General features: G+C 46.1%; 2 protein-coding genes across 2 annotated transcripts; one reads left to right on the plus strand and one right to left on the minus strand.

Annotated features, from left to right (window-relative positions):
* Positions 1–8,153: 8,153 nt before the first annotated feature.
* TIMM21 (translocase of inner mitochondrial membrane 21) lies at positions 8,154–15,591 on the minus strand. The gene is made up of 6 exons (XM_067698842.1): positions 14,985–15,591; positions 11,464–11,526; positions 11,271–11,368; positions 8,942–9,015; positions 8,750–8,855; positions 8,154–8,654 (listed from the first exon to the last, which is right to left on the minus strand). The coding sequence occupies exons 1-6, from the start codon at positions 15,283–15,285 to the stop codon at positions 8,559–8,561; spliced, it is 738 nt and encodes a 245-aa protein (XP_067554943.1). The 5' UTR covers positions 15,286–15,591; the 3' UTR covers positions 8,154–8,558.
* A 654-nt stretch (positions 15,592–16,245) lies between these two features.
* FBXO15 (F-box protein 15) lies at positions 16,246–56,188 on the plus strand. The gene is made up of 10 exons (XM_067698843.1): positions 16,246–16,373; positions 23,415–23,525; positions 27,577–27,670; positions 31,180–31,422; positions 31,993–32,202; positions 35,372–35,498; positions 36,676–36,758; positions 37,727–37,869; positions 54,224–54,348; positions 55,815–56,188. Exons 2-10 carry the CDS (start codon positions 23,477–23,479, stop codon positions 56,082–56,084), a joined length of 1,344 nt encoding a protein of 447 aa, XP_067554944.1. The 5' UTR covers positions 16,246–16,373; positions 23,415–23,476; the 3' UTR covers positions 56,085–56,188.
* The last annotated feature ends 14,494 nt before the right edge of the window (positions 56,189–70,682 follow it).

The raw sequence follows: 70,682 nt of genomic DNA on the forward strand, positions 1-70,682 counted from the left end.
AGTGTCAGCAGCCCACTTAGAACACATCCTCGGGGCTACAACCACAGGAACCAAATCAAGAATGCTTCAAAGGCCGGAAGCAATCAGGCCACGGGCTGCACTCCTGTCCCCCACTGTTAGAGCGTAAGGCGAGCCCTGCAAGAGTGGTAGCTGCCAGGTGGCATCACTAATGAGAAGCTGGGCACATGCATTGGCATGCCCCGGTTACATAAATTAGAAATAAAATACATCAGTATTAATAATAATACAAACAAATGATGCCGTCATGCTCGATAAAGACAAAAATTAACATTTTTGTAACTCTGACATGAAAAACAATAAGCCTATTACAATCCAATTATTTGAAACTACTTGAAATGACGTATTATTTTTATGTATTATGTCCATTTTGTACAAGTGTAGGTTAAATACAGTTGATACCAATGACTGTGACGCTTAGCTTAATAGGTTTATGGTTTTTATCTGAATCGTTTCTAAACAAAATTGGCAGCATTTACTGGCAGCCCATCACACACAGTGGCTTCTTGGGAAAACATAATAGCTGGTTTTCATCGTCTGTGCCTGTTTGGGTCCTTGTGAAGTCAGTACATGGTCCTTTAGTGTCTCCTCTGTAGGCAGAAAGCCATGTGCCTCGCTCAGCACACATTTGTTTTATACTGTTTACTTCTCTCTGAAACAGTGCTGACAGTTTTGCTTAAATAAATGAACATTCCCATTGCCACGTTCTCATGTGGCAGGAACAGTACGTGAATGTGAACAGTGGGTTCTCATAAACGAGGCTCCCCTGGACTGAAGCATCATTACTGACAAGTCATTTGATTCTTCTCTTCATTGTTGTGCTGCCTCCTTCCTGTAATTCGATGCTACAACACCTATCAAATACAACGTGAGCAATACATGCCCCGATTGATACCGATTGCCTGCAGTAAAGTCAGGATTCTTCAGCTAAGGAATTTGACCTTTTCAACTAACTTTTCGTTTTGGCATGCTTCCTTTTATTATTATTTTTTAAATGGCTCAGATCTTTTTTTTTTAACATCTTTATTGGGGTATAATTGCTTTACAATGGTGTGTTAGTTTCTGCTTTATAACAAAGTGAATCAGTTATACATATACATATGTTCCCATATCTCTTCCCTCTTCCGTCTCCCTCCCTCCCACCCTCCCTATCCCACCCCTCCAGGCTGTCACAAAGCACCGAGTCAATATCCCTGTGCCATGCGGCTGCTTCCCACTAGCTATCTACCTTACTACGTTTGTTAGTGTGTATATGTCCATGACTCTCTCTCGCCCCGTCACAGCTCACCCTTCCCCCTCCCCATAACCTCAAGTCCGTTCTCTAGGAGGTCTGCGTCTTTATTCCTGCCTTACCCCTAGGTTCTTCATGACATTTTTTTTTCCTTAAATTCCATATATATGTGTTAGCATACGGTATTTGTCTTTTTCTTTCTGACTTACTTCACTCTGTATGACAGACTCTAGGTCTATCCACCTCATTACAAATACCTCCATTTCGTTTCTTTTTATGGCTGAGTAATATTCCATTGTATATATGTGCCACATCTTCTTTATCCATTCATCCAATGATGGGCACTTAGGTTGTTTCCATCTCCGGGCTATTGTAAATAGAGCTGCAATGAACATTTTGGTACATGACTCTTTTTGAATTTCGGTTTTCTCAGGGTATATGCCCAGTAGTGGGATTGCTGGGTCATATGGTAGTTCTATTTGTAGTTTTTTAAGGAACCTCCATACTGTTCTCCATAGTGGCTGAACCAATTCACATTCCCACCAGCAGTGCAAGAGGGTTCCCTTTTCTCCACACCCTCTCCAGCATTTATTGTTTCTAGATTTTTTGATGATGGCCATTCTGACTGGTGTGAGATGATATCTCATTGTAGTTTTGATTTGCATTTCTCTAATGATTAATGATGTTGAGCATTCTTTCATGTGTTTGTTGGCAGTCTGTATATCTTCTTTGGAGAAATGTCTATTTAGGTCTTCTGCCCATTTTTGGATTGGGTTGTTTGTTTTTTTGTTATTGAGCTGCATGAGCTGCTTGTAAATTTTGGAGATTAATCCTTTGTCGGTTGCTTCATTTACAAATATTTTCTCCCATTCTGAGGGTTGTCTTTTGGTCTTGTTTGTGGTTTCCTTTGCTGTGCAAAAGCTTTGAAGTTTCATTAGGTCCCATTTGTTTATTTTTGTTTTTATTTCCATTACTCTAGGAGGTGGGTCAGAAAGAATCTTGCTGTGATTTATGTCATAGAGTGTTCTGCCTATGTTTTCCTCTAAGAGTTTGATAGTTTCTGGCCTTATATTTAGGTCTTTAATCCATTTTGAGCTTATTTTTGTGTATGGTGTTAGGTAGTGATCTAATCTCATACTTTTACATGTAGCTGTCCAGTTTTCCCAGCACCACTTATTGAAGAGGCTGTCCTTTCTCCACTGTACATTCCTGCCACCTTTATCAAAGATAAGGTGTCCATATGTGCATGGGTTTATCTCTGGGCTTTCTATCCTGTTCCATTGATCTATCTTTCTGTTTTTGTGCCAGTACCATACCGTCTTGATAACTGTAGCTTTGTAGTATAGTCTGAAGTCAGGGAGCCTGATTCCTCCAGTTCCTTTTTTTGTTCTCAAGATTGCTTTGGCTATTCGGGGTCTTTTGTGTTTCCATACAAATTGCGAAATTTTTTGTTCTAGTTCTGTGAAAAATGCCAGTGGTAGTTTGATAGGGATTGCATTGAATCTATAGATTGCTTTGGGTAGTAGAGTCATTTTCACAATGTTGATTCTTCCAATCCAAGAACATGGTATATGTCTCCATCTATTTGTATCATCTTTAATTTCTTTCATCAGTGTCTTATAATTTTCTGCATACAGGTCTTTTGTCTCCTTAGGTAGGTTTATTCCTAGATATTTTATTCTTTTTGTTGCAATGGTAAATGGGAGTGTTTTCTTGATTTCACTTTCAGATTTTTCATCATTAGTATATAGGAATGCCAGAGATTTCTGTGCATTAATTTTGTATCCTGCCACTTTACCAACTTCATTGATTAGCTCTAGTAGTTTTCTGGTAGCATCTTTAGGATTCTCTATGTATAGGATCATGTCATCTGCAAACAGTGACAGCTTTACTTCTTCTTTTCCGATTTGGATTCCTTTTATTTCCTTCTCTTCTCTGATTGCTGTGGCTAAAACTTCCAAAACTATTTTGAATAAGAGTGGTGAGAGTGGGCACCCTTGTCTTGTTCCTGATCTTAGTGGAAATGCTTTCAGTTTTTCACCATTGAGGATGATGTTTGCTGTGGGCTTGTCATATATGGCCTTTATTATGTTGAGGAAAGTTCCCTCTATGCCTACTTTCTGCAGGGTTTTTATCATAAATGGGTGTTGAATTTTGTCAAAAGCTTTCTCTGCATCTATTGAGATGATCATATGGTTTTTCTCCTTCAATTTGTTAATATGGTTTATCACATTGATAGATTTGCGTATATTGAAGAATCCTTGCATTCCTGGAATAAACCCCACTTGATCATGGTGTATGATCCTTTTAATGTGCTGTTGGATTCTGTTTGCTAGTATTTTGTTGAGGATTTTTGCATCTATGTTCATAATGGCTCAGATCTTAATCAATGGAAATGACACATGTTAAACATCTCATGAGGTCTTTGCATTGCTGTTAACTGTTTTTTAAAAAATAAATTAATTTAATTAATAAATTATTTTAATTATTAACTTAAATTAATTAATTTTAGCTGTGTTGGGTCTTCATCGCCGCGTGCCGGCTTTCTCTAGTTGTGGTGCGCGAGCTTCTCATTGCGGTGGCTTCTCTTGTTGCGGAGCACGGGCTCTAGGTGCACGGGCTTCAGTAGTTGTGGCTCACGGCTTCAGTAGCTGTGACTCGCGGGCTCTAGAGCACAGGCTCAGTAGTTGTGGCGCACGGGCTTAGTTGCTCCGCGGCATGTGGCATGTGGGATCTTCCCGGACCAGGGCTCGAACTCGTGTCCCCTGCATTGGCAGGTGTATTCTTAACCCCTGCGCCACCAGGGAAGTCCCCTGTTAACTGTTTTTAACAAAAGTTTGCCATTAATTCCATGAAGAAGGGGAGAGGACAGAAAGAGAAGGAGAGGCATTTTATAATTTACCAGAGATCTTATTAGTATGATGGTTGTAAACTAGAAGCACTGACTAATTTTTTCTCGGTTGGGTGGGGGATTTGGAGATGGGATGTTGGTGGAAGAGGGACAGAGGACCTCCGCAAGTTGTCTGGGTGTCAGGGGAGATGGGGGGCACCTTCCTTACAAGCTCTGTGTAAATCACTGACTGCTGGCAGCATCACATGCCTTGTGGTAAGAAGAGGGGTGGCCCTGGGATGCCACCTTGCACAGTCCGTGGATAATTGCAGAATATCCAACGAGTCTGGTTAATGCCAATGGTTATTCTGAGCTGCTTATCTTGGAGTTTTTGAGTAAATAGTTACACAATTTTCACTGCAAAGAAATGTTTGATCACAAAAACGTTCTTTTCTAGAAGTGCACAAAACACTTTAGGGTCAAATCAATAGACATGAATCAAAGCATTTACTGTGGCTCTACTAACTATTTGATCAAAATATTACTTTCTTTTCTTTGCATTTTTGTTTTATCATATTATGAAGTAGGTGGTTTTACAAGTTGGTTGTTCCATGAACCATCTTTTGCTGGTGTGTGTGTGTGTGTGTGTTCTGAAGAGGAATGTATGTTTTCCTTTTTCCAACCCTGCTCCTAGAGGAATTTCAATCTTTTAAAGGCATTAGATTTATGTTATTTTGGTTGTTATTTTGTTTTACTGGTGCAGGAATGCTCTGGACTGTGACAAGACTGCAGCCATAATTTTTGCAGTCTTGTTTCTTAGAGCTGGCATACTAGGACTTCAGCAGCTTTTAAAGTCACCCTCTGAGAACTGTGTTGCCTGTTTTAGAGGTATCTATAGATGCTTCTAAGGCTTAGTGTTTTTTTTTTTGTTTGTTTTGTTTTTTTGCAGTACACGGGCCTCTCACTGTGGCCTCTTCTGTTGTGGAGCACAGGCTCCGCGGCCATGGCTCACGGGCCCAGCCGCTCGGCGGCATGTGGGATCTTCCCGGACCAGGGCACGAACCCGCGTCCCCTGCATCGGCAGGCGGACTCTCAACCACTGCGCCACCAGGGAAGCCCTAAGGCTTAGTTTTAATAGAACTTTTGAAAACCTACTATCATCGAAATACTCTAAGAACTGACGGTACAAAAATGAAAATGGTACCTCCTCTGTCTACCATCTAAACCTAAAGGGAAGACGAGATCCTCCAATAGCTGCAGTCTAACCAGCTGCCAACTGCTGAGGAAGTGCCTTCCGCACCAGCACATGGGATCCTTATAAAAACCTTACGAGGTGCTATTACTGTCCTCATTTGAGAGACGAGGAAACTGAATTGCAAAGAGGTAAAGAAATGGGAAAGGCAGCATCGGGTTACGCTTAGGACGTGAGTCAGACCAACCCGTCCGTATCCCAGGCTCCGAGGTCACACAGAGTGGATGAGCTCGAGCCCCTTGCTGCTGTAGCAGATGCTCTTGGCTGCTCCTGAATGCTGGGCCCCGGAAGATAAGTCCACATTGTGAACATTACCCTATAAGGCCCAAGGTGTGAATAAGTTGAGGATCTTGAGGGGGTGAGTTCATCCCGGATTACGCGGTTCAGTGGGTGGAGCGTGATTTGGCCCCAGGCTTCCTGTTCCTGGAGGTCTCGTCCTGACTTTTCTCGTATGATGAGTCCAGTGTTCGCCAGCCCCATGACCTTCGCTTGGACCATTTCCCTAGCCGTGCTCCCTCTACTGTCACTGTCTCCTGCTTTGGTTGGCATATAGTGTATATGTCTTTTCTGAGATACTATGAGGGTCTGGGAGGCGCAAAGGAGGGTGAAACAAAGTGGGAATCAGAAGAGGTTGGTCCCAATCCCCTAGTGGGTAGCGACCCCTCGCTCTTGTTCTGCATCAGGTGGACCCAGCAGGTGTTAAAAGACTCTAAAAGGTTGAATGGATGAGTGAGAAATCCTATTTCTGGTTCCCAACGAATAATAAAGCCCCATGTTCCCCATCAGTAAAACTAGAGCCCCTAGTCAGCCCCCTACACCTGTGAGAACCTAAGGAGAGAATGTGTGGCAAGAGGTGCTTCTGGTGGGCTTCACTGGTGGCGCAGTGGTTGAGAGTCCGCCTGCCGATGCAGGGGACACGGGTTCGTGCCCTGGTCCGGGAGGACCCCACATGCCGCGGAGCGGCTGGGCCCGTGAGCCATGGCCGCTGAGCCTGCACGTCCAGAGCCTGTGCTCCGCAACGGGAGAGGCCACAGCAGTGAGAGGCCTCCGTACCGCAAAAAAAAAGAGGTGTTTCTGGCTTTGCAGACATACGGCCGGGACTGCAGGAGATTTGGCAGTCTACTTCTTTGTGTGCTGTAAATGCACTGTCAATAATTATGGGGCAAAAATAATGCCTTGCGACCCCAAGGAATTTTATGGAATGCTGTAGAAGGCTTTTGAAACTGCCACTGAGGGGAGGAAAAATCCTACTCTGCCAAAAACTGGCCTGATTAAGCATTAAGAAAATTCCAAGTGCCTGAGAGAGAATGTTTAGTAGCAAAACACACATAACCTTCTTAAAACAGCCTACCAGTGAAACTTTGGAACTTAAGGGTCTGAAGGAGTGGCCCCGTAGAGTCTGAGCTGGTCCAGGGTGGCTGGACTAGGCTTGGGGGAGGGGGGATCAGGGGGAAGGGACTGAGGCAGAGTACTGGGACCTGACGGGATTTACCGTTTTCAGGGCATCTGGGAATCACTGAAGGATGTGAGTGGGCACAGGGCGCAATCAGACCAGAGTTTAGAAAGCGGCTCTTGTGCCATGAGGAGGGAGATTAGTTGGGGAGACACAAGGGGCAGAGACTGGTGTGGAAGCCGATTCTAACTTCCTGGCCGAAGGCCTCTGGGAGCACCCAGCACACAGGGGCGGTGGGAACAGGGAGTAGGGGATGGATTAAAACTAATGTATGCAGGAAGGAGAAAAAGGTGTAGCCGAAATGGTAAAATTAGATACAAGTTAGGCTACTGAAAGAACACAATGTTATTATAGTGGAGAAGAGCAGAAAACAGGGTTTTGACCTATCTGTACACTAATGCATAGTCTGGGGAGGCTTGAGGATTTAGGGTAATAAGGTAGATAAACTCTAAGGCTGAGACTAGGCTAAGGACACACTCAGGCCCTCTTCCAGGCTGCAGAAGTCCTACTGTGTCCTCACTTGGGGGAGGGGTGAAGGAGCTCTGTGGGGTCCCTTTTTATTTTTTTGGTCGTAACAAAAAAAGTTTTATTAGAAAATGTGGGGTCCCTTTTATAGGACACCAATTCCATTCACGAGGGCTCCACCCTCATGACCTAATCACCTCCCAAAGCACCCCCCCCCGCCCCCTGGGGCTTAGAATTTCAACATATGAATTTTGCAGGGACACAACCATTAAGACCGTAACTGAGATTGCATACCACAGTATTTTAAAAATCATCCTTCCACCCAAACTTGCCAGGTTTCTGCTCTTACGTATCCTGTACTTGGCTCCGGGTACATGGGACGGAGCGAGGTCTGATAACACTAAGGTACCTGCAGAGGCCCACACACCTGGTGAGAGCCCAGGTCCACCCAACTTTAAAGCGTGCACGTGTCCTACCGTGCACAAGTACCCAACTCACAGAGGGGGAAACATGAGACAAACTAGATTACTAAAAACCATGCAACGTTGGGCTTCCCTGGTGGTGCAGTGGTTGAGAGTCCACCTGCCGATGCAGGGGACGCGGGTTCGTGCCCCGGTCCGGGAAGATCCCACATGCCGCGGAGCGGCTGGGCCCGTGAGCCATGGCCACTGAGCCTGCGCATCCGGAGCCTCTGCCCCACAACGGGAGAGGCCGCAACAGTGAGAGGCCCACGTACCGCAAAAAGAAAAAACAGAAAAACAACAAATAAAAAACATGCAACGCGTACACCTATCTATGATAATTTTGGAGAGTGTATCACTTGGTTCCCTATATTTCTCAAATATTTTCAAGTGTTTCTCAAGTCAGATTCCAAAATATGTGGAAGGAAGCTGCTTCTGACATCTTTCTGTTAGTTTCAATTTTATTTCACAGACTTTTTACAGTTATACAACATGAAAAAGCATTAAATACCTCTATTTTCTTATTTACGTGGTGTAAAATTTTTAATAACAAAAATTTCTTATCATAAAAGATGATGTTAAGTACAGCAGAAACACCGCTCATGATCAGCAATTCAATGATTTAACATAAGGTGTGCTCTATTTCATGATTTTTCACTGTACAAGAAAACCTCTAATTCAGTTTGTCTAAATGCAACAACTACCCAGTTGCCTTCACTTTTATGAGCTACACTCCTTCCTGTTTTATTCGAAATAGACTCTGGAAGAGGGCTGTGAAGATCAGAGCCTTCATGTGCATTTTTCCACATCCGTAAGGAAACACGTGGTTGCTTGTTCTTTTAATTGTCTTAAGATCGATTATCTTCAATGACAATAGTTCTTCTAGAATATGGTTCAAGTTCTACAAATATATATTGAAATTCATATTCGCCGCTTTCTGGGTTCTGGAAAAAAATAATGAGTATCAAGGTGCTGCCCTGCTCTTTGGCACTTTACGTTGAGTCTGCGTTCAAGAAACCCCATCCCCACATGATCTCACCTCTTTCACTTCAAGATGCACAGTTCCTTGCTTCCCGGGCTCGGAGCCCTGGATGTAGAATTTCACACGCATGTGTTTCAGCCCATCTTTTACGTATTCAATAAAACTGTCAAGACAATGAAAACACACAAGCCTGAATTCCTCCCACTTAAACATCACCCCAAGCTCTCAAATCCAAGCCGCCTGCAGTACCTGACGTGCTGCCTTCTGCCACGTCTTGTCATCTCCCCATAGCCTTTAAGGGGCTCGCCGAAGACACTTAGCACCTGCAAAGTAAGGTGACGCTTCCTCAGTCAGGGCTACTTTTTTTAAGCTTCCTAGGGAAATATTTTCTGACAAACTGAGTGGTTTATTTTAGGAAAAAAAAAAAAAGCCTGGAACTCTTTCAAAATGATATCTCCAATGATAAGAAAACTGGGAAAAGAGTTATTATGCAAAAATCATCCCATAATTAACACTCAAACTTTTCATGCACAGAGAATGAAATAGGTAACTTTATGGTGTTACTTGTAGTTTTAGAACAGTTAGGCTGAAGTGGAGCTGTTTCCACTCCCCTTTTACAAAAAGAAACACGATGTAACAAAGTGTTCAAATATTTAAATGTCTGAACATTTTTAGTGAAATTTACCCAATGGGGTCTAATACTAAAAGCTATGAGATCAAAATAATTTTTTAGTTATTAAATACACAAATAAAAACAAGTAATGATTTATTTAAAACAAACCAGATCTAGAGGTAGGAATCCATTATTCCCAATGGGAGAACTCACAATGAAGTGTAAATGTAATTTTTACTGAATTTAAAATGCAAATACTTCGGAACCTTTTCAAAAAAACAGAAATGTGATATCAAACTAAAACAAATATTGCTTCAACTCTGGAAATTTTTCTTATTTGGTCTGTTGGGCATCTTCAGTATCAAAATTTTCAGGCACATATAGAGACTAATATGTAAGATGAGACGTATTTAAGAACTGTGTAGCTGAAACGATTGTTCAAATAATTTAATAGATTAAACATGTCTGTATCAAAACATAAGTATTTTCTATTTCTCAACCAAGCAAAGTGCCTGGCAAACAATAGGCCCCTAATAAATCCTAACAAAATCGAACTGTTGAAGTTTAATTATTCTTCATAGAGCTCTTTTAGGCGGCAAATTAAGTTACGACCTTAATAATACCTCGCTCTCTGTGTTTATTCTGTGAAGTTCTGTTTTGTTCAAAATGCTGAAGATCTATGAAAGACCGAGTTTGTGAATAACACAGCAACTCTTCCTCTCTTCTTAGAGATGCGCCCTGACATGTAATTATGCTACTGCTCGTGTTTATTTCTGGACCCTGTAAAGGGTTTCTTGTCAGGGGTAATTAGGACCCCCAATAACTCTAATGGGAACCTCCTTTACTCCCTGCTGAGTTTCAACTTACTCAGAGGGACACCTCCCCCTCTGCCTTCTCCTCCACAGTTCTCAGACTGCCCTGAGTCCAGGAAAAAGAAAGATGCCAGAGGCCTTAGCTCCTGCCATTTGCACCCTGACAAGATTAGAGACACTCATGGAGCATTTGGAGGTGGTGCCCCAGGGAAACCCAGGGCAGGGCATGGATGCTGAGAGGATCTGCGGGTTCCAAAGCTTCCCCTCCCCAGGGGCCTCACGGCTGTTTCTCTGACATTTACTCCCTGGTCTGTGTGAGAAGCAGCCCTGATATTTATGATGCCACCTGCCACTTTCTTTCAAAGTACAAGAATTAAGATGTCAATGAGTAAGATGTTTCAGTGCCAACGTTTTCCACCCAGGAGTAAAATCTGGCACTGCACGGGCTACATGCACTTTCTCTCTGTGACTGGAAAGCCTTATGAGAAGCTTCCTCTGGACGAGATCCTTAAAAGAATGGAGGCGGCTTTTCCACATCTGCATCCTCCAGGGCGTGGCTCAGGCAGGCTGTGCTTAAGAGCCTAAGTGTGGAATCACCCAAACTGGGATTGAGGTTCTGGCTCTCCCTCTTACCGGTTCAGTCATGTTAGTGTAGTTACTTAATCTCTTTAAATATCAGTTTCCTTCTGCAAACAGGATAATAGTAGCACCCAACACAAGTGGTTCTTGTGAGACTCAATAAAGACGATGTGCTCCAACACTGAGCAGAGTGCTTGGTGCATAATGTGCTCTCAATAAGCATCAACAGTTACTATTATGATCACAAGATCATGAATCAGGGTTTTAAAAAGACTAGTGAGTTTAATACTCTGGTATATTCTAAACATTAATTATTGATGACAACTAGTACAACGACTCTCTTGTACCCTTAGGATGGAAACACCGCCGCATGGACCTTTGGGTGCTACTCGTAATCAAAGCATTTCAAGTACAGAACAAAGAGCTAATAACGTAATCACAATCCAACCACTACGGTTTTATTATTATATAAATCCACTAGTCTCAGAACTAGCACGTGACCTCTGCCTGCCCCTCCCACCACCACATTCCTCTCCCTGATCAGAGTCTGTGTAACGCAATCGTGAGGACTAACCTCGGGATTTAATCTGCATTTTTCTAGGGCTTTCCCATATATCTTATTAGGACTGGATGAAGAAAAGAGTTCTCTGAAGATCGTGTAAAACAAGCCACCTGAAAATCAAAGAAAAAGCTCAAGCAAAGCGAGAGCGAGACAAATGGAAAATGAAAAAGATATTCAGGGGTTTTATACTTGCTGTGTTTTCAACCTGTAATGGTGATTCCAATAAGCACCACTATTAAATAGGTAAAATCTCTTCCAGCTTCTTTCACTGTAAAGAGAAAACACCACTGGTTACATGTGTGCCGGACGTCAGCAGGGATGCTTCTGGCTTCAGGATCTCTAGCAGGTGAGACGTGGGCTCAGGACCTAATGAGGGGGTCGGTACATGTTCTGGAGCAGCTATTGTCAAATCTCTGTGAATCAGGACCACCTGAAGAAACTTTCTGAAAGAACCGCGGCAGGATTCTGGGAGCAGGGCTTAGGAATCGATTCTTTACTTTAGGTAGCGTTATGATTTTAATGCCTCCTTATTGTCTAAGATGAGGAAACCCTTTGAACAAGTGATCCAGTCCCTCTGAGTGGAAACAACAGTCCTTGATTAGGCACCACTGGATACGGTCTGCTGTTCACACAGTAAGAGACCTGTTGGCTTTGTCAGCTGCAGTCAAAATGGGCCTCGACCCTCAACAGTCAGTGACCTTCCCAGCCTGCCACCCTGCTGGCTGTGAAACAACGAAACAGAACTGAATTTAGAACAGGACTTTGCTTGGCCAGGCAGATTTGTGAATCGAACTGCTTTAGAAAATGAAGAACCTGCACAGATACTGCACTTTCTTTTTTTTTTTAAATAACCCATCTCATTCTATTCTCTACCGAGGTCACAAAACACACTTAATGAGCAGTAACTGCCCGCTGTGAGCCCGGCGGCACGCTGAGAACACGGCACCCCGTGCTGGTCAGGAGCCGCGACGTTCCCTGTGACCCAGATCAGGCCTTTGCCCCAACACCTTTGCTCCCGATTCCTGCCCGGCACACTCACTGCTGCTTCGCTTAGGCTCTCGGGAAGGCTCTTCCCCGTTTATTCAACCACAAACATCGACTGTATGTACTACGTGCAAAGCCCGCACCGAGTATCACTCAGCCCACGCGTTCTCGAAGTTTAAGCATCATGTTATTCTTCAGCAGAAGCTGCTCATCGTCTACCTTCCTCTTCTTGACCCTTTCAGACCGTATACTTTCACACAGAACCCCTCCTGCCATCTGTCTCTGCAATGAGGGGTGTTGTGGTGACCACCCACGTGCTTCCCGCAGGACCGAGGCTCCCGTCACCCCCGGTGCGGGGAGCTGACATGGCTTCTGGCTGGCGGAATCCCTGCATCCAAGGCCCTGGCCCTCCCCACACCCAGTGCCTTGGCTGGTGCCCAAGCCCCACACCTTGAGATGAGAGGACTGCAAGGGCCAGCCCAGCCCCCGAGCTCCTGCAGGACCGGCGGAGGCCCTATCGCAAACGCCCCATGCTTCAGCTTCTCCCTCAGCCCAGCCCAGCCTCCCCACGGGAGGCCCCCAAACCTCCTGCCCACAGACCCCACTGAGTCTGCTTCCCTGGAATTCGCCCTATGACGGGACTACAGGAGTGGTCCTAGGAAGCAGCTCCAAACTGGGATTTTGGAGCTGGATCACTGGCCACCGGCTGGCCTCGAGGACTCGTCCCTGGTGGCAGGAGGAGCTGAGGCCCGGCAGGGAGTGGTCGCACAACTGCCGCGGCTCTCACCGCTGGTGGCCTGGAGCACTGGTGGGAGGGAGTGCACTGATGGGTGTTGCGTTTTGGGAGTTTAGGGGGAATAAGCAATTATAAGGACTCGGACTGGATGGCTGTGGTAGCGGGCTGCCAATGCGCTGGAGAAAGGTAGTGAGAGGACGAGGTAACTGATCACCAATGAAGGTCAAGTGTGAAAGTCAGACGCCTCCTCCACAGCAAAACAGGAGACTCCTTTGTTGCACCCAGAGGGCAGAAAAAGCTGAGGACCAGGCCCAGGGCAAAAGAGTAGCAGAGAGGCTGGACTCTCACCCCACCAGGTCTCTTGTGCCTAAGGCCAAGGTCGTGACTTGGGAAGAGAGGGAGCCTGCAGCTTGGCAAGGGGGTATCAAGGCTGACGCACTCCAGAATCTTGAGTCCGCAGGTTCTCCTGAACCCTCTGGCGTGAAGCAGCAGCTCATGCCTCCCAGTTAAAGGCTAGCTCTTCTTCCTCCTGGAAGACCTGGCGGGGGCTTCCATCTAGCGAGACATGTGCTCTGGCCAGGTTACAACATAACTGGGAGGAAAGAGGAAACAGGCCATCCCCAAAAGGGGCTGGAAGCCCTACCAGCAGAGCCGGCTGTATCCTAACGGCAGCGTGAAGGGTCACAGAATACAGAACTGGACAAGTGAGAGGAGATCAACAGGGGCAGTACTCTCTGAGCAAAAACTCAAGTCTGACAAGCAGCCTGGGAGCTGGTGCATGGCTACGTTCGCTCTTGCAAAGATGAGCATGATCCACATTAAGTGAAGTAAAAATAACAGAACTGCCATGGCAAACTATGGGCACGCTACAGTGGGTATAATACACCGAGGGCAAAATCCACCAGCCGACTGTCCTGTAGGAGGGCCTGGAAAACACTTCACATCGTTACAGAACAAAGCGCCCTGACGCCATGGGGACGGCCGTGGCATTGAAGCCAGGTGGGAACAACCATGATAATGAACGGCTCAATTTCTGGACGTGAATCAGTCTTCAGACCTGGAATCCATTTACTGAAGGAAGACCAGCCTCTATACTGAGCAAGTATATGTGATTCCCCTGGTCCTTCACCTGAGCCCTACGGCCATTCACTTGGTGACTGTATGCTGGAAAAGGGGGACACCCAAACACTTCAAGGTCTGCTGGACAGAGTCTGAGCTGACATCAATACCCCAAGGAGTCATTATGGTCCCTCTGTTATGTACGTATGGTGGCTGTATAATAAAGAGCCTGGCTCGTAAAAGGTTCACAGCTGGGCCATGGACTTACCTGGCAGTCATTTCCCCGATTCCCAACGTATAACTGGAATGGACATTCTCAGTAATTGGCAACAACAGTCCCTACTTTAGTTCCCTTGAGGCAGATTAAAAGCTACCATAATGGGTAAAGTCCAATGAAAGCCTGTGAAACTGCCTCTTACTGACCAAAATAGTAAATCAAAAGCAGTATCACATCTAAGGGGGAATGCCAGAGGCAGTGCTATTCTGAAAGACTAGAAAACTGAGACTGGGAAAATCTGCATTCAATTTTTAGTTGTGTGAAATTGGGGAAATATGCCTTATACATACTAATGAGTACTAATGTCTGTCTGAAACAGTAAATTTGAGGCTCAAATGAGATGAACTAACATCTGGGAAATCTACTTGTTTATTATAAAGTTCTAAACAATGGTTAAGTTTTATATAGCTGTCACCAAACTAAGAAAAGTTGAGAAAAATTTTATAGACATAATTCAGCAAAGTTATATCAAAACCAACTTTCAAATCTGAGTTCAGATCTGTGAAGAAAATTGTGGGCCTGTATTCTCTGGTTCTAAACTGTGTTTAACGGTTCTACCTTTTAATTTGTGTGAACTGTTTATTCTTAGCACTGAACTTGTGTAAAAGGGCACTGGCAGCCCTCATCACGTTTGCTGAAAGACTGACCGTTACAGGGACTTCCCTTTTACCTTTCTGTGACGTTGAGATGGCGGTCTTCCCGCTCTGACTTCTGTGCACAGACACTTGTTTGCTGCCGTCCTCCTTCGCTCTCTGCGGGCTCTGTCCTTGCGTCCAGATGGTTTTCTGGGTGACTCCCAAAAGACACCTAGGTCGCACCGTTCTCTTCTGCTCTTGCGGCTCCCATCTCCAATTGGGCTCAGTCTTCAAGCACGCTTTGTTAAGTACAAAGTGTGCCAAAAACAACCGCTCCCCCGAGGACCTGTGCAGCTTCTCCGTACACCGTACAGCTCGTAGGAAAGTACAAATCATGTTCCCGGAAAGCCGCTCCGCTTAGGGAAGATGCCAGCTGTGACGAGTAAACCTTCACTACCTACCACACACCCAGCCGGACGCGGACTCCAGTCCTCGCGTTCACACCGATAATTCTGGCTCCAGCAACGTAAATCAAGATAAAATCTCCCGAAAAGAGTTGATGTTCTCCTTCCCTTCTCTTCGGCCCTCTTTTTACTGGAATTAAAGTGATTTGATTACTTTCAATGCTGACATTCACCCCATCCCCGTCAGGCCTTTGCAAAGCAACCGGGGAAACCCCTAGGAGTCCTGGGAATAGTAGTTTGAGGGCGTCACTTCTCCCAGAGTTGCCGCAGCGGGGAAGGCACAAGGACTACATCTCCCACAGTGCAAGGCGACCAGAGCGCGCGCTGACCTCTCGCCGCCTCCCAGACTCCCCTGCGCGGGCCCCTGCGCACGCGCCGCAGTACCTGGCGCGACAAGAAGGCGGGGCCGTGTTGGTGGTGGGCGGGGTTTGTGCCCCTGGCGCTAATTCAAATAGAACTTGCAAAAGTCAATTTAGCAATTATAAACTGCTTGTTCCTGCGACCCCTAGAGATCCCCCTATAAACAGAAATCCTCGTTCTGATTGTCGCTATCATATTCCTTATGGGCAGATGATGTAGACTTTGCGTTTGTTCTTCCTAAGGAAACCAGACAGGAAACCGCGCAAACTACCCCAGAGCCAGCAGGTGGGAAGTGACAAAGTCACCACAAAGCCCACGGGGCCGCCAGGCGTCCTCGGCGTCAGCACGTCGGGCGTGCGTAGAAGCCGGGCCCCGGAAGTTTCTAGAACCGCCCCTGGAGCCCGTGGAAAAGCGGTACTGTCCTCGGCCCTGCCCCGCTTCTGCGCACGCGCTGGCGTAGGGTGGGCGTGGCCAGGGGCGGTGCGACGGCCGGAAGGAGGAGCGTGCCGAGCAGCATATGCGCTGGGTCTCCATGGCGACCGGACGCGGCCGGCAACTGCAACCGCCCTGGCGCGGCCTCATGGCGCGGACCCCGCCACTCGGCGGCGACGGCTCGGCCCGCGGGAGAGCGGGGAAGGCAGCCGGGGGCTCGGGGTTCAGGTGACTCTCGGGGGGCGCGCGCCCGGGGAGCCCCTGCGAGGAAAGCCCCTCACTCCCCCGCCTCCCTTTCCCTTTATTTTCGTTGGTTCCGCCGTGGCGGGTCGCTCGCCGCTCCTTTTAGCGCGGGAAAGGTCTGGAAGGACGGCGGGAGGAAGTCTCTAAAACTTGGAAGCGTGGGGTTACCCCAAGTCACGATACAAGTAGAGGAGCTTCCCGGGAGTATTCTTTCCTCAGTTCGTTCGGTTAGTGGGCCCTGCGGGGAATGGCGGCGTGCGAGCCCCGCGACCCTGAGCAGCCCTCGCGGTGAACCGCCGCGTGAACGCGCTCACCTGCGGGGGCTGGTGCGCAACTCCGCGCTCCACCCGCGGCTCGCTGGCAGGGTCCCCTCCAGAACGCGTTCCCAAAGTTGCTTCCTAATTCTAGGACCGGGAGTCACCTTTTGTCTTTTTTATGACTTTATAACTTAGAGAAGTAGATTCTTCTTATCAAACATTATCGGTTTTCTCTCTCGCTCCCAGTTCACGAACGGAGGACTCAACCCCTAACCAGGTAACTCTGTTAGGCAGGTTGGTCTGGGAGCTGCACCTCCGACGTCAAGGCCTGGTCTGAGTTTCTAAGCAAACCTGGAGGGATGCCTTCTAGACAGTTACCCCTTGGTGCTCAACCTCTAATCCTCTAATGCCGTCTTCATGCCCAAGCGCGGGGGCGTGGGGTGTTCTTTGTTTTGGTGTCTGGAGGCTCGTCTCGGTTCCATTTCTCTTGGGGTACCATGGGCCTGAAGGGTGGTCCTCTTCCACAGTGAGAGAAGGCAATTTCGAGGAGTGAGCTGGGGGAGGAGCGGGTAGTGGGAGCCGGCAGCTGCTTTCCAAAAGGAACTTCAGCTTAACTCCAAGGATAATGGCTCACTTCTCAAAGCGAGTGATCCAGTTTGTCAGAAATATCCACGTGCTGTCGTGATGCCTTGTTAAATCCCTCTTTCTTTTATCGTGAGCTGGTCCCAGCTCTGCACGCATCATCCCAGTTAGATTACCAAGTGGAGGGATAATGCTAAGGACTGTTTGCATTGTTGAGGACTATCTTTTTCCTTGTAGGTATTCTCCATTTATAGATATAAACAGTCAGGCATAATATGCCTTCTAGCAAACCAGATGCCTATGTTTAAGCATAGAAAAGTATTCTGTTACTTACCAGCTCAACTAATTAAGGTATATTTTTTCCCCTGAATCTCCAGGACTATGTCCTCTGTCCATCCTGGGATCCGCTAACCCTACTTACACTGGTTTCAGAAGCAGGGCCCTCTCCCTTGGTATTACGGTAATAGTTGGTTCTTGAAAATAGCTGTAATGCTAGACATATCACAAGCCTCTTGACAAAATGGTGACAATGCCTGCAAAATTTCTGTTATGTAGGAGAGAAAGACAGGAATTTAAAATAGGAAGCTTGAACTTTACATTAATTTGCCACTATTACTAAAAGTAGTCTTTATATATAATGTGCTTTTAGTGGAAGCGAAATGACTGTTATATGATGAATCTTTTATTACTTTGAAAGTTGAGTGAACTTTTTGTTGAAATGATGTAATTAGAATGCCTGTAATTATGCCTGGCTTGGGAGTCTGCACCTCAACCTGTGATTTGGTAAGATGTAAGTTCTTTTTGGTAAAGAAAAGTCAGCTCCTAAGAATGATTATGGTCTACGTAGGTGGTTATTTTTAATGTCTCGGTGCAGAAGAATTAGTTTTTAACAAGGAATCACACAAAATGTGTGATATGTGTCAACCTTTTTAACCCAAAATGTGAATTTGTATAAATAAATACCTTAAACTGTAAGAAATAAAGCAGAAAGCATATCAAGTTGGCTTAATTTCTACTTGGTCTAATTTCTTTGATTTGTCAGATATTAAAAATCAGGCCCAGAAAGTAGGTTTTTAAAATACCAAACTTAATTCAAAGCAATCAGGTAAAGTTTGTCACTTGAAAAAAGGCGGTTTTAAACTAAATGTCATCTTACTAATTATATCAGCTAAATGTGTACTTAACTTTGTAGACGTACAGAGCTTGTTGCCAAAATCTTGGCTTCTATACACCGGTGCCGAGTAGAAATACAGAGACAGAATTTAGGAGGAAAGAAAAAAAGTGGCTTTATTTCTTTGCCAGGCGAAGAGGGAGCACAGGGGGCTAGCGCCTCCGAAAACTGTGACCCCCTTCCAGAGGGTAGTGAGAAGTTTTATAGTAATGGTTTAAAGAGGGTGTAATCAGCTTGTGGACATTGTTCTGATTGGTTGGTGGTGAGGTAAGTGGGAGTCGACATCATCAACCTGGTTCCAACTGGTCTGGTGTCTCGGTGGGTACTTGTGGGCAGCATGCCTTCGTTAATGGTTGACTTCTCCCACCTGGAGGACGTTTTAGCATCTGCAGAACAGCTCAAAGATGTGTGTACCCATTGATGGGGCACCAGGACCTTGCCCCAAGGCTGAACTATTGTTTTCCTTGACTTTTTCTTGCTTTTCTTGTATCCCCTCCCTTCCCTAGTTAGCAACTGTTTGAATCTGCCGGTTGGAACTCAGGGAAGGTCAAGGAGGCTGGATGAAGGCTATTTCCTATAATCAAAGAAATGGGGGGTACAGAAAGGCTTTGTGTCCAGGAGTCCCACAGGGCCCTGCTAGGGATCAAGCTCCATGAGCACATGCATGGAACTTACTGACTGTTAATTGTGTGGCCCCTAAAAATGTGCAGTTAGTTTATTTTATGGAGAAATGGAGATGTGCTTTCAATGGTACCAGAATCCATACTGATAAGATGTATAGTAACTATAGTAACACGGTGGAAGGAGCTCTGGCGGACAGTCAGGAGGGGAGGGCCCTGGGGCTCTTGACCTCTAGCTTGGGACCTTGAAGAAGTCAGTGTTGGCTGCCTCGTTAGAGACTTAGTCTTCTGCTCTAGAAAGGAGGGACTCAGGAGATCTATTTTAATTACGGAAAAACAAAACAGCAATAAATAGGCTGTACTTTTCGAACAGATAGGAGCCAGTGGGCAGGGGGCGCCTTCCTGACATGGAAAATTAATGTAACAGCTTCGGGGGAAAATGTTAAATAACTGGTGAGTCATATAACACATTTTTATGATAAGACAAACACTGATAAGATATCCAGTAGAATGCAATATTTGCATTAACTTTTAATATTAAATAAGAGACTTCAAAGAAGTTTTGTGCTTTCTGCAGGCTGTGCTCCAAGATTTCGGGGGGCCTGGTACCCAGAATGCTGTGTAGGCCTTTGAAAACCACGGCTCCAGCCTAAAGGATGGTGCTGTGAAACTGTGCTCCCAAACTTTCTTGTATATGGGCTCTCAGTTTTAAAGCAACAAAACTCCCACAATTCATTACATTTTCAGTATATTAAGAAACATTAGAAAGTACATGGTGTTCTGTCCCTTCAATCTTCCAGCCCCCGTTTAAAAACTACCACCTGTAATTCCATAATCTTGTGAATCAGATGTATTACCGGTTAATACCTTGTTATCTTCCCTCGAAGATCGCTTTTCTTTGTATGTATGTGTTTACATTTTCCCTTAAGAGAGAAATACAAAAATAAGATTATGTAGTACATACTGATGTAGCCTTTTTCAGTTGATGTTATTAATTTAGCAGATATTTATCGAATGCCTTCTGCATGCTGGGCATGTTGTGGGTTTTGAGGAATCAGCAGGGAACAAAACTCGTGCAAAAGACCTGCCAGCATGGTGCTTACAACCCAATGACAGCAAACAAGGTAGACAAGCAAAATGAGTGGTGTCGGATGGCGGTAGGTGCTGGGGGGGCATTGTGTGTGTGTGTGCGCGCGTGCACGCGCGCCGGATATGGATTGGAGTTTTTAGAGAGCATGGCTAGAAGATCTCAGGGAGACAGTGACATTTGAATGGCGGCCTGTATCCAGGAGGTGAGGGAGCTGGCCGTGCAGACATCTGGGAGATGTCACGAACTTGTTTTTGTGCAAACACTTCCACCTGTATTGAAACTGTCCCTTTTTATTGGCTGAACGTGGCTCACTTTACAGAGGTCGTGGGGTTTAACTGATGTCTATGCAGTTTCTGGTACTTTTCCAGGTGCAGACAGCTTTGAGATGGACATTCCTGAGTGAAGTCTTTGGGCTCGTTTTTTTGCCTTGGGTTGTATTTCTAGATATGAGATTCTTGGCTTAAAAAAACCTGTGCCTTTTAAGGACTTGGCTGTCCATAGTGTTTGCACCAATCTGTGGTCCCAGCAGTGAAGGAGAATGCCTGTTCGTCTGCAGCGGAGCTGCCCTTGTCCTTATCATTTATTTGGTCTTTGCTAACTTGCTAGATTGAAACTGATCAATAGATTGTATTGATTTACTTTTTTTCAGTCCCCTTGGAAAGGTTTAGGGTAATAGTTTTGATTTTTTTTTTGCATCTTTTGATTGAGGAAATACATAATGGCAAAAAGCTGTTATCAATTTACTGATGCTTCTAGACAAATTTATATTTGATCAACCACAGCAGTGTTCATTTAAGTTAAAAAATAGTGTATCAGGGAGAGTCCTTCATCAGTCTTCATCAGTGTGTGTCTAGACTCTTAGACTTCTCGGCACGACCCTTCACACTTGTAGTGGTCTAAGGGTCACCACCTGGGGACTCTGGGTAGATATTGTTATTATTTGATGGACAGGTAAAAGAAATTCCTTTTGTTTAAAGCCTAAGTGTCAGAAACCTTTGTCTCCTGCAGATATTTTCGTTGAATCTGTAACACAGGTCATATAGAGTTTGCAGGATTAGTTAACCACTTAAAATAAGGAATGCTTTTAAATCATTTAAAAATACTTAAAAAAATTGTGTATCACGTTGAATAGTGCCCCCATCTCCCCCCGCAAATTCATGTCCACCCAGAACCTCAGGATGTGACTTTATTTGGAAATAGGGTCTCTGCAGATGTAATTAGTTAAGATGAGGTCATGCTGGATTAGGGTGGGTCCTAAATTGAATGTGACTGCTGTTCTATAGGAAGACACACACACAAAGAGGGAAGATGGCTTTGTAAGGAGAGAGCAGAGATTGGAGTTAGTTAGCTTAGCTGCCATGAGCTAAGAAACACCAAGGATTGTCAGCAACCATCAGAAGCTGGAAGAGGCAAGGAAGGATTCTGTCCCATAGTCTTGGGAGGGAGCATGGCCCTCCCAGCACCTTGATTTTGGGCATTTGGCCCCTAGGTCTGTGAGACAATAAGCCACCTAGTTTAAGGTACTTTGTTAAGGCAGCCCTAGGAAATTAATACGATTAGGAAATTGTAGTTTACCTCTGATTACTGTTAGAGCCAGGGCAGTGGACTTAAAGCTTTTCTACTGTGGAAATGTTTGCTGAAACAACAGAAGTATAAAATTACAGCACAGGTGGAGTTCTCTGGTCAAAGGGGGAGAGGGCGTTGCAAAGCTCTCCAGATTAGCATTTCTCCTTGCCCTTTCCCTACTGCTCTGCATCTGGCTAGGAAGTCAGATAAGATGAAGAGCGCCTGAGGGCCTTTTGCTGAAGCTGGGATGGAGAGGCGTGGGGAGCAGCAGGATCTGGAATGGTTTCCCGTTTTCAGCCTCTCCTGGGTTGAGGTGGCAGCGTGCAGAGGATATCTCATGTTTATTGAGGGCTTACTGTGTGCCAGCCATTATGCTTGTTTCTGAAGAGAAAAATCTGTTAAGGGAAGAGAAGTTCATCCTCTCGCTGGTCAGAATCACCTGGGGCATCGTCAGGCGACTTGAGCGCTTGCTGACGCGTACATCTTGGCGTGTCCATCTCCGTGGCAGGCACCAGGCTACTCCGAGTCCATGGGTGATACACTCCCCGTGCCTCCTAAGAGCAGGTTATGCTTGGGGTTGAGGGCCACCCTCTGTTCAGATCTGTCCGTGTGGATTTCATTCTTCCACTTCCAGAGAGACTGTTGCCCTTACTTCCAAGTTCTTAGGCCCCCCTCCTTTTGCCCCCAATCATTGCCCATATCCTTTTTGAGTGATAGTCTAAATATATCCAGGAAGTCATCTTGGTGGGAAAAATGGGGTGGGGGAGTGGTAAAACCCTTGGTGAACAAAGGACATCCTCAGAGCCGTAGCGCTGGCGAACTAAGCATACAGATACACGCACTCTAGATTTTAGTCACTTCTGAAATAGCATGCTGGCCGGGAGGTGGGGCAGTTATCGGTGTGTGTATTGGGGAGGGGGTAAAAAGGAAGCTTCCAGATCTTCCCAGGAGAAGTCGTGTGCCCACCAGGAGCGCTCTCTGTGCACTGCTGCCTAGAAGTGGGAAACTGAGCTTGGTGACTTTCTGGGCATTTCAGATCCCTGCCCAGCTGCTGTTGAGTACTGCTGGTCTTGAGGACTGATTTTAATAAAAATTTATTTTGGGAGGTTCTGAAAAGGACTAACTGCATAAAATGTTAGATCTCATTAAGTCTTAAAAGCCATTGACTATAAGATTCACTATTATTTTACGTTTATTATTTACCACTGAAATAAAAAGAATGCCAATTAAAACGTGTTCCATTGAATGTGAGATGTAAAGGGTAAGCGAGTTTGAGGATGAGTGTGTGGTCCTCCTGTGGCTGTGACTGCCAGAGCTGGAACCAGCCGTTATTCCTCAAAGGTCGGCAAACTCGGAGACTGGTGGCAGCTCTGGTTCACAAATTTACATTTTTTTACTCTGTGGATGTTATCTTTATTAGGTTTCTGTTGTGTTATTGGAACTGGACAGCTGATGCATTTTATCTATTCCTTTTTTATTTCCATTCAGTACACTTTATAGCAGCTCTTTGATATGCTGACAGCCTATAATAAAACACGTCAGTCAGAGTGAGTCCAGTTTTCAGGTTTACTCAGGATGCTGAATGTCTCACCATCCTCCCTGCTGCCCTCCCTCCCTCCCTCCCTTGTTGTAGATGAAGTTTCATAGTGAGTAGTCTTTGGAGTTTATGAATCCTTTATGTTTTGTAGAGGGGAATGGACAGGCACCTTTATACTTTGTATTTTCCATGTTTGTTTTCAGAACCGGGTGAGGTGTCAGGCTGGTCGCGGGCTGCGCCTCTCTGGGTCACCGTGCCCGGCTGGATGAGCTCTGCGGGAAATCCTGCACCAGCTGCTCTGTGTCTCTGGACGGGTAAGGAGCGGAGGTGGTCTGCTGCTCTGGGGGGGGGGGGCTGCATATACCGGGTTGCTCTTTTTATTTTATTTTATTTTATTTTTTATTTATGGCTGTGTTGGGTCTTCGTTTTTGTGCCAGGGCTTTCTCTAGTTGCAGCAAGCGGGGGCCACTCTTCATCGCGGTACGCGGGCCTCTCACTATTGCGGCCTCTCTTGTTGTGGAGCACAGGCTCCAGACGCGCAGGCTCAGTAATTGTGGCTCACGGGGCTAGTTGCACCGCGGCATGTGGGATCTTCCCAGACCAGGGCTCGAACCCGTGTCCCCTGCATTGGCAGGCAGACTCTCAACCACTGCGCCACCAGGGAAGCCCATGGGGTTGCTCTTTTGAGCTCTCTAAGAATAGAACTGTGTCGGAAGAATGCACAACACGGAGAGGATGATTATGAGTCATCAGCCTGTCATTATTAGACTAGTTTCATGAAGCTAAACTTCTAAAAGTGACAAGTAAATTTAGTTTTCCTTTTTAAAAAAGGTTCATCAGAATTATTCACTTCCCATTTGATAAAGACCCTTGAAAAACGAGAAAGAAGATTAAAGTGTGTTCTTCTGAAAGCTTACGAGATCTCTGACTTCTTTAGCTTTCAGGATTTTGGGAGCCTCTTTTGCCACGGCAGGTTCTGTACTGTGACCCTCAGCAGCAAGATCTGTAGAAACTTTTTAAAAAATGTATCATTTGAGATTGAAGCTGAAATGCTGTGGATCCGTACCGTGCCGACGTTGCTGGAGCACCAGCTGTACGCTCAGTGTTGTGTGCAGCCCTGGAAGCCTGGCGCTGCTGCAGCGTCTCACGGCGCAGGGCGGGGGGTGCACCTGGTCTACGCACTTCCAACGTAAATTGCCTGACTTCAGGTTTTGGGCTTTTAATACCATGTCATAACTAGCTCAGCTAACAGTGTACATACTTTCACTCTGATTTTGAAAAGAAAGAGAAGGACAAAAAAGAAAGATTTAATTAAGGACATTGATTTAAACTTTGTATACTCTGGGAATAGAATCTGTCATATGATAACCTGATAGGACAAGTAGGACAGATACGCATCCAGCTGGTCCCTCTAATCAGTATCCGAGGACCTTCTCTGTACCAGGTGCTATGCCTGGAGGAGAATGCAGGTGGCGAGCCGCTCACACGTGTTCTCATGAGGCTTACGGTCTTGTGGGGGGAACACAGATTAAAACAAGGAGTGGATTATAAATTGGGGTATGTGCTATCAAGAAAACAAATGGACTCCATAATCCAGATTAGTGGGCTAGGATGGTCAGGAAAGACTTTGCTGAGGAGCTGACATTTAAGCTGAGAACTGAAAACTGAGATGAAAGGGCTTGGAGAAGAGCATCTAGAGGGGAAGCCAGGTGGGCAGAGAGGGGGCCTGGACCTGCTGCAGGAGCAGGGTCGGTGGGCAAGGGGGAGGGGCCCAGAGGCCATGGGGAGGAGTGTGGACCTTATTCACGGTGTGGGATTTTTTAAATAAATTTATTCTTTTATTTATTTTATTTTTGGCTGCGTTGGGTCTTCGTTGCTGTGCGCGGGCTTTCTCTAGTTGTGGCGAGCAGGGGCTACTCTTTGTTGAGGTGCACGGGCTTCTCATTGCGGTGGCTTCTCTTGTTGCAGAGCACGGGCTCTAGGCACGTGGGCTCAAGTAGTTGTGGTGCTCGGGCTCAGTAGTTGCGTCTCGAGGGCTCTGGAGCGCAGGCTCAGTAGTCATGGCTCATGGGCTTAGTTGCTCCACGGCATGTGGGATCCGGGATCTTCCTGGACCAGGGCTCGATCCCGTGTCCCCTGCACTGGCGGGTGGCTTCTTAACCACCGCACCACCAGGGAAGTCCATGATGTGGGATTTTAAGCACGGAGGTGTGATGCCATTTGATTTCTCACATTACCTTGTTTACTTGTTTACCTGTCTCCCTTGTCTAGGAGGAGGGGAGATAGACACTGGCCAAGTTGAGGTACATTTGGGGCATAAGTGACATGACTCGTTTATGAACCAGATGTGGGTGTTTGGGGAAACAGACCTGAGGCGGGAATCCCAGACTGTTGGCTTGAGCGGTGTGTCCGTGGAGGTGCTGCCTGTGGGGTTGGAGAGTGCTGGGGGTGGGAGGCAGAATGACAGCTGGGCACTGGACACAGGCAGCGAGGATGCCGGTGGCGCCGGGGAGAGTGTGGAGGTGGCAGTGGAGGGGCCTCAGGGCTGAGCTCAGAAGGCCCGGGATGTTTTGAACCACCGGGGAGCAGGAAAGACCAGCGAGGCCCCAGAAAGGGAGGGGGGTGGCGTGTGACCTGGGAGAGGGGCTGGCTGCTAGAACAGGGGTGGCTGGTTCAGCGGTGCTGGGCGCGGGTCCGCCTCTGCAGCTGTTCCAGGCCAGTGGCGGGCAATGGGCTGCACTTTATTTCGCATGTAGTGTGTGTATATTTCACACCGAATGTAGAAAGCCAAAAGGAAGTGGGAGGCAGGGTGGTGGAGGCAGCAGGTGTGGACAGAAGCTTGGCAGCGAGAGGAGATGGGGGACGAGGAGAGCACTGTCTCGGTGCACTTTCGGGGGAGGGTTTTCGGAGGCTGATACGGATGTTGGGGAAGAGCAGCGGCCGGAGGGGAGGCAGGGCTGGAAGGGCTGGGTCCCTGGACACACACGGGCCTGGGCACCTGAGCGTGGGTCCGCACGCGGCTCCGCAGGGCTTGGGCTTTCTCTGTGGGAACAGGGAGCAAGGACAGCGTGAGTGGGGATTGCAGAGGGTCCTCAGTGTGGACCGTGAATTCCCACACCCTGAGAACGAGCATGCACAAGTCACATTTTCTCGGGGAGGTTTTCTTTGACTGTCCTTCCCCTCGCCTTCCTCTGTCCCTTTCTCTCTCCCGTTCCCCCCCGCCACCGAGTACAATCTCCTGTAGCTGTTTTTTCATTTTTCCTTTCGCCTGAGGTTCAAAAGTGCCCATTCCTGACTTCTAACACCAGTCATGCTTTCTAGGCGTTTCAGATTCTTACAGTGTTTTGTAAAATTCTAAGATCATAGAAATAGATGGGAGATTAAGGATGCATCTCAACATCCTATTTATTTGGACAGATGAATGAAATGAAAAGGACACTTCAGAGAACTTTCCCGGGCCTGGCGTCTCCTTGAAGCCCCAGAGGAAGCATCACAGGGGTGAGGTCTTGCAGGAGGAGGGTGCGGGTGTCGCCTGGGCTGGGGGAGAACAAGCTGACGTATCCTATTCCGCTCGTGTGTTTTGGAAGCGGGGGTGGTTGTGTTTTTCTTATTAATACGGGCAGACCTCGTTTCACCGCGCTTCACTTGATCGTGCTCTGCAGATACTGCGTTTTTTACCAGCTGGTTTGTGGCCACCCTGTGTCAGCATGTCTGTCAGCACCAGTTTCTGACAGCATGTGCTCACCTCTTGTCTCTGTGTCACATTTTGGTAATTCTCACAATATTTCCAACTTTTTTTATTATCACTATATTACGGCAATCTGTGATCAGTGATCTTTGATGTTACTGCTACGATTCACTGAAAACTCAGGTGATGGTTAGGATTTTTTAGCAATAAAGTATTTTTTTAATAAAGTACGTACATTGTTTTCTTAGGCATAATGCTATGCACACTTAATAGACTATAGTATGGTGTAAGCATAACTTTTTATATGCACCAGGAAATCAAAAAATTCCTGTGACTCGCTTTATTGTGGTGGGTCTAGAGCCAAACCCACCTGCAGTAATATCTGAGGTCTGCCTGTAGCCACGAGTGCGTCCTCTGTCTTTCATTTCCATTTCCAGTGTGAAAACCTGATTAAAAATACCAAGGAAATTAGCTGTTTGTACCCTTGGGTCTCTGCGTTGGTTTAAGTCATGAGAATTGTAACAAGCAGAGCGTATCAGTCGAGAAATGATTGAAGACGAGGGTGCAGTGTGCCTCTTGTGCAGGAAGCGTCTGTTTGTTGCCTTCCATTTGGAGATGCACGGCCAGTTGTTTTCTGGATGTTTCTCTGATTCCTCCCTCTCTCAGTTTGCCTTCAGAAATCCTGCTGAAGATCTTGTCCTACTTGGATGCGGTGGCCCTGCTGCACGCCGGATGTGTGAACAGGCACTTTTATCACCTGGCCAATGACAAGTAAGGAGAAAAACCAAATCTCTCTGTCGTGTTTGATGGTGTTTTGATGGAAGTCGTGAAAACTAGTAGGAGCTTTTAAACCATTTTTTAGAATTTAAAAGAATTTCAAGAGTAGTTTTATACATGAGTAGAAATATGTCTAATGTGTGATATTTTCAAAGGCTTGCATTTCTCTGCATCTCTTTGCATGAACTGAAAAAGGTGAAGCTTGTTGCTGGTGTAACTGTTGGAGAAAGTGGCTTTTGGTCTGCTGTCCGGGAGGGTTTGCTGTCCCCGAGGCAGGCAGACTTACCCACACAGTCTGCAGCAGCAGTGTGGAGCCTGCCCCTGCCTAACCCCAGCCTGGGCCTTGCAGAGCAGACCCTAAAGAAAGACAAGGAAGGGGCTTCCTTAGGTATGTGTGGGGAGAACTGAAACTGGCCAGCCATGGAACTTGCTTGGTGGGGAAGCGTAAAGCAGGCGGGATAGGAGAGAACATGCGCTCAGGGAGCCTTTGCCCTGGAAGCAGGAGGCCAGTGGAGCATCCCTGGGCTAGCGGAGATCTATGAAAAGAGGGATGAAACCCCTTCTTTTGTTTTGTCGCTATGATCTTTGTCTGCAGCTCAGAAGTTTATCTTGGGAGCGAGAGGGTGGAATCCTGCAAACTTCTGGTGAGGTTTGTGGTGTCTTGGCTTTGAGGTCACTCTGTCCTTGAACATCAAAAGATCAGACAGGTACTGATCCCACATGGAACCCCCGTATCAACCAGGGAAAAGAGCAAGATAAGGGGGAATGCAGATTTCACTGGTGGTTTAATAGGGTGAGGAAACGGAGAGTAACAGATGGAGGGCTGTGATATTGTTGAATGTTGGAACGCAGTGAGCAGGAAACATCTCTACAGTGGTTCTCAGATGCCGGTCCATGGAGTGGCTGCATTAGAAAAGCTGGGAGAGTTCAAAAAAATATTTGGATCCCCGGGATGTACATTTCTGCAGATTTTAACTCTGTGTTCTAGAATCTGTGTTTAAAATTTCTCCAGGTTGTACTAACAAACAGCCAAGTTCTCATAATAAGAAGGGGACACGTATTATTCTCTGGTTGGGCAGGGCGATTTTCTTATCTCTTAATTTAAAAAGATATTTCCTGTATTAGAGAATACACGTCTGTGTCAGTATACACGCAGTGTCAATTCCTGAAATAGTTCTAGAATGAATGTAGGGCAAGTTTTGTGTGTCTCTTTCTTAAAGACCCTTAGTAAGAGATGAAGACATTCACTAAAGCAAAGTGCAGTGAGGCATTTTTCAAGGAAGGGGTCAACTAAATGTTGAAAACTGTAGCTTTTTTGCAGGTTCTTACCTTACTCAAGGATAGAACTCAGACTATTTAGATAAACTAATAAATTATAAGTTTCTTAGTCTCTAGCGCCTCTATCCAAGACCCACACGGGGCAGGCACCGGGCCTCTCAGCGCATGCGTGGGCTCAGCTCTAGTGAGAGTCTCTGCATACTTGCCCATCCCACTTTCTTGGAAGTAGCTGTCCTCTGAAAAGCTGAACTTCTTAGGAAGTTAGCCTTCATAAGGTTTGTTTCCTTTTTTGGAGGAGAATCTTAATTGTGTCAGTTGAATTGTATTTTCTTACAAATTTATTTATTTTATTTATTTTTGGCTGCGTTCAGTCTTCATTGCTGCGCGTGGGCTTTCTCTAGTTGTGGAGAGCCGGGGCTACTCTTCGTTGCTGTGCGTGGGCTTCTTATTGTGGTGGCTTCTGTTGTGGAGCACAGGCTCTAGAGCACAGGCTCAGTAGTTGTGGCACACGGGTTTAGTTGCTCTGTGGCCTGTGGGATTCCCAGACCAGGGCTCAAACCCGTGTCCCCTGCATTGGCAAGCAGATTCTTAACCACTGCGCCACCAGGGAAGTCCCTGAATTGTATTTTTAAGAGTGTGCTTTCATAGCCAGACTTCATAAGAGGATGTATTAACAACTGGATAGGTAAACGATGAAAGTTTCTGGAAAGTTAGTGGTACTTTCTAAGCATTGTCTGAGGAGAGGACAGGAGCCCTGCTGTAGCCGATTACACTGCTGACTTTCCGGAGACCCGCTGCAAGGGTGGGGTCTCCCTGGCGCCCTGCCGTTTCGGTGGCGCTGCCTCCCTGCCCTGCGTAGGGCAGCCCTTGGCCTGAGCACCAGTCTCTGCGTGGGGTAACAGGGAGGCCTGCATCAGGCTGGATCTGGGTCATCACGTGGGGGGTTATTTTCCAGCCCTCTGGGAAACACTGTTTATCAAAACATTAAACTGGCCCTATGTCCTGAACAACCTGACGGAAGTTCTTCTGTGCTTGACTGATAGATTAGACAAATATGCTCTTGTCCTTAGATCTGCTTTAGCTTTTTAACAAGGTGGAGCATTTTGTGATCAAGAAATGAATGTATTTGGGTTTGGGGACTGTCAGCAGCATCCTAAACTTGAACTTTGTGTTTTATAAATAATCAAGGGGAACAATATATGTAATATTTTAATTCCGTAAGACGTTTTCATTCTCTTGAGGCTCCCCTGACCGTGAATTAAGTGAGATAATGTGTGTGAAAATGGTTCATCACAGGAGTGTTAGGATGGTTACTGTAACCAACCAAGGGTGTGGAGTCGAATTCCAGCGTTGTGGCTGATTGGCTCTCTGAATGTGGATACAGTTGTTTGAACCCATTTCTTTGCGCTGTTGAAGCGGCAGTGACATTCAGGGGTTGAGGCTGCGTGGATTCAGTGGCAGTTCTGTCACTTACGTACAGATCTGGCCTAGGGCACTTTGCATCTGGGCCTCAGTCACATCATCGGTTCAGTGGGGACAGTAGTAGTTGCAGCTTCATGGGTTTGCTGGGGGGATGAAGTGGGTTAATGCATACGAAGTGCTGAAGCAGCGCTCAACACCTGGTGCTCAAAAACGTGAACTGTCACTGTTAGTTGTCATTAATCAACTTTATTTCTTTCCTCTTTGTGCAAGCAGTCCATGTTCATTGTTGAAAAATTAAAATATAGAAAGGAAAAAGAACATACAATTACAAACATGTCAGTTACTGTTGACATGTCTCTGTGTGTGTATATATCTGTGTCTATCTGTCTATCTATCTAAAACTCCTTTCTGCTCTTTTCAAAAACATTTATGCATTTAAGATAGGGAATCATATTGTATACACTTCCTGCTTTTTTCTATAATTGATCTTCTCTTCAATTATTGGTGTAAGACGGCAGTTCTTATTAGGGATGGTACCAAATAATATGAGATCACTCACTGTAACTCAGCCCTGGGAAGCAAGCTTTTCCTGTTAGTATGTGTTTCTAGGGTTGGTGAATCTAAAACGCTTACCTCACACTACAGTTCAGTTTAACATATGAACAACTGTAAGTGTTCAGCTTGACTTGTTCATGGAAATAGACTATTTAAAAATGATTGCATGTCTCTAATTTAATACGTTCCAATTACAAGTGCATTACAGTGTCTCTTAGACAGTTAACATATTTCCTCTCTTCCTCCAGCTTTATTTGGATCAGAATCTACTCAACTGCCTTTTCACCTAAACGATCTAATTGGAAAGTTAATTCAGTAGAGAAGACAGCCGTGTCTACGAACTCACTGTCAGCTGGGGATAAAGAAGCTGGATATTGGAAGAAAGAATATATTACAAAACAAATAGCGTCTGTAAAAGCAGCTCTAGCTCGGGTTCTCAAACCTCTCCACCCTTACACAGGCCTCCCAGTTAAGACCAAAGAGGCCCTCAGGTAGGCAGGCGTGGCTTCTTGGGGGTGGGCGCGTGGTGGTCATGAGAGGGCCGTTAAACACTGAGATGCACCATCGCCTTAAAGAAGAAGGGTGGTGTAAGTTCCAAGTATTGTGTATATGGGACCGATGTGTGGTTTGTATTGTGAGGGACTGTTGGATATTTTGTGCTTTTGTGTATCTATAAAATACATAGTATTTTCCTATTCGTATATTTGGTTCAGAGGTTTTATGAAAAGCAGAAGCAGCCTGGTCGTCAGCTGTAGTAAAGCAGGAGATTCATTCAAGGCATCCCTCCATGGGCAGAGCCCTTCGTGTTCTTTATCTGTGTATCACCAGTTCCTGGAACAGAGCAGCTGTTCCGTGAGTGTTTGTTAGGTGAGGAGATAAGTCCTAAGAGAGAACTGTTGTGACTTGAAAATTTATGTCGAGCGTGTTCTAGGAACTTTGGCTTTGGCCTTTAGGGTACCAGGTGCTTTAGAGTTGACATGTGGTAGACTGCAGTTCTTTTGTTTTTTGTGTTTTTTTTTTTGCTGCTAGGCAGACATTTTTGTTTGCTTTTCTTTCTTCAGAATATCTGGTTTAGGTTGGGTAATTATATTGAAAGAAAATAGTGGAAAAGAACACATCCTGGAGCACGTTGATCTTTCCTTCAATGATTCATCAGTCACGGCCATGTGGTATGGCAAAGACTGGCCACGTCTTGTCACACTGTCGACCTTAGATTTGTGTGGGGTGACGCCAGTGTTTCTGAACCGGTCTCAAACCCCCATGAAAAACGGGTAAGTACTAATCAGCAGAACCTCTGGGTGAGGACATCGTATATGTAAGTGCCAGTTGGCCTTCCTTTTGTCATTAAAAAATACCAGTGGTGTATTTACCTTGATTGCATCTTAAGGCCTTCCCTTCATTCTGGATCACTATCATATAGGAAAAGCAGGGGTTTCTCACACTGATGACTAAGCCTGAGCTTAGGCTCCTCATACCTTGGTTATCTATAACTTAGGGAATGATATTCTCATAATAATTTCCCGGATGACAGATGGCCGGCTTTTGGAAGTTTTTAGTTTTAACCATGTTAACACAAAGATATATAAAGCTATTATATTTTCTTTCTTTAGTAAGGGATACAGTAATCATAGTTTAAACACTAGATCATAAAGTCATTAATTTTTTTTTATGTACTTCTGTGTTGAACTTGGCTAGATTTGCAGTCTTGTGCAGGTGACTTTTCTGTGCCTCTCTTTTCTCGTCTGTAAAATGGGGTGATGACAGTCGTGATGTAGGGTTCAGCATGCGTGGCTGCTGTGAAGAAGAGCGAAACATTTCATCATCAAATGCATAAATCAGATGCGTGTGTGTCGTATTGCTGATGCTTACTGAGTACTTATTATTATTCTGTCATGAGATGGCTTTGCCCTGGGTTCATACTCATTATCAGGCTTTTGCTTTTCCCAAGAACTCTCTCATGCTCACTTTTCTCACCACTAGTCGTTTTCTTCCAAAAGCTGGACTGTGGCACACATAGCACCCTGACCTCCTGACATAAAATGTATGGAAACGCGAAGGTAGCTGCCTTCTCCTTCTCCAGTGTTGGTTTCCTGCCCCCGGCTGCCTCCTTCCCTCTTTCAGGCCCCTGTGACCTTGCAGGGCATCTGTGGGCGTTGTTCTTACCGCCTTGTGAGCTGCAGCCCCACCGCGGGCTTCTCTCCCAGCCCTTGCCATGGAAGGTGTTGAGATCTCGCTTTAGGGTCTGCATCTCCACAGAAGAACCACTTTCTTTCCTGGTTCCCCTGCGTACAGACACATTTGAATGGTACCTTTATTTGCATAAATCTCTGAAATTCTATATGGTATCATGACGGACCCCAGAATTTTTCTAATGCGGTCTTTAGGTTTTGTGCACCATGAAATTATATTTGGAGAATGAGTCTGCAACCTCTGTACTAGTTTGAACACTATGTTATTTGATATCATGAGATATTGTTTACAGGGATTAGGACAGAATTGTTGACATCAATTAAATGATCATGAACGTTCATAAATGGATAGTGTTGAATTGTAAAGCTCAGTTAAAGATACTGTGTTCCTGAAATTGTCATCCAGGTCAGGAATACTAGATACTGCACAGTGACAGAAATGCCAAAATTCATTGGGAAAATTCATTTTATTTAATTTATATACATTAAAACTCAATGGACTTCAGACTGCACTTGATAAACAGTGGTGAACAAACCCTGAAAGTGTTTTTCAGGAATCTCTTTTGATTGACACTTTTATCGCAAGTTTGTGACCAGATGCTTTCGTTGTGCGGAAACAAGTCCTTTTGCGCGTCTGTGTGACAGCAGAGGAGAGACTCACTGATTCTGATTTGGGTCTTTCTTGTTTCCTCCGTGAGACTTTTTTTTTTAAAACAGTGAAAGCCTTATCTATGTAATTTGCAGTTTGTGTGTCCCTGTCATATGTGCCTTCCCGGTCGGACACTTTACGCTGTCACTGTGGCCAGCGTCTTCCATTCTGCAGGTGACGCCCTGCGTCCCGAACTTCTGAGAAACGTGGGGTAGATGTCAGCCTTAGTTTCTGCACCAGGACGGACCTGTGAGGCCAAGGCAAAGGGAGACCAGCATGTTCTCTGTGGAGTCCGTCCAGCTGGTCTGGAGCCTTGCGTCTGAGGGTGTGGGCTTCGGGCACATTGAGGGCTGTTCTCCCAGCCCCGGCGCCTCGTGGCCGCACTGATGATGTCACAGCAGTGGCTGCGCCGTGCGCTCTGGGGAGGTTCTCTCATTTCATTTCCCTCCCTCGAAGGTGGGGCCGTCTCCCTGGACACAGGTGAAGGTCACGCTGAGGCAGTCTGAAGCTAAGGTTTCAGCTCCGGTTCCCAACCTGGCGTTCAGCTTCCCCCGAGTCTGCTCTCCCGTGCTGAGCATATTTTTAGGTTCTCCCTCACGCGCACGCTCACCGAACGCCTCTCCCTGACCAGTGTAGCTCTCAGCGCGAGAAGCTCTCTGAGTGAGGGGCCAGGATGGTCTGGCAGCCAGGCATCTGGTTTCCACGCTTACAGCCCCCTCTGCTTTGAGACAGTGCACGGTGGAATGCCTTGGCTTTGAACTTCTGCTTAACGAACAGTTGAATACCTGTCACCTGCTGGCGTGTGTCGTAGATGCTGGAGGCGCACCCTTGGCGCCAGCTCCTTGGAGACTTTCCTCTGGTGCTGAGCTGTGTTAATTGACCACTGAGATTGCCTCTCCCTCAGGGTTTCCTGAATTGCCTCTGGGAATGACAGACATCTCCGCCTACCGTGATAGAGCAGATAGAATGCTTCCTTCTGTTGATTTTACGTGTCATGAACAGTAGAGCTGAGTTGTGTTTTCTTACACATTTGAGTTACTTACTCTTAGACACTAATTCTAATATCCAGTTCATGCTCTATCTCCTTCATGAAAACACTCATGATTTTGGTTTAAATTTATTTTCCGACGCTACAGTTTTCACTGTCTCTGAGCTATTCTTGATAATAACTTTAGAAGGTTAACCTGCTTTCAGGCAGCCTACTAAACCCCCTACTTTTTTGTCATTTGAGGGATTTCATCTTTGCTTATGCATCCCATACATTGAGAATCTATTGCTGATTGTGGCGTTGTGCTGGGTTTTGAGGGGAAGAGGATAGAAGACAGTTCTTCCTCTCCCTCACCTGTGTGATTCTTCAGCTCACTGCTGACGGGGCCGTAGAGTTGACAGTAAGAGCGGGGGTGGGGAGAATAAGATAGACGGTAAGAAATTTGGACTTATCCATTTTGCCTTTTATTTATACAAGTTGTTTCTCCTTATTAGCAATGTGTGCATGATTGGCATGTTCTTAATAGTCTTTTTAGGTGTGCCACAGAGAATCGACAACACGGGGGAAGCCAGAGCTCATTTCTCTCTCTCCTTTCTTTGGCATGATGTTCAAAGACCTCGGTGGCATTCTTTAATTGCAAAGTACAACCTGAGTCACTTAACCGAGTCCACCATGCTTGGCTGTGATAGGCTGATCCGGATCTTCTGCCTGCACCCGGGCCTCGTGGTGGGGCTCTGGAAGGTAAGCCCAGCCTGTACCTGCCATGTTTGCTCCGTCGTGCATGGGGTCAAGGGTTAAGTCCTTTAGATGTTCAGCGACTGCACCCTCCTACGGACCTCATGTTCCCCGCTGCCTGGCCCTTGCGCCTTTGCAGCGGGTCTGCCTTTCTACCCTCACCTGTGACACACGAGCCCTTCCCGCCCGGGTGCTTTGGTTCACGTTACCCCTTTAACATCCTGGGACTTTCCCCTTCCTCCTCCAGCTGGTCCACATTCCATCCTTCTGCTCCTTTCACTCCCTTCCTCTGCCAGAGCGTCTCCTGTGCGTTTAACCTGGGGCCCGCAGATGCATCTCGCCTGGAGCCATGTAAGGATGGCAGCTCCCAAGTTGACTCTGGGGACAGCACTCACATCTGTACACGACGGCCAGGCAGAACCCAGGTCCCCACGCCAGCCTCCGGACCCTTTCTTCCCTCGTCCCGCTCTTGCCGTCGGGTCGTCTTTCTCCCTCAGTCCCTCTGTACAAGGTGACTGGGGGCCAGGCAGCACTTGGCTCGCTCTGGGCTCTTGAGTTGGTCCATCCGGGTTGGCCGAGCGGAAGCCAGGACTCTGGTTGACTCGATCGTCCCATCGGCCACTGGAGAAGGGCAGCTTCAGGCTGCCGTCTGGGTCACCTTCCCCCGGCAGGGCAGCTGTGCCCGGGGAGAAACGGGTGTCGGCTCCTGTGCCATCCTGTCCTGTCTCCTGCTGCCCGACCTGCTGACGAGTGGACTTGGAGTCTAATCCCTCCCACTGGGTTTGCCAAGTCAGTCAGGTCCTGCCACAGCTGCTGAGTGTGTGTGGGATTAACCTTGGGAAGTTCTTACCAGCCTTCTCTTTATCTTTGAAAAGACTTTGAAACAACCTGGAACTAACAAAATGTATTTCCACAGGCATCATATGTCAGACAGCACTTTGATGTTTCATAAATACTAGGGTGTTAATCCTTTCGGTACCGCGTGCTCTGTGTATTTGGGTGCATTGTGGTCCTGCTATCAATGTGACAGATAAGTCTTATTAGACAGTGATAATGCATTGGCGCTGCAGGAATCTTAGATTGTAAGAAACCACATCTATCTGTAAGATGAATGTGCTGCGATCTTCACAACGACCTTATGAAAAATTAAAATATTTCAGTTGAAAAATGTATTCTTTTTCAGAGGGAGGAAGAACTGGCTTTTGTTATGGCAAGTCTTCATTTCCATCACCTTGTGGAGAGGAGCACGTTAGGCTCGGCTGCTGTGTATGTATTCGTATGGGGTGTATTAAATTTTGTACAGTCAGCATAAAGGATCCGGAGTTGATACCATCTTAATATCCTGAGAATAGCTACAAAGACATTCTGTCTTTAGTCACTAGACAGAAGCCAACAGACAAAATTATGTAGCTGTTGCTAGAAACATTGGATTATCCATCAGTAGCTGTTTGCCTCATTTGCTTGGGTTCAGGGTGACGCACCTTGTGGAGTATGATTTACAGGGCAGGGAAGCTTCATTACTGCCAGATGCTAGTGCACTGAGGTGCTGCAGGTTCTCTGCAGTAGTTTGCATTTTCATGTCTTTAAAGGCAGGCAGACCTGTGGCCCACTTGGCCTGACCTGCAGATGTGTTTTTGCTTGGTTGGGACAGTGTGTCTGTTAATGGACTTCGGGCCATCAGGTGGGGGACACGCTTTCCGGCTCACTGCTCCTCTCACCCTTCCCCTGGGCCTGAGACTCCCATATGCCTTTTTTTTTTTTTTTTTTTTTAACGTGAAATGCTCCCCAGTGCTTCTGAGTTTGTTACGTTATACAGTAACGCGTTTCTTACTGAATGAAAGCTCGTTCACTGTGGCTTTGGGTCTTCTTCCGGGGGAGTCCCTGAGCTGTAGGTCTGTTGTTGGGTGCATTTTCCTGCTGCACATTCAGCCCCCTGGATGCCGAGACCACTGCGGAGCAGAGCGGAGCTGCTGCCCCGGGTGGATTTCAGAACCACGTTCTGTCATGGTGGTCTGGGGATGCGCAGGGAACACACGCTTCTGCCCATTTCTGTGGAAGTTGGTAGAAGGAACGGGGGGCCATTCTTCTGCGTCTGTGGCACTGAATGTGATTGGGAATCTGTAGAGGGTTGATGAGAGCTGGTGCTTTGAAGGGGTGTTAGTTTTTTAAAGAGTATTTCCAATTCAAGCATTTTACCTCTGGTGTTGACAGGTACATTTTGTTTTGCTTTTTAGCCCCTGCGAGCTGCCTCCTCATAGCCCCCTTTCGGATGACAGCCCGGAGTGTGGACTGAGTGGCTACCAACTCCACGCTGATGTGCACAGCGGGGGAGTTTTCTGCCTGTGTGGCGCATTTGGCAACCTCTCCACCAGCAAAGGTAACACTCACTGAGTCTTTTGTTTCAGCGTGGAATTCCAAGGCTGGCGAGGCGAGGGGACCACGTTTTATATCTGAGTTAAGAATTGCCCCCTGGCTGGCCCCTTAACCGTGTCCTGGCCCTCCGTCCTCCCAGACCCTGATCACTAGGACTTGTGCAGTTCCTCAGCTGCTGGCTCTGTCTCCATCATCACCGTCACCCCTGCTCTGCCTTCTGGAATATTCTCTGCTCAGCCTTTCTCCTGGCACTTATTGCTTTGCCCTACCGCATCCCCCTCTCCCACCCGAACTTCTGCTCTTCTTTCTCAGAGGAGTTTGGTCGATTTGCCAGCAGGGCCAGTGGCGAGCCCGTCCAGGATGAGAGTAAAGGCAGCGAGCCCTCTGTCCTGCACCGTGTTTATCACGCTCACGGAAGCCGAGACACTGACTGGGGCGGACAGAGGAGAGAAGGGACACCAGTCAAGAGGAGGAAAAGTGGGAATGCAGTGTGCCCTGCTCTGGTTTCTCTGACTGGTTCCTCTTGCTCTCTTTCCTCTGTATCCCATGACCTTGAAGTTTGGTGTAGAGACTTGCATAGACTGAAGTTTAACATTTGTCGTAAGAATATTTTACAGGGGAAACTATGCACTTCGTTTCTGAATATCCTGTTCCCAAAATTCTTTTAGCTAATGGATTTGACATCCATTAATACTCCTTGCCCAAATCAGTTTTTTTGAGTTTAGAAAATGGTGGTTTTAAAATTATGTCATTGTGTCCACATTTATTAGCTGAGCTTTTGTAAAGAGCTTTCCTTCATCAACTGGGTGGATTCCTGTAATGGCAGGGTAAACGCTTGCATCTTTTCTCTTGTAACCACCAATTTTCAGATTAGGAAAGTGATGTAATTGTCGCCTCCTGTGGTGGGAAACGGTTTTGAGTGCACTCTCTCCTCTCTGTCTTTCTTGTTTAGTGTCACTTTGGACTCTCCGGTTTTTATTTACTCAGTAATTTATAATCAATTACAGACATTATTCTTTGTGAACCTAAGTTTGTTCTTTGTGAAGTCCCCAGTTTGGTCGGTGGGATCCCCATCAGGCTGGCTTCTGTGCCATTTTCAAAGCCTCCTTTCTTCTCTGAGCCGTCTTTGCATTTGTCTCGGGAAGATTCTAGATTTTTCTGTGCTTGTTGGCACCTCTGATAGAGCTGTGACAAATGTGTATATTAACCTAGGGTGGACTGACATCTTTGTCGTTGATTTATCATACCCATAAATGTGGAATGTCTTTCAGTTTGTTCAGAAATACTTTTATGTCTTGTAGGAGTGTATTAGAATTTTCTTCATACTAATTTTGCACATTTCTTAAGATTGTTAGTAAGTATTTCATCTTTGTTATTTCTGATATTATATCTCCTAATTGTTTTGTGATGTCTTTGTGTGGTTTTGGTCTCAGGCCACTGCTGATCTGATAGAATGAGTTGGGAAGTATTCCTAACACTCGAATTTTTCAGAGGATTTTGGGTACAACTGGCAGTATTTCTTAAGTGGTTGGTGGAATTCACCTGTGAAGCCATCAGGGCCTGGAGCTTGCTTCCTGGGAAGGTTTTAAACTACAGTTTCAATTTCTTTTACAGATGTATGGCTATTTAGGTTATGTATTTCTTCTTGTGTGAGCTTTGGTATGTTGCGTCTTTCAAGCAATTTGCCTAAATATTAAATAGGTTAAGGTTGATCAGTGGGTTCAGGAATTTTTCAGCCTGCTTCTTCTATTGTAAATTTCTCCATGAATGTTTACCAGATGATGGGTACTTATATCCATCATTTTATTAGAGATTGTAAAATGATGATCCCCTAATTCTGTCATTCCTTCTGCATCTGTTATTAGCATTCTTTTATAAAAAAGAGTTTTCTATTATCAACTATTTAATTACCACGAAATATAATTAATATAGGAAAGGCATGGTACACGCTTAATTCTTCATTAATTTACAACATAGTGATTAATGCTCTAATAGTCTTTGAAGATAACTTGCAAGTTTTTGGGGGGGGGAGGTATTATGAATTCATGGATTAAAAAAATAGAGGTTATGTTTTTTAGTCCACTTGAAGTCATTATTATTTTTATTGTTACTGTAATGTTCAAATTGTGCTGTCATCTCATCTCATCTCCTGTTCTTTTGATATGAGTGTGGTCATCTTTGGTAACTCGCTTGTGTTCTAACAGGACAGGATACCTCAGGCTCATTTTGTCTGTTTCCTACCCAGACCTGGAGGTGGCCATTTTCCCTAGGAGCTCTGGTTCCTTTTCGTTCCCACTACACTATGGTATTTAGAGACCATAATCTGCATCCTGGGGATGCACGTTACTCTTGGGTTTTCATTTCTTTTAGGGTTTTCAGTAGGCAGAGCTATGAGGTTTGTAGATTTTATAATACGTAGAAATAAATCATACATTCATTTAAATTAAAGATCTTGGGGTTTTTAATTAACCTTTTTTATTATACACTTATATTTCTTTTCTTCTGCTCAAAGTCTTTGTGCCAAACAACATCAAAATATATAATGATTTCAAAAACAGTACTGAAATTATTAGTAATAACCTACTGAATGTTATTTTAATTAAGATTTTCCTTGTGGTTCTTTATGTGTTTAAGATATGTCATGTTAGAAAAAGTTAAGTCACCTAAAATAATTCTGCTGTCTGTGGGTATGCTATCTCTTTGCTATACAATTAGAGTGATTTGTTTCAGTTGATTTTTTATTTTTTCAGGATTCCTTTGCTCCTACTTTTACATTTAAAAATTACATACAACATTTATATGGTCCAAAGTTGAAGTTACAAAGCAATGTAGTTCAGAGACATTTACTTCTACTCTTGTCCCTTCACTTCTCTTCCTTTCTTCCCCTCAAAGTTAACCCTTTATATTAGCTAAGGTTTGTTCTTTAAATGTTTCTTTTTGAATACATAATGCTATATATCAATATATTCATATTTCTTCCAGTTTTTTTAAATGAGGCATACTATACTCCCTTTTAAGTTCCTTCCTTTTTCCCAATTAATAATTTATTCTGGAGATTAGTCTTTATTTATTTATTTTTTTAATGGGCATGTTGGTTTGTTTGTTTGTTTATTTATTTATTTATTTTTGGCTGTGTTGGGTCTTCGTTGCTGTGTGTGGGCTTTTCTAGTTGTGGCGAACAGGGGTTACTCTTCGTTGCGGCGCGCGGGCTTCTCATTGCAGTGGCTTCTCTTGTGGAGCACGGGCTCTAGGCACATGGGTTTCAGTAGTTGTGGTGTGCAGGGTTCAGTAGTTGTGGCTCGTGGGCTCTAGAGCGCAGGCTCAGTAGTTGTGGCGCACGAGCTTAGCTGCTCCGCGGCATGTGGGATCTTCCCAGACCAGGGCTCGAACCCGTGTCCCCTGCATTGGCAGGCGGATTCTTAACCACTGTGCCACCAGGGAAGCCCTGGAGATTAGTCTTTAGAATGAGATACAGATCTTTTTCATTCTCTCTTTTTAAAACATCCATAGGTAGGTAGTTTGTTAATATCTTTTTCCGTGGTTTCCAGTCTTTGCTGTTACAGGTGGTGGAATAGCGAATATAAAAAGAATAGCGTTGTTCACACATTGCTTCATGTTTTGGCAGCTTGTCTTTGGGAGGCTTGCTTAGAAGTAGGGTTGTTAGCTCACAGGGTAAATGCAGATGTAATTTTGAAGAACACTGGCAAATTCCCCTCTTGTGAGGGTATTACCAACTTAATGGGAAATTAAGTTAATAAAATACGTTATCACTAAGTATGTTTGTTCCAGGTTTTTGTTATGTGTTCTTACAAGTTAAGGAAGTTTCTTTCTATTCCTGGATTTGTTGGATTTTTTGAAAAAAATCAGGAATAATTGTTAAATGTTATCAAATACATTTGGGCAACTGTTGATGATATGATTTTTTTTTCTCCTTTACACCATTATAGTGAATTTCAATAATGTATCTTCTATTCGTTAACATCCTAGAATCCCTAAGATAAGCTTCTCTTGTCACATGTATGCTTATTTTTAAGGTACTGGTTTCAGTTATTTGGTTTTTAGCATTTTCCATTTAAACTCAGGGTACAGTTTTCCTTTATTTTTTATGTTTTAAATCTGTTTCTGATTCTGTTATAATCAGGTTTTCTACTTTTAATTGAATCAGTTTTAGTATTTATATGATTTTCTAGAAATCATCTGTTTTCTTTAGGTTTATTTTGATCTTTTTCTAGCTTTTTTGAGTTGACTGCTTAGATTGTTTAATTTTCAGGTTTTCTTCAGTGGTCTTTTCTTTTTTTTTTTTTCTTTTTTTTTTTTTTTTGCGGTACGCGGGCCTCTCACTGCTGTGGCCTCTCCCGTTGCGGAGCACAGGCTCCGGACGCGCAGGCTCAGCGGCCATGGCTCACGGGCCCAGCCACTCCGCGGCACGTGGGATCTTCCCGGACCGGGGCACGAACCCGTGTCCCCTGCATTGGCAGGGGGACTCTCAACCACTGCGCCACCAGGGAAGCCCTTTTCAGTGGTCTTTATGCCCAGAATCTTGGACTCTCAGAGTTAGGAAGGACTGGTGAGGTGATCTAGAGAATGACCCCTCCTGGGCTTGAATTTGCTCTGCCCGGAAACAGCCCACCCGCTTTTGTGAAGGTGTGAAAATTTGGCCTTTCACTGAGCCCAAATTATCTTCTCTGTATTTTAACCCATTTACCTTTATCCTGATATTCAAAATAGAGGATGAAATCTATCCCTTCTCCCGGTATACACTGTCGAGGGGACTGCTGACATGCCCCCTGTCTATACCCAGGGCACAAACTCATGTGCCTGGGGCTGGTGTTGGCAGAGAACTTGTTCTCTCGCTCTCCAGGGCTCCAGCCCTGCATCCTCAGGGGCCCTTCACTTCCAGCATTTCCTACCTGACACGATCTCTGTTCTCCAGGGGTTGGGTTGAGGTCTGTCTTAGGCAGGTGCTAGGACTTCAGAGGAGAGGATTCCCCTTCTCCTCGTTCTCAGCAAATACAGCATCATGTTGATGAAGCTTTGTGTGTGTCCCTCATGCCTAAGCTGTGCCCGTGATGCTGATGAGGACAGGACGATGGTGACAGAGAACACGGATGGGCACTCATCAGAGGTGCTTGCTGAACGTTTCATATTTGCATTAATCTCCACGGCAAGCCTGTGGGCTGGGCACTGTGATCTCTCCCGTGTTGTTAACAGGGCGGCTGGAGTGGACCGTAGGCCAGTTCTTGAATGACGAGCAGCTGGTGCATGGCGGAGCTCCATTTGCACCCGAGCCTGGCCGCTGTCTCCTCTCCACCGTACTTTGCAGTGATGTGCTTCTAGAGTGGATCTTCTTGTGTGTGTGACTGTCTTTTCAAGGTGTTGACATTGTACAGGTATCAGGTGGGGCCCTTCTCTGCTGGAGTGCTGACACACTCCTGAGAAGGTGAGATGGTTGTTAGGACACACAGGAGGCCAGGTAAAGTGAAGGAGGACAGGAAACTTCTGTGGGAATAATTCACCTTCATCTGTTGTTTTCACAGTGAGGAACACTTTCACCCTAAGACTGCACACAAGACTCAGGTGCTTCCTCTGCGTATAGTTCTGCGATGAGGGTCAGCAGGGGGCGCCGTTGCCATCAGAGTTGTCACATTTCACCGGAGTACAGACTCCAACGCCTGCTACAGTTTTTGAGAAACTGTCTTGTGGTACCAGGGAGTATATTTAGTAAATTCCAGCGATGTCATTGCAGGAGGGGGTGACAGCACTGTACCCCATCAAGGATAAATGTTCTATCATCACATCCCTAGAGCTGGGGGCATCCTCGCCTGGCTCTGAGGAGGCAGCCTATGGGGAGTGGCAGGAAGGAGAGGGGACCAGGCCCATCTGTGTGTCTGGTGCGTGCATTGACAGTTGCTGGCGGGATGCAGGGGGTGTGCTGGCGGCGGATGCGCACGTCTCACGCGTGTCGCCTGCCCTCCATGACGGGTGCAGAGAAGCCTGCTGGGCCAGGTCGCAGGCCCTGGGGAGGGTGGCTCCGGGGGCTCCCGGAGGGCTCTGAGGAGGGGCAGGCCAAGGGGGGCCGGGGCCGGCGTAAAGCGACTAGTGGTGGCGCTCAGACGGGTTAATGGGGAGTGGGCCAGACCCAGGTAGGAGGGAGTGGAAAGGTACAACTTTAAATATGACGTAATTGATGGACAGAGCCTGAGTTTGGTCATTTCGTAGGACTGCTTCCAGCATTCCATCTTTAAATAAAACGTCTGAGGCTGTACCAATTTAGTCCACAAATTCATTACAGTTCTATTAAAAAATCCCAAAGGGAATTTATTATGAAACTTGAAAAGTTGACTCTAAAATCCATTTACGAATACACATGAATATGGCATGGTTGATAAAATTTTTGTTTTAAAGTTTTAAGTGTGAGGTAGTGTCATCTTTTCTCTGTCTGATGTGTGTTTAGACTACAGAAAAACAAGCAATTAAAAAACCCGTGTAGCCGCCACACAGTGTAAGAAGTAGACCATTACCTGTAACTCTGAAGCCACCTGCGTGGTTAAACTTTTTTTGTATTGTTAAATGACACAAGGAGAAACGCATAAAACAAATTATCATAAAGCAAACAACTGTGTGACCACCATCCAGGTCTTGATTAAATTTTGAAAATAATAAGAGGGCTACTGGTCTTACCAAATGTTAAACACACAGTAAAACTACAGTGACTGAGAAAGCATGGGATCATTGAAGCAGCAGCTGCCCAAGGTACCGTGCACATCTTTTGCAGTTCCAGATTCTCTTGTCAGGTATTCTGATAAATATTGGATTATAGCAATTCGTAGCTATTTTAATTAGTTGTACCATGATATGTCTATAAACCTGAGCATGCCTTCATCCTTTAGAGGAAATGTATATATTTCTCTAGAGTTTTGGTATAGAATGCATTGTGTAGAATAATTTGCCTACGATGGGCTAAAATGATCTCCAGAAATGACTGTGCAGTCAGTTCATATGCAGGGACTACAGATAATCAGAAGATTCACGCCATGTTTATATTCATGCAGAGCAGCCGCAGTGAAGCACTCAGTGAGTGCTGGCCATTTTATGCTCTCTGCCTCTCGGTCACAGTATTTTCTCTGAATAAAATATCCCTCTCTTCTATTTTATTAACTCTGTCTCATGTACTGTGCTACCAGGTTCTTTGGATTTTTATTGTTGCAGTTGCAATACATGTTACTAAAATCAAACCAGAAGACCCTAGTTGGTTCTTGGAGCTGGAGTGAGATCCCTGAGACACAGAGCTCACCCTTGGGGGATGAGCACCCTGGGACCCTGCACTTGGCCAGCGCTGTGAGGCCACAGCCAACGCCTCTGGGCTGTGAATTCCCACACTTCTCTGGTGGGCTCGGCTCCCACGTGGTGACACCACGCCTGCTGTACTGTTCACCTTGTCTGCCTTTCAGGTCAGAGCAGGCTCCGTGCTGGTGGCTCTGCCTGGTCCTCCAGTTTGCCAGTGCAGAGCTCGAGCTCTAGACATTATCCTCCTCAGTCAGACGCTGTCCAGGGAGAGGATGTCCTACCTCTCAGCGCTGCTGACGGTGAATACAGAGAATCCAGGTCCTTTCTTCTTTCCCTAAAGGTTTCTTTGACTGCTTCTCCTTGGAACTTTGTCATATTCCTCCCCCCAAGGACCTGGGATGTTTTCTGTTTGTATTTTCATGTGTTCTGTCACTTTGATAAGTCATGGCTGCATTAAGAATTTTCTTAAAAGGAACAGTATTACCTTTTTTTTTCAAAGGAAGGTTCATGATTCCTGAGCCTGTCCATGTTTGCTACCTGCTTCTTTGGGTATTGCCACTAAAATTAAACTAAAAGGATGTTTAAGTGAAGACATATTTTGTTACCTGAATTGGATTTATAAGAGAAATAATTTGTAAATGGAAACTTGAAGTAAGCTTCTTAAAGTGCATTGTGGGTTTTCCTGTGCACATTATGATCTCTGTTCTTTTGCAAATGTGGGTAGACTGTTGGCATTGGGTCCCCAAGACCCAGTGGATCTGCTGGGAGGTTCATTGATCCGCTGGGAGGACTCACAGGTCTCAAGGTATGGTTTTATTAATGGCTAAGATTTATTGCCGCCCGAGGGTACAGAGCAAAGTCAGTGGAGGGGAAAAGCCTCAAGGGGTGAAGTCTAGGGGAAGGAGGTGCAGGCTTCCAAGGGTCCACTCCCAGGATGTGCGGTCACACAGGAGTCGTGAGGACACCTGCGAAATGCTGCCCACCCGAGAAGTGTGTTGGAGACTCAGCACCCAGGGTTCTTTTTGGGGCTGGTTACATGGGCACCTGCTGCCTGGCTCACCCAAACTCCAGACTCCCAGGTGGAAAGGTATTCAGCAGGAACCACATTGTTGGTACAGACTGTTCAGGCAGGTGACCCACTCTTGTCAGTGAGGGATGGTGAGGTGGGGGCATTCCTGGAATCCATCCCCAGACACCAGCTAAGGGCCAGCCTCGCAGGCAGGCCTTGCTAAGAATATAAGAATAGACGGTCTCAGGATGAGAATGGGTGCAGCCCAGTGGAAGCTTCAGCAGACGGGAAGTAGTCCAGCTGTGTCTTTGAAGTGTTAATAGAGCTTGAAAAAGAGCATGATGAGCAGTGCAAAGTATGAAAGAATGCATATTTTTTGATCTTTGTATCAGGCTAATTATTACCAATTTTCAGAAGCTGAGGGAAAAAGGTTTTACATAGTACAGCAGATTGTAGTCTTTTTATCAGTATTGAGAGGGAGAGTGATGGTAAAGAAGCAAAGGGAAAGAATTTTTTTTTTTTTACATCTTTATTGGAGTATAATTGCTTTACAATGGTGTGTTAGTTTCTGCTTTATAACAAAGTGAATCAGTTATACATATGTTCCCATATCTCTTCCCTCTTGCGTCTCCCTCCCTCCCACCCTCCTTATCCCACCCCTCTAGGTGGTCACAAAGCACCGAGCTGATCTCCCTGTGCTATGCGGCTGCTTCCCACTAGCTATCTGTTTTACGTTTGGTAGTGGGAAAGAATTTTTAAGTAACAAGGTATGCTGCTTCTGTCACTTATTTGAGTTGTTATAAAAATGCATTTAAAAACTAATGTCTTTTTCTTATTATGGGATTTGAAAATTCTGAATATATGGACACTTCTAAAGAAGCAAATGAAAGTCACCCAAGGACAACTCTTGTTTATATTTTGGTCCATTTTCAAATCTGTAGCTGTATTTATATTTGTGGACCACATTGTGTGAACAGCGCTTGCTTTTTCCCTACGTCACTAAGTAGTACTCTTTGGAAAAATTAGATTTTGAAAAGTTGTGTGACAACCCATTGTTTGGTTTTATCAGGATTTATTGACTCAGTCTCCTTCTGTTGGGCATTTAGGTCTCCATTTTCATGATTATAGCACTATTATCATGAGCATTAATTTGAAAAATATTTGATGATTTGAGAGGTGCAAATGACATCTGATTGTTTTAAATTTGCAAATGTTGAATGTTAGGTTGGCTATTTAAAAAAGCCTGTTGACTGTAGCAGAAGTTTATGGCTACCGTAGCAGCTATCTGGTAGGCTATTTCAGGGGTGTCTTCGTAGGATCCAGATTCCGGAGTACCTGTCACAAGTGTGTGATGGTGCAGCAGCGTGAGAACCTTCCATGTAAGGTTCCCTGAGGACTAACGTGAGGAAGTGAGAGGAAGTAAGGAGTGCTTCCAGGAGGTGGGCATGTGCTAGTGTTGTCTTGTGTTTACATTTCTCTCCTGATTGAATTTCCATCTGTTTGTGTTTGATTGGTTCCATTGTCTTAAATGTTTACAAGATTTATACGAGTTATATTTGCTGCAAGTGTTTTCTCCATTTTGTCTTTTGCCTTTTAATTTGGTATATGTTGCTTTGGATCCTTCCAAAGTTTTTAATTGTACGTAATCAGTCCTTTCTTCCTTGTTTCTTCCGAAATTTTTTCACGTAGAAAGTACTCACTTGCCAAGATCAGGCGAATATTCACCTCTGTTTCCTTTACATTATTTCTCTTCATTTTTTAAACCCACACTTCCTTTTGATTAACATAAAGATTACACGCAGCCTGCAGCTTCCTGTGCCCTTTGCGCTTCGGGCTCTTTCTCTCTGCTGAGGATTGGCACCCCTTCTCCCTGTGTCTCCACCAGGCAGGAAGGCAGTTCAAGCTTTACTTGTGAACTGTGTTATGAAAATGTGTCCCTCCCCCGATGTAACATTTCTTACTGGTGAACATTCATCCAGCATTTCTCAGTTATTTCCATCCACTTATTCTTTTAGATGTAATTGATAGTCACCTGGCCAGATGTTAAATGTCTTATTTGGATTTTGATCAGATTTGTATTGAATGTGGACATTAATTTGAAAGGAATTGATGTGTTTTTATTTAGGGTTTTGGACTATCTCTCCATTTCTTTAAGTTTTCTTCTCTGCCTTTAGGAGAAATGTTTTCTTATGTAGGTCCTTCACCTTTCTCAACTCATTTTTGTGCTGCCATTGTGAAGGAATATGTTTAGATTATGTTTCCATTATCTGTTGTTAGATTTGTTCTATCTCCTATAGAGATTCTGCAATATGCTTTTCATTAAAGTACTGATTAAATGATAAGTATTCAGTGCCTTATTCTGTAAGACACAATAGAAAATATTGAGGGGTTTGAAAGAAGTTATGGACCTGAGAAACTTATTTTTATTCTATGAAAAAAGTAGGGTTGTTCAACTTTTGAGCAGCAGACACTGGTTAGCCCAGATAACCTCTCTTTAAGAAATTCTACTTTTAAAGTTTTTAGTGTTTGTTTAAGATACTTTTCATACATAGCATGTTATCCCATTTTTATTTTTGTGATTCCAAAAATAGACACTTTTTTGTTCCCTGTTTTGTTCCCTTGCTACTAATTACTTTCTATGTTTCTAGGTCAGATTATCCTGTCTAAGCATTTGTGATAACGGGAAGGCATTAGAAATAATACAGTACTTTCTAGGTGGTGATTATCTAGAAAACGTAGAACAGATAATTCTTCAGATCATCTTCATCAGTGGTTGTTAGTACATTTTTTCCTGCTTTGTACTTTTGGTGACTCATTATGAAAAATCAGCATTACAGATTCTGTTCACAGAGCAGGAGAACGCTGATCTCCATACGTTTTATGTCAGTGCTCGCAGGGAGTCAGTGGTCCTTGCCCTGAAGCAGAAGAGGCCATGTGATTTGTGGGACCCCGTGCAAAATGAAACCGCGGCGCTCCTCGGTAGAAAATTATTAAGTTCAAAATGCTGACAGCAGCACATTAAACCAGGAGGGGTCCCTTGTATCCACACAGGTTGTGGCCCCTGAAGCCAGCCCCGGCGGTAACATGGGACCTGTGAGGAGGCGCCTCAAACCTTTATGTGATGAGCCCTCTTCCTCCTCTTTTGCATTTCCGGACTCTTGACTCTGTTTGAGAGTCTAACTTCGTGAATACCCGGCAGTTCCTTGCAGGAAGTCACAAACGCATGTCCACTGGGGCTGTCAGACTGCAACTCATCCCTTGTTGCTCCTCAGAAATCTTCTAATCAGCTCTTGTTAGTCCTGCCTTGTATTTCGCAGAAAGGCTGTTTAAACACAGTCACACGCATCTTCCTCGTTCTCAAGGCTCACGACCCGCCGTGCTGAGACTGGTCGTCCTCCCTCACCTGCCAGCACATCTCCACGGTGGCACGGTCTGTTTGTAGGCTTGATTTTTCCTGTTTCAGAGAAAAAGATGTCTCACTGTCTTGCCAAAAGATTTTCCAGTTTCCATTCCTAAATATACCTGCTCCTGCCTGTTCCGGGACCTTTATTTAGCCCTTGGTCTCTTATCTGTTCATTATTTCAAACCAGTTTTCCATCAGCTCCTCTTCCACTTATAAATGTATTCACGTTTTCTGATTCAAAAATTATTTTAAAAGAAAACAACACTTCTGTATAGATGGGAAAGTTACTTTTTGTTTGAAAGCTACCTAGAACCTAATTTTCTACATAGAAAACTTCGCCTAAAGCTGGCTTAGCAAGAAGGGTTCATGTTGAAAAACCCAGGGGTAGGTCTTCTTCCCAGTGCAGTTTGCCGGGTGGGCTTGGTGCGTGTCAGTGGGACTGGATGTGTCCAGCAGCCTTCTGTCCCTCCTTCTCGCTCCCATTCTGACGTTTCTTTTTTTTTTTTTTTTTTCTTTTTTTTTTTGCGGTACGCGAGCCTCTCACTGTTGTGGCCTCTCCCGTTGCGGAGCACAGGCTCCGGACGCACAGGCTCAGCGGCCATGGCTCACGGGCCCAGCCGCTCCGTGGCACGTGGGATCTTCCCGGACCGGGGCATGAACCCGTGTCCCCTGCATCGGCAGGGGGACTCTCAACCACTGCGCCACCAGGGAAGCCCAGTATACCAGAATTTGCTCACCAGTTTTCCTGTTGATAGAGAGGGAATTAGGGTTGTTTTTGTTTTGGGCTGTTATGAATAAAGCTGCTATAGATTTCTTGTGCAAGTCTTTTTTGTGAGCATATGTTTTCATTTCTCTTGGCTAAATACCTAGGACTGGGAAGTCGAATTAGAGCAGGTTTAATTATGGATTAAAAGTTGCCAGTCTTTTTTTTTTATGTATAAGAAATTTTTATGTATTAGAAATTGCCAAACTTCTTTTTAGAGTTGTTGTACCATTTCACACTCCGTCGTCTGTGTGTGAGTGTTCTGGCTGCTCCGTATCCTGGGCAACCGTTGATGTTATTAGTCTTTTAAATTTTAGCGCATCTGGTGTATGGTAGCAGTAGTTTCTCCCTAATGGCCAATAGTGCTGAGTACTTTTCCACGTGCTTATTGTTCATTTGCATATCTTTTTTTGAAGTGTCTTTAATCCTTTTGTGGTGTTTTCTTTTTTTTTTTTAATCAGTATTTGTTTCTTTATTTCTCAACCATAGAAGCTCTTTATATATTCTGAATAACAGTCCTTTGTCAGATATATGTTTTGAAAATATTTTTTTCCAGTCTATGGCTTGCTTATTCATTTTCTTAGTGGTATCTTTTAGTGATCAGAAGTTTCTCACTTTGATGAAATCTAATTTATTATTTTCTTGTTTTATGGTATTTTCTTTTTTCTGTCTTAAAAACTTTTCCTACTCCAGGTTATGGAGATGTTCTTTCTTCCAGCTGGATTATGGTTTTAGCTTTTACATTTAGGTCTGTGATCCATCCCTAATTTAATTTTTGTGTGAAGTATGAGGTAAGGGTTGAGGTTCATGTTATTTTCCCGTATGAATAGCAAGTTGTTATTGCACCATTTGTGAAAGGGCTTTCTTTTCTCATTGAATTATTTTGATGTCTTCATCAAAAATCAGTTGCTTGTAAAAGTGTTGGTCTATTTCTGGACCTGTCTGTTCTATATTGTTGATCTGTTTGTGTATCTTTGTAGTAATACCACACTGTCTTGATTGCTTTAGCTCTATAGTAAGTCTTGAAGTCATTTATTTTTCTTTTTTTCAAGATTGTGTGGCTGTTTTAGGTCTTTAGCATTTCCATGTGAATCAGCCTGTCACATCTTATTATTTATTTGTAAATTGTTTATTAAATGCCTGCTGGGATTATGATTTGGATTGTATTAAGTCTGTATATCAATTTGGGTAAACGGATGCCTTAACGGTGTTGAGTCTTGCATTCCATGAACATGGTACATCTTTCTGCTTGGCAGTGGGCTTGGCTCTTCAGAGGGAGTATTATGGTTGAGATAATACGTTAAGGTGCTTAGCAACCTTAGTCTGGCATTTATAACAATTCACCCTGTAATGTTACTGTTTACTACTTGTTCCACTAATCACAAAGCTTTATAAAGTGCTCTCTATTTGTGTCTCATTTTGCTTGGCTTGGAGCTTGGCCATGGTCATACCTCTAGCAAATGCCTGGGCAGGTTTGGAACGAGCTCCTTACGACTCTGAAGTCCGTGCTTGTGCGTGCATGTCGCGGGAAGCCAAGAGTGGTGAGCCTTGCATTGTATTTCTCTGCGTTTTGAGGATGGCCTTACGTATTGGTAGGTTAAAGTTAGAGTCTCCAACAACAGAATTTATTCTGAATGGTTTAAGCAGCACAGGAATGTATAAGGATACAGTAGTTCACCGTCTCTCTGGAAGAGCTAGACTCTGCGTTTGTATACGTGTGACACACTGTGGCTTCTCTTGTGAAAACATTGCCCTGTCACACCTAGTAGTCGACCCCAGAGTGCTGCCCGTGCCCACTCTGCGAGGACTTGGGCCTCTGCCCCTGCGTCTGTCAGAGGCGTTTTCCCTTCTCTACCTGCTCCCACGGCTCACTCTGACCCAGGTGAGCAGCGGCGCGTCTCAGGGAAGGAGCCAGGCCACTCACGACCTGGTTACGGGAGGGCTGGGAACGGGAGGTAGTGAGCATGGGCAAATCAGCAACAGTTTTGGGAGCCATAAACGGTTCCCCAGCGCATCTGTCTGCATTCTTAGATTTTTCTCTATTGGCAGTAAAATGAAAACAAAACTCCATGAGAATCTAGATCTACGTTATACATTCTCAGCTAGTATTGAAACCAATGGGTGATCATGTGTCCCCATGTTCATATCTGTTTTAATCTGTTGTAACATGGACTCCAGACGCAGAACAGGTCTGGGTCACGTTTCTTCCGCTCACCACTGCGTGGCCTCGGGCAAGGAAGGCACTGCTCACCTCTCGGCGCATAGCTTTCTCACCTGTGAGCTCAGAGAATTGCAGTGTCTAATTAATAGTGCTATTCTAAGGTATTCTTTTAAGCTGCTGTACACGAAGTATGTAACATATGCTTGGTGTACAGTAAATACTCAAAAACATGACCTATTTTATTTGCGTTCACCTTCACATATGCATTCTGTGTGCAGATCGCTTACATGTTCAGAGAGCTTCACCTTGTTCTGTCTTAGAGAAGCAAGCAGTTACACAGGGTCAGTGGGAAGAGCTCTGACCTTTTAAGATACCACAGTGTTCTCGCTGTTCTACAGGGAGGATGTCTGGTGATAACAGAGTAGCAACAGTCCTCGCTTCCTACAGAGATTTCATGTTTATCAACTCAGACAATTGCCGTTGAGCTGTTATTGGCTGCTGTACCTTGGGGCCCACTTTCTGCCATGTCTTGAGGACAAGCCGGCAGTCCTGCACGTGGCTGTGTGGTGACCAAGGGCAGAGCAGAGGCACATCTGCTGTTCAGGATGTCGTTGCTTCGCCTTCTCCGAGGCCTCGCTTGAGAAGCTGCACGGTTCTCGCTGAGCACTCAGCAGCAGAGGAGGGAATGTGGGCAGCCTCTGTCCTTGGACCAGACTGGCTAACAGGCCTTCCAGGGCTGGAGCTGCGCCGCCTCGCGGGGCTCCCGCCCAGAGCTCGTGTCCTGGTCCTGATCTTTTGGCCGCACTTCCGTGAGGACACCGTCTAGAGTTTCTAGAACGGGGCTCTGGCTCCCAGGGCAGCTTGGTTCTGGTTTTATTTTGTCCCATGAAATGAGCAGCATGGGGTCAGAGAGCATGTGCCTTTCTCTGCTCTCCTTTCTCTGCTCTGCGTGTGACTCACATCTCACCCTTGATCAGGTGTTGCCTCTGAAGAAAGCTTGCGTGCAAGTGAAGGCCTGTGACCTCGTCACGGGTGATGCTCCCCTTTGCAGGACGCATTAAAGTGGTTGCACGGGGCTCAGCCGTCCTGTAGGCCCCCAGGCGTGCGTGCACCTGGGCCGTGACAGCCCTGGGTGGCGAGGCTGCTCCCGGGCAGCTCTGCGTTGGTCCAGGGAGGGCAGGGCTCTGGTCTCAGCTCTTGGTCAGCATGTGGTGGGATTTCTGCTTGTTCATACAGTCCTGCGAAGACGTGCGCTGGGCTCCTTCCCTGACCGCATTCCACGTTCACTGGCTCTCACCCCTCCTTTCTCTGGACGTCTCTCCCCTCCCTCACATTTAATGCCCTTTTCCTGTGCAGTTTCCGGCCTCGGTTTTCTTAAGTTCCACGGCTCTGGTTTCCCATTTTCCTAGCGGTTTGTTTAATCAAATCAGTGGAACCCTTGCCTCGTAGCTGTCTCCCCATCGGTGACAGGGTGCTGTCCTGTCCACCCCAGGCATCTCCCCGTCTCACCATTGAGACAAGCTCATTTCTCTGTTACAGGAATGCAGGTGGATATAGTAGTGCCCTCGCCTCAGGCAGACGCCCGAGTCAGCTGTGTCAGGGTCTCCTTCCACCCCTGAACCCAGTACTTAGCTCCACGAGGCTTCCTTTATAGAGCAGCAGATCTGAGGGATCTTGACTTGTTGTCCTGCATTGGTTGGCATATAGTAATTTTAAAAATCTTTGATCTTTTCAGAATACATTGAAAATGAATATATGAAGCTCAGTGTGATAAGTTTTAAAAATAGCACCGAACACCTACCTCTTATTGGAAAAGTTGGCCTTTCTTGGAAAACTAATATTTTTGATGGCTGTATAAAGGTAATTTTTTTTTTCTTAAAGTACCTGGTTTCTGTATAATAAATGTGTCTGTTGATGTATATGTATGATGCTGCTTTGAAAGTCCTAGATTTATTGTTCTGGTGTCTGAAGATTTGTGCACGTCCTCTTAGCCAGTGGCGATCAGTTGATTGATTTATCCAACGTGTATTGAGGGCCTTTCGTTTTCCACTGGGCGTGGTGGAGTTGGTGCGTAGGTGGCGCGCAGTGCGTTGCTGAGCGGTGTTGATTGCAGCCTCTGTTCCCTCCAAGTCCTTCTGGCTGTTCGCTTTGTGGAGAAAGAGTGGAGCCGTAGGTTGGACCAGGCAAGTAACATTTACTCAGAAACATCTTAATTACTTCTCAATTACATCTTAGGACACCAACTTAAAGTTTATTGCAGTTACAAGTTCCAGCATACAGATTTTTCCTTGAAGAGTTAAATCAGTTTTTACCTCTATCACAAACCAGCCACACGGAGGGGAGGGAGGATGTGGTGGCCGGGGACTGGCGGGGGGGCGGTGAGGAGGGTTCTCACGCAGTCTCGCTTCTCCTGTGATCCCTGTGCCTGTGGGTGCCCTGGTTGTCACTCCTCTCCATCTGTGTGTTGTGGGACGAACAGGATTTCCACAGGATGCGTCTGCTGTGGATGCAGAGGGCCGCAGTTAAGCTGGCTTAATTCTGCCTACAAGCATGGATGCCTTGTGACAGTGACTAGGAGTGGTGGCTGAGGCCAAGAGCAGCGTTGTTGTTGAGCGTGAAAAGCAAGCACTTCAGTGTCATTAAGGATTCTCTCTTGATCCACTTGCTATTTGATATACTGAGATGTTTTATTCTGTTTATTTGTGAGCAGTTGTTTAAACCTTGGTAAAGATTTATCGCATACAAAGGAATATTATTTCATGTCTTCAGGAGCACAGACCTGACTTTTTAAAGTGGATTTAGATGAGTCTTACAAAAACACGTGCTAAAATGTTTAAGTCACAATGGACCTTGAGGACCTAGAAAGGCAAAATATCAACATGGCAGACTTAAAGGGTCAGCATAATATAAAAATAATATAATTTGTTTTGTGTTCCTTGGTAATCGAGAAGCAGATATTCAGTTCCCACTGTGGGGTGGGAAGGGAAGCGTTGTAATCGTACAGGAAACAAAGCTTTATCCCAGCTCTGACCATTGGAAAGGCAGTCTCTGCGTTTGTTGGTGCCGGTTGCTACGCGCAGGCGCAGCAGTTCAGTGATGGCCAGAGCTGACCTGGCCGCCCTCCCCACCTCCCCGCCACACCCCATGTGGAGGACTGTCACATGCTTGTCACATGCTGTTCCTGCTTCCTGTAATTTTGTTCTCTTCCCTCTTCTCCCTCCTCTTTCACTTAATCCTTCATGACGAGGCTCCATCTACATTTATTAAGTCAGGTCTAATTGGCCATTTTATCCTCACACTTACGAACATCTGTGTTTATTTTGTAGAGTTGCTCTGTAATGGACTTAACTCTTTTGGAAGAATATGGGAAACCCTTCTGGTGTTTCAGTTCCCCGGTGTGCATGAGACCCTCTCCCGGGCCCTCTGACGGCCCTGCTTTCTTGGGGGAGACGTACCGTGTGGACTACGCAGACGCGGAGGGAAGGGTGCACTTGGAGCTGGTGTGGATCGAGGAGACGGGAGAGTACTTTATCGTCAGCCTGGCGCTCTACCTGCGGGTGGCAAAGATAAACCACTGGTTTGGGACCAAATACTGAGCATTAGCAGTAGGCGGCAAATTATTGTTGCTGTTTGTTTCTTTTGGACTGACTGGTTTTGTTCTTGGTGTTTGTTGGAAGTTAAAATAAAGCAGTAGTCTGTTCGATGTCCTCTTATTTCACACTAGAAATCATGGTTTCTGAGTCATTTTAAAGTTAAGGTTAGAAGATTAAGTTAAATTTTAAAACCGTGAAAATAGCACATCACAGTGGAAATTCATGTAAAAGAAAAAGAAAAAAGATACTTGCTTCTCTTCTGCACTTACACTTTAAAAAAACAAGAAAACGGACCAGACTGAAAACAGATCAGTTTTCTCTTGAGGGTGTGTGTGTGCGCGTGTGCGCGTGTGTGTGTGTTGTATACGTAGGGTTTTTTCTTTATTGGTTAGAGCCCCAAATAAAGAAATACATTTCAATGTGAACTTCATGGTATTCATTAAAATTAGAAAGTGCTGTATTCATGGCATTTAACAGCCACAGTGTTCAATAAAGCAAAGTAAAATAGACAGGTGACCTGCTTCACAAGGAAAGATGCACCTGTAACCATCAGAGGACGTTGTTATCCCTTAGAAGAGCGAAGCGTGATGCACATGCAGTTCAGACACCCAGCTCTGCATCCGTGGGACAGGGAGGGAAGGACGCTCCCTCTGCAGAAGTGCTTTCGGAGGATCCGGAGACACCTGGGGTTCAAATGGAGGTCACATCCACCTAATCACGTGTTTCAGGGATCTGGTTCTAAATTTGTTTGATTGTATCGATTATCTTTTTCTGTCATATTTTTATCTCCCACTTAAAGTTGTTCTCAGAAGTGACCGTTGAAGTGCCGTGTTGCTCCCGCAGGGGCATACACGATTAAACTCCTCCCCCTCTATCTCTTCTTCTCTTATTGAAATATCAGTTTTCTCTTGAGAGGTGTTTGTGTGTAGAATAAAGAGCTTGAAGACAGCAATAAAAGAAAAGGTTCTCAACCAAAGAAACGTGAGAGTGAAAAGGATCCCTGCTCTGAAACCATCCTCACCCTCCCGCCGTCCTAGGTCTTGGGCTGCAGATGTTGGGGAGGGAGCGATTTGAGATCCGTGTCAGACGCTGAGAGCGCGGGGCCATGCTACTTCGTGGTCTTGCCAACAAGGGGGTGTGGAGCCCCTGCCCCACCTGAGTGGCATTTGGGGGGTGGAGAGGCAGTGGTTTGAGCCGTGAGCTCAAGATGAAGGTAGAAGAGGACAGGATGCCCCGAGAGGCAGGTGGCAGAAGCCATGCGTCACCAGCAGGACTGAACTGGAAACAACCACAGAATAGTGTGGGGTGACTCCTTGGACTCACTGGGTTAGATGGTGGCGGGACTAGATGTCCTAGAAATTAGTAGTAGAAGTGAGGTAGCCCTGGAGAAAGAGTGCTGCTCTCTTTATCCCCGGTTGAATGGTATTTGGATGGAATGGGAGCCGGGTAATTCACGTTGGTAGTACCGTGGGGAAACCTGTAGGCGGGAGCTCACAGTTACAGCACTTGTCTGCATCCCAGTCGTCTGGTCCAGGTAATGCAGCGCCAGGCTCATAATCCATCCTCAGTAGCTGTTGGTTACATCCATGGAAACTACTATAAGGGATGTACCAGCAGCTGTGGGAGCGTGCAGGAAGCAGAGATTGATGGGGGTGGGAGTCCTTCCCATCTGAGCTAGCTTCTGAAGGAAGGTTTATCGGGCGGTGTTGGGGGAGGGGTGAACGAGGTAGTCACCATCATGGCGCCTTCCCAAAGCCGTGCGTGCACACCACATGTCACCAAGTGATGCTGGAGGGCTCAGCCTGGCCCCCACTTGCCCTTTCACGGGTCTGGGATAATGTTCAGCTTTGTAAAGCTGTTATTTGTCTTCATATTTCTAAAATAATCTGTGGCTGTTTCTGGATTTGTCAATTTTGGCGTATATTGACTTACAGTAGATAAAATATCTCTCTTTTACACCAGCTGCTTCCCCTCTTGCATCATACCAGATAATTCCTGCAGTTGAAAATACGTTGTTGTGGTTTGTTGCTGTCTATAATGTTGTTCCCAGGGATGCTTCTCTCTTTTACAACTTTTTATTTTTCTTGGATTAGTAATTGCCTTCTTTTTCTACTTACATGGTTTTCAACGAACCTAAAATTTTCCTTAAAGATCTGTCCAGTCTTTCATATGTTGGTCAGTGTTTCAGTGTTCGCCCCCAAATGCTTAAACATGTCAAATAATCTCTAAATTCTACTACTTCTCCCCGCCCAGGCTCATCCCCTGAGATCTGCCTTTGTTTGCTTTAATCTAAACTTCTCTCTAGCCCTACTGGACAGCCCACATCCTGGGAAGTTTCCTATGTGAATCCTGCCTTATGGAATGTTGTCTTCATTCTTGATTTAAAGTTGACCCTTGAACAGTGCCTATGTGGACCCTCTACATAGTTGAAAATCTGAGTATAACGTGAGGTCAGCCCTCCATATCTGAGCTTCCTCAGTATGAACTGATTCAACCAACCTCAGACTGGAGTGCAGTCGTATTTACTGTTGAAAAAAATCCAAGTATAAGTGGATGCGCACAGTTCAAACCAGTGTTGTTCAGAGGTCAGCTGTATATCCTTTCTTCAGTGGCATGCGTTCTATCGGTCTCTAAGAAAGTGACACAAGAGATGCATTTGGGATCCATGAATTTCTGAGAACGTCTGTTAGATAGTTTCATTGGGTACAGATTGTAGCAGGAAGAATATTTTCTCTTAGAACCTGGAGGACATTTTGTCGTGAGCATTTATCCTGTGGTTGTCCTTGACATATATGACGCCATTTTGGTTGGTCTTCCTTTGCATGTGCTCTGTTCTTTTTCTCTTCTCTCTGGAAGCTTTTGGAATTTATGCTCGGTACCTTGGAGTGGGTCTTTATCCTTCATTATGGGTCATTTTAATCTAAGAATTTGTGTACTTCAGCTATGGGTTAAAAAAATCTGTCAGTATTTTCTCTTGTATTTTTCTGTAACTTTTATTAATCAACTATAATCCTTTCTGGATGGATCCTGTGAAGTCTCTTTATTTTTTCCATCTTCTGTCTCTTAGTCCTTTGTTGTGCTTTCTGTAATAGTGTCTCAGTTTTATTTTTCAACCCTTTTAGCTAATTTTCTTTTTTATTTTGATGACCAGGATTTTACTTTATACGAATTTTTTTCTAGCTCCATATAAAACATTCTGTACCTGCTTCATAAATGCAGTCTCTTCTCTAAGGCAGGGGTTGGCAGACTTTTTCTGTAAAGGGACCAATGGTAGTTTTGGCTTTTGTGGAACATACGGTGTCTGTTGCACCTACTCCGCTGTGCCGTTGAGCATGAAATCAGTTGTGGACAGTACACAAGTGAAGGGCCCGTGTTCCACAAAACCTTGATTTACCAACCAGGCTGAATTTGGCCTTCAGGCGGCAGTTTGCAGCCCTGCGCACCAGTCTCTGGGGTTATCAATTTTAGTTTTCAAAAAAGTTTTCATCTTCACCATTTGGCAAAAGTACAGCAAGAATCATCAGCGCTAAGTTAGTGGGTGAAAGTGTGATGAGAAACAGGATACTGATGTAGTCTCAGAGTATCTTGCCACAACATACGTACTGTTAACAAAGGAGAGGACAGTCAGTCCACAGTGGAGGGACCCGGAAAGGCTACATCCCAGCCCAGTTTCCTGTCGGCCCGTGCTTCCCCCTCTCCGCTTCCCGTTTGCTGTGGTGGGGTGCCGTGCCCTGAGGAAACGCTCTCCGTTCTGCTGGGGCCCCAGCGCCTCATGCCTCTTGCGCCCCTGCTCCTGTGTGTGCCGCCTCTGCACCCCGCCTGGGCCATGTGGGTCCCGCACCCTGCCTGCTGCAGGAATGGACGTGGGGGAAGGTGGGATTTCTCAAGGGTTAACATACTGACACTGTGTTAGTTCTGCATGTCGTGAATGTCCACAGATTCTGCTCAGTATAAATAAGTTAGCCCTGTTGGGGTCTGGCCATCTTAGTATTATATGTATTGAAATTACGGTATCAGGCACGAAATAAAAGCATTTGCTAATCATAGTCCTTTGTCAGGAAGCCTCTTTGTCTGCAAAGCGAGAGGACTTATGCTGGGATATCTTAAATACAAAGGATCCAGGAGCAGGGCTCGTTGAGTTGAATCAATTCAAGAAGAGTAACGGGTGCAAACCCTTCCTTATGCAGTTGGCAAAGGAAACAAGTGTGAGTTACACACAGAGAAACGTACCTACCACTAGTGTGCAGTCAAAGAGACATACTTTTATTTGAAGTATACTCCACGTGTAAAATCTTGTCGGATTTAAAATCAGACCAAAGATCTGACTGGCCTTTACAAAGATGATTTTTATACATGACTTGACAGTTGTCTATTATTTTTATTAACATCTCCTTATAAGTCTAATGGTTATAACTGCTGCAGAAAGAAAATGTTCACACAGGAAGGTCACTCTGTGCAAAATGTTTTTCCAGTGTTTGTAGTGTAAAGAAATGTGCCTTTAAAAAACCGCATGCAGAAGTGTTGGTCTTACACACCGCGTGTATTTTGTACATGGAATAATATGGCATCCAGCTTCAGCACAGGGCGTCTTTTGTGGTCTCCTGCGGTTTCAAGGAGTAACACGTGGATTTTCTATGAGCTTCCGCTAGGCAAGCCCTGGGCTGCAGACGCCACTGGGGCTGAAAGCCATGCTCACTGAGCACAGCAGGGTAGGGCTCAGCACAAGGTGGGGTGGAGCGGGTGGGTGGTAGGATGCCCAGAGGAGCGAGTGGCTGCTGTGGAGTAACATAGTAAGGCATGGTCAGGAGCGGCTCCGCGATGCATGTCCCACTGCTGGGAGGTTGGGAAAGGGAAGGGCTGGTCTGGGGCCACAGTGGGCTAAGAGGCCAGCTGTAGACAGTGATGGGCCCTTCAGCGGAGCAAGAGAAGCCGGCCGCTCAGGCGGGGACTCGGACTCACACACGTATCATTTCAAGTGCACGTAAAATGCCGCTTTGTCCCTGAAGATGACACACAGGATGAGTGCGTCCTCTGAGAAATGTGTAGAAATTGGGATTTGCTTTCGGAAGGTGGGATTTTAGAGTCTTCCTGAACTGGCTCAGCCTCAGCCCGGACTGCTGACCTTAGTTAAGCCTCTCACTTCACTTCCCAGCCTCTCAGGGGATACAGTGAACTCCAGGAACTGCACCAAAGGCAAATGTGTGTTTGCTGATTGACATACAGTCATGTGACTGAGTCACAGTGAAATGGGTGTAAGACACACATTCATTTTTATGTGTCTGCTTCAGGAAAGTGTCCACGGACTTGAGATGAGACACCTGTGATCTCTCACCGACTTAATGCTGCCTGCGGAGAAAGCGAGCAGTTCACCGTGATGAATAATAACAACTTCCGTTTACCAAAACTGGGAGCTTATCGTGTGCCAGGCACTGTGCAACAAGCTTACCGGTACCTTTTGAAGGAAACCCTGTGGGGTAGATGGTACGATAGTGACATCGTCCAGTGAGGAGCGAGGCTCAGAGGTTAAACACCCAGAGGTGCATGAAGCCAGGACCTGCCTGTGTCTGAAGCCGGTGGCCTCACTTGTGCCACATCCGCGGACTGTGTTCTGCCGTGTGCCCCGCTGCTCCGGGAGGTATAAGCACCATCGGGGACATCTAACACTTGAGAAAATGCCGTCAAGTAGACAGCATCACGTAGATAAGTATGTGCAGTGAAGCCAGTCCTGCCCGACAGGGATACAGCTGTTCAAAGGGGTTATGCCTTCAACCAGTGAAACTGGCATGTACCCATGTGAACACTAAGACTAACCCAGTCACTCTGAAGAAGCCAAGGAGCAGGGCCTGCTCTCCCACGAGGAAGGCTCGGCGTAAAGCCGGGAAGTATGAGGGTGCCCCTTGGTGCAAGGAAAGAAGGGACAGACGGAGCAGAAGGCAGAGCCTTCCCAGACTCTGTCAGAAACAGATGCACACAGACACGTGTTGATGGTAAAGGTGGCATCAGGGCAGAGGAGGAGAGGGGACTTTAATGGCTGACTCTGGGACAACTAGGTGGCAGTCTGGAGGAAAGAAAAGGAACCCACCCACGCTGTGCTCAGAAACACATTCCCGCTAGACTGTAGACCTAAGTGTGAAGAGCAAAATAAGAAAGCCTCTGGGAGACAGTATGGGCATCCTACAACTCGAGAGCAAAAAGCAGACAAAAAACCCCACATTACTTGCTTTAAAAAATGGGTGGAAGCCTTGATAGACATTTCTCCAAAGGAGAGATACAGATGGCCAACAGGTATGTGAAAAGGTGCTCAACCCGACTCATCAGGGAAATGCAAATGAGAACAACAATTAGATGTCATCTCACACCTGTTAGGGTGGCTACCATCAAAAAACCCCCAAAGACAACTAGTGTTGGTGAGGGTGTGGAGAAACCGGAACCCTCGTGCACTGTTGGTGGCAATGTAATATGGTGCAGCCGCTATGGAGAACAGCATGGCGGTTCCTCAAAAAATTAAAAATAGAACTACCATGTGATCCAGCAATCCCACTTCCGGGTATATAGCCTAAGGAATTGAAATCAGGATCTCAGAGAGGTTTCTGCATCCCCACGTTCACTGCAGCTCTATCCACAATAGCCAAGCTACGGAAGCAATCTAAATATCCCCCAACAGATGAATGGTGAAGAATACGTGGTGTATACGTACAATGAAATGCTATTCAGTCTAAGACAGGAAGGAAATCCTGCCGTATAGGGGTGAACCTTGAGGACATTATGCTCAGTGAAATAAGCCAGTCGCAGAAGGACAAATACTGGATGATTCCACTTACATGAGGCACCTAAGATAGTGAAGCTCACAGAAGCAGAGAGCAGAATGGGGGCTGCCAGGGGCTGGGGGAGGGGGGAATGGGGAGTTGCTGTCCAGTGGGTGTAAAGTTCCAGTTATCAATACACCAGACGAATGAGTTCCAGAGCTCGGCTGTACAGCATGGTGCCCATAGCTAACAAACAATACTGTATTACGTACTTAAAAATGTATTAAGAAGGTAGATCTTAGATTAAGCGTTCTTACCACTATTAAAAAAAGACAGTCTGGGCAGTATTTCCACGTGCCGGCATCCCTGGTGGGCACTCAACTCGGGCACCATTTTTAACTCTTTTAGAAACATGACCTTCATTGTCTCAGAAACATACTCCCTCTTTCTTTTAATTTTATTTTTAACAATCCTTACTCGTGTTTGTGTTCTTTATTTTTAATTAATTAATTTTTTGGTCGCTGCGCGGCATGCGGGATCCTAGTTCCCCGTTCCCCGACCAGGGACGGAACCCGCACCCTCTGCAGTGGAAGCGCGGAGTCTTAACCACTGGACCGCCAGGGAGGTCTTAACATACTCCCTCTTCTGATAACTCGTGCTGAGTGTTCTTCCCTGTGCTGTGCCAACACCGGCCTCTAAGTGTCCCACAGAGATGCACAGAGGAAGTCTGATCCCACCTGGTCCTACCTCTGTTGTTTTTACTGGGAAGCTGAAGCAGGTCTCAAAGCATCAGCTGAGGAAGCCTGAGGAGTAATCTGAGTTACTAAGGGGATTTCAGTCAGTCATGGTGATTACCCCTACGAGAAAAAAGAGAAGTCTGTTTATGTAATGTACGCATAAATAAAGCAGAGTGCCTGGACTCGACCGTTTTAGCTGCAGTGATATTTTGATTACATACATTATTAGGGAAATTTAGACTTGGTGGAAATCGTAAACCCAAAATAAGACTGATGGTAGCTAAATCATCACCTGAGAACATTAGACTTGGAAGTAATAGTGAGCATGCAAGAAAATGCTTAGGGACGAAAACCTGTTAATTTGATAGGCACCCCCCAAAATCAGTGCATTAAACCTGTGCTGTGAAACATACATGGAAAGGGATTGGTCCTGATGAAAATGAAAATATGCACACAGTTTACTTGTGTGCTCTAGAAAGCTGGTCAAAGGATTGTGTTGACTTATTGGCATTTAATTTTGCTGAATTCTAAGGAAAATGTTTTTATTGATAAACAGAGTCTAAACAGCCTCAGGGTCAAAATGATGGGGTTAAAACCTTCTGTATTGATTTCAAATGTCGAGTACTTCTTCCCTGAAGTGCGCTTTAAGCTATGCAGAAGTTATTTTTATTTAGCAGGGACCAGCAGGAGAAATGGACAAAGAAATGCAGTTTGATTTGTTGAAGTCATGGGATTCTAGTACATTTTATTTGTAATTCTATCAACGTTGCTATAATGTAATAAAACACTTAAAAACCTGAAATTTAGGTCATGGTAATGTGAACGCTACTGTTAAATTCCGATGTAACTGGACTATGGGGCCTGCAATAAAAACGATCTGATCTTTTATTTACATACAACCTACAGCCCAGTGGTCCTCTGTTGCCCCTGGTTCCTGTGCTTTTCCAATGCATATTGATTTCTTGCCTTCGATTAGGGCACAAGAAATTGCAGTTGTCATGGAATAAGATACTAAGTGGTATTTCATAAAGGTTTATAAACCCCATCCGCCCATTTTTCCAGAACAAGATATGTTCTTTCTGTAATAAGATTCTGTTGGCCACTGTTCCACAACTAAATTGCTAATTTGCCCCGATTTTTCTTCTGCGTAAGTGGAGCGAATGGTCATGCAGGAGGGATTTGTTTTTGCGGCAGCTCTCTGAAGTGGCCAAGCTGATGCTCCTATTCACGACGTGCTCTCCGCGCCCCTGAAACAGGCCAGCGTGAGCTGGAGGCTCTTCTCTTCTCTCTTGCACGAGGAGATAATTATGGGACATTTATAGCTATCTTTTAAAGTGATTCTCAAAGCTTTCTGTAGGAGAAAGTCCCCAGGTGGCAAAACTTTGTTGCATGGGGTGGGGGTGGGGGCAAAAATGGAACTCCTTCCACACCGGAATTAGGAAGAGGTTAAAAGTTTCATTGTGGAGGCAGAGAGCAGGTGAAGTAATCGCACGGGTTTATGTCACCATTGCATTTGTTCCACAAGGGTGTTGTTACATTAAGAATTATAAGCATGCACCTTAATCACTGTGATTTATGTTCAAAACCTTATCGCAGCGGGGAGCATCACGCCATGTGTGTGGCGTGTCCCCCCGCCAATCCGTGGGTGGCTGGACCGTGGAGGGAACTGTCCCCCTTGATGTTCTGTGCGGGCTTGAAACCTGGCCCCGTGCCAGCAGTTGGCATATGGCTCCTTGGACAGACTACTGAGGGCTGCCTTCAAGCCTATGAAATTTGAGAAAGGGCAGAGGAACCTGAGCGTTTTGACTCCCCGCGGGCTCTGGGGTTCAGCCGCGTGGGTTCTCCTTGAACCCCAGAGCCCGTGGGACCTTTCTGTTGCAAGGTCCTGCTCATACCTCCCGGCATTCATCCTAAACCACAGAGGGGAAAGCTTTTTCCCCTTCAGCAACGACCAGTGACCCTAAGAAGGAAACCCAGCAAACATTTATTGTGCACCTACTCAGCGCGGGGCGCTGCCCTGGGTGCTGACGCACTGCCTTGGGGGCTGCAGATGCAAAGCTGAAGCGGTACCGACCTACCGCACTGACTGGTGAAGCCGGTTGTAGAGCCGCCCGGCCCAGGGTCGGGCTCGGTGGGCGGGAGCTGGGAAGGCAAATACGGGTTGATTTTTGTTGTGTAAGATTGAGGTTGTCGGGTCGGGAGAAGAGCATAAAAAAGGGCCTGAAGGGAGGAAAGAAAATGGAAAAGAAAGTATGAAAAAGATGTGAAAGAAATCCCCAGCTGTTTCCTATTCAATATTCAGCAGACCTGATTTTCACATTGAGGAGGGAGCTCGTTTATCCAAATGCTCACCATCAATGAAAGGTTCTGAACAAGAGTGTGAAAAGGGAAAGTGGAGGCCAGGGAGAAGGTGAGGCAGAGGGAGTCAGAGGGGAGAAACGGAGATGGGGGGGTGGGGCGGTGGGATGGGGGCTCAGAGAGCAGGGAGGGCGGGGGGAAGTGGTATGAGGGGCAGGCTGCACCCCTGAGTCCAGGGGTTCTTCTCCTTTTCCCTCAGTGGAGTCAAATATACTATCATTGTTACAGTGTCTCTCACAGGCCTTTTGGGGTGTAATCTTATCATTTTGATGTTTGTCAGTGATCTCGGCAGTTCCCGTTTTCAGTCCGTGCCGGTGCCTGGGTAGCATATGCATCGCCAGCTGGTACCCGCTAGGCAGGAGGTGTTTCCAGGTGCCGTCAGTACTGCTGTGTGTTGTTAGGGGCGATGCGTGTGGCTGAGTCCTGGACAACAGGCTGTGATGGTGTCGCCTGGCAGCTCAGGTGGGCACAGTTTATCGAAATAACATCGAAAGAGTTTGTACATTATACAGCTCGTTGTTATTAATTTTTCTAAATTAGTATGTTACAGGACCCAGTTTAGTTGATTTCACACATGACAACCCATAATGTTTTCCCTTTGTAAATGACCCTAGGTGTGTATACTTCCTGCCGTCCTGTATAAATAGAGTGAAACATGTTTTTGTGCAAAAGTCTAACAGCAAGCACTTGTCTTCTCAGTGGGGCTGGAAGGGATATTTATGGGTCATGGTTTAGGAGACCTCGTGCGTCGCGGCCTGGCCTGGAGGGTACCGGCCCACGCAGGACGATCTGAGCTCATACCTGGCTCTGACACGCATTGGCTCTGTGACCTGGGGCAGGTTTCTTAAACTCGCTTAGTTGTCGAAGTCTGTCCCTACCCCTGAAAGGAGCAGTGGATTCCAGAGTTGATCACTGTGGGCCACAGGGCCTCTCGGTGCAGTGCGAGGGCTGGCGTGAGCCGGGAGGTTAATTCTTACCCTGCCTATCTAGGAGGGGTGAAAGCAGACCAGCGCCCCGCTCCGTGGAAGCGGCTGTTGCCTTAGATTTAACTTAATAACTGCCGTGCTCTGATCCAAGTCAGGGAAGACTGGAGGCAGTGGCTGAACTGAGCCCGGGAAGGTGATGAAGGACAACAGAAAACGTGCGTGTGTTGCGGTCGTGGATGGGGTGTGTAGGGAGTGGGGGGGTGCGGAGCGGGGTCAGGGACGGGGTGGGTGGAGGATGGGCTGGGGGGCAAGGTGTCTGAGTTCCCCAGGAGCTGAGGTTCTCCTCTGAGTAGCACAACCCCTACTCTAGGTTGGTTTTGTTAGGCTTACAGGCTTAAATCTCTAAATATTTTTTGAAAGGAGGGGTGTCTGGAAGGAGAAGGTGTGTCCCTCACCCTTGCAGCTCTCCTCTGCTCACCTCCTCGCGTCTGCCCACTGGCAGCTCTCAGGTGTGTCCTGATATGCTGATGCTTCACCTGCAGATATTGATAAAGTGCATTTTGGGATCCAGTAGGTTCGAGTGGGCCCGGAGCTAACACATCTCTCACCAGCTCCCAGGGGATCACACTTGGAGTAGTGAGGCCCTAATTAGAGGGAGTGGCTCTGTTTACAAAAGGGTAGCTTACTGTGCCCTGAACTTAGGATCCTGGGTCTTGTCCCCTCTGTGCTTCCAGCCTCAGGCACAGACTGGACGTGGCTTTGGGGCCAGACTCCACCTCCCGTCCTCCCCCTTTCCACTGTTTCTGCACAGACGTGGAGCTGCTAGGTGGGCACAGGGAACGTTTTGGAACAGTCTGTGCCCCGGAACTTGGCAAAGGGGACTGTGGGGATGGAGGAGGCAGATCCCTCACCCATGCCTTGTGTCTAAGCCACGCCCTCCAAGTTGGCACTAGCGCTTCCTTTTTACGCTGTGCGCTGTGCAGTACTTTCTGACAGTTTAGCTTCCTAATGAAATTTGGGAGCAGAAGTGCTTGTCCTGTTTCCCAGATTTCTCCAGGAATGTTGGGGAAGGAGATTTTGCCCCCGTGCATAATTCTTCAACTATTTCTCTTGATGGGGGGGGGAATTAATGTAATTAAATGATTAAAGCAGTAGATAGGCTAATGAAGAACACAATGTCTTAATAAATATTCATCAAACTCAGATTCCTTAATAATTATGCTAATGATTTTCAATAACCTTCAGGTTAGGGATTCTGTCTTACATACTGAATATCCCCAGTGCCTGATTTTGTGTCTTTAGTAGCTGTTCAATAACTATTTTGTGACTTTAGTTACTTGTGTCGGCAGCAAAATTGATCTGATGTTACCCTCAGGCCATGTGATCCTTGGGCTGAGACGTAATGCTGAAACCTCAGGTTTTCTGCCTTTGCTGGGACTGGGGTCCCTGGGGAACTGCAGTCTTAGATGAGACCGTCTGCTCTGATGCTGGTCGTCAGAAAATCTCCATCCTGGAGTCTGTGGTGGGTGGTCTTATGTGTCACGGCGGCCGGGCTAGGGTACTTGTGGTTTAATCCGACACTAACCCGGCTGCTGCTGGGAAGGTATTTTGTAGATGGTGGTTAACACCTAGGGTCCGCTGACGCTAAGTGAAGCAGATGACCCTTTGTTATCTTACGGTCGCTTCAGAGTAACCTGAGGTTGCCTGCAGAGAAGGTGGCTTTCGGTCCCAAGACTGCAGCACAGCTGCTGCCCGAGGGTCCAGTCTGCAGGTCTGCCCGATGGATTTTGGACTTATTAGTCCCCACAAACAACTGAGCCAGTTCCTTCAAATCACTCGTACACATGCTGTCTCCCGTCGGTGCTGATTCCCTGGGGACCCTGGTGGCACAGTGTCCCCACTTCCCGTCCCCAGTGCTTGTCGCCCCGATTGCAGTCTCCACTCAGACGCGTCCCTCCTGAGGGCTTGTCCGAGCCCCAGAACTGCCCTTCTCGGCCAGAGTCACCCAGGAGGGTCTCGGGGTTGTTAGGTTAGGTTCGAGCCGGGGTTCGCACCGTCTAGCTCACGGCTGAGTCAGGGGAGACTCGTTAAAATGCCCTCGCTGGGCTCCACCGCAGAACTGCCAATTCAGAACGCCTGCAGCGGGGCCCCGGAGCCTGCACTGCCGGCAGGTTCTTGGATGCAGGCAAGCCTGCTGCTCCTGGGACCCCACTTCGAGAACCGGTCTCCAGGCAGCCCCTCATGGCCGACGTCGTCACCAGAGCGTCAGGAACCAGAGCAGAGGAGAGGTTACGCGGAGCTCCCGACTCCGGGAGAGTGTGGAGTGAGCCAGGTCGGGGGTCACGGTCAAGAAGATTGGGGGTTGAGGGAGCAGTGGGGAGTCGCAGCGAGAAACGGTCCTAAGAAGGGCTCAGAAAGAGAAGCAGAGGCTGGGTAAGATGACTTGCACCCTGGCTGGTTTTCTGGGACAGTGTCCCAGAAGCTTCACGCTGGTCTAGCTCATGAAAGACTCACTCGCTAAGTGCTCGTTGAATAAACATAATGTCCCTCTTGAAAGCCACGAATGGATATCCGATCCTGTGTAATGGTGCTTGGTCAGGGCAGGAAGACTCTTCCTTCTCTATTTGCCCTGAGTCCACCAGGGCACAACTGACATTTGTAGGTTTCCACCTGAGAAACTGCCACTAGCAGAAGGAATCTAAGAGGAATGCCTGTGTGCGTTCATTCATTCATTCGTTAATCCATTCATGAAACCCTCACTAAGCTCCTAGCATGTGGGGGTGTTAGTCTATGTACCTGGAGATACCTCAGACCCTCCCTGCTTTCAGGATGCACACAGCCTAGCCAGGGCCTCTCTTGGGAACTGTGACCTCCAGGGAGAGAGTGTCCACGCTGTGGCCGAGGCAAGGCGTCTCCTGCTGCCAGGAGGGCCCGGCCTGACTAGGGAAGATGCGGCCGGTCGGGTAGAGGAGCCAGAAGGGAACGTTCCGGGAGCTCGATACCAGGAGCTCAGTGCTGTTTCCTCGGTGGTCCCGTGATGGGCAGAGCACGCCGCTCTCTGAGCAGGCAATCGTGCATTTTCTACACGGCGAGAATCCGCGTGTCCTGGGTCCCGCGGAGTGGAGTTCTCCAAAGAAATCAATGAGCGATGAAAGTAAAAACGTCCGGTGTGGCCCAAGCATGGTGCGACAGGACAGAGGTCCTCCCTGTATAAAATTTGCCGGGGGGAAGCGGGGGTAGAGGTAGGTGTGGATTTGGCCGCTGGTAGTGACAAACACCGGATGCAACTCTCAGTGTGCCAGCATATCTTGTGCCCGCAAACTCCCTCTCCCCCTCCTTCCGCTAGAAACATTAACAAAGATAATTTTCTGGGAAAGTATTTCCTGAGAGTTCTGAATTGTAAATCAAGGCCACCAGGTAGATAATTGTGTTCTTCCTGTCCCACTGGTGCAGCGTGCAGTCTGACATCGCGCAGTAATGAGAGGAGAAATCCCAGTGGAGCTAATAATGTGCCTCCTTAGAAAGTCCAGTGGAGGACAGGGTCCAGTGCCGAGAAATACAGAAGAAACCACAGCTGTGATAGAGTGAGGAGAGCTGCTTCTGTTCAGGCTCCTTCCCAAGTCATCGAATCCAACACAACCAGTGTTTACTGAGTACGGAGTGGGTACAAATTATTACCTGCCTCTTTACAGCATTTACTCTGCCGCAGCCTGTAATAAAATTGGTCTACGGCTCAACAGTAAATTCCCTGTTTTCACTCTCCAACGTCTATTTAACTTGAAGATAGGCCGAAATCATCAGAGCTCAAATGAAAGTTCCCGGACAGCTTTCAGT

Source organism: Pseudorca crassidens, chromosome 12, assembly GCF_039906515.1.
Source record: "Pseudorca crassidens isolate mPseCra1 chromosome 12, mPseCra1.hap1, whole genome shotgun sequence".
In the NCBI taxonomy this organism is placed as follows: Eukaryota; Metazoa; Chordata; class Mammalia; order Artiodactyla; family Delphinidae; genus Pseudorca; species Pseudorca crassidens.

Excerpts from the sequence above, each read along its gene's own strand:
- TIMM21 (XM_067698842.1), bottom strand. The coding sequence starts at position 15,285 with ATGATTTGTACTTTCCTACGAGCTGTACGGTGTACGGAGAAGCTGCAC. Across the intron at positions 8,856-8,941 it reads GGCAGAAGGCAGCACGTCAG|TTTTATTGAATACGTAAAAG; the intron begins GTACTGCAGGCG and ends TTGTCTTGACAG. Across the intron at positions 8,655-8,749 it reads TGCATCTTGAAGTGAAAGAG|AACCCAGAAAGCGGCGAATA; the intron begins GTGAGATCATGT and ends ATTTTTTTCCAG.
- FBXO15 (XM_067698843.1), top strand. The coding sequence starts at position 23,477 with ATGAGCTCTGCGGGAAATCCTGCACCAGCTGCTCTGTGTCTCTGGACG. Across the intron at positions 23,526-27,576 it reads TGCTCTGTGTCTCTGGACGG|AAATCCTGCTGAAGATCTTG; the intron begins GTAAGGAGCGGA and ends GTTTGCCTTCAG. Across the intron at positions 54,349-55,814 it reads TTTTTGATGGCTGTATAAAG|AGTTGCTCTGTAATGGACTT; the intron begins GTAATTTTTTTT and ends TTTATTTTGTAG.